We start from the raw sequence: 53,634 nt of genomic DNA, 5'->3' as shown, positions 1-53,634 counted from the left end.
CCAAATAATTATATAATATCATCAATAATTGATAAGTTCCAGTTCGACGTGTGTTCAAACAGAAAGATTTGAAAGCAGAGAAAACTGTGTATCTTATAATCGGCATGACTTTATCAGATCAAAATACTAATACTAAAATAAGGCTTGCGCATAGTTAAATACTTTAATTCAGTCACGGACCCGCGATATCACGGGTGTGTTCTAGTATATCTTATAAATGATTCCTTCGATAAAGTTTTTGCGCGCATGCAAAAGTGTAACAAGTGTCAATTGTAGGTTTGACCCCCCAATTATGAGTCATGAACAAAAAGAAAGGTCTTTAGCAAAGTTCTAACTTCAAATATCATAAATGTAAGCTTCAATTGTACAACTATCTGCTGATTATATGATAAAAATGCATAGACTTTTACCTCAATGTAGTTCACTCTTGCACACGGTCACCTACCCTGTGTATGTAAATTTATATTCATTCTCAAGACAACTATGTAACTCATGTTTCAATATAGATATAGTGTGCCTTGTCTTCTTGAGGACTGCAGCCTTGTGAAATTGCACATTGTAAATGTGGTTAAGCGTGTCGTTCTTGTGCTTGAAACAAAAAGTATCGTATTTTATTTTTTTGTCTAAATCGTGTCTAATGCACCTTAAAGAAGAGAAATGATAAAATTTTGTTTTAATTCAATCGTTTTAATTCTTATTCTTAAAAGAAAGTTTCTCGTGAAATTGTAATTGATAATTTTCTAAAATGGGACAAACATTGAAAAGATTAAGTTTTCAAAGCTTACAAAGGAGGCAATATTTTGTCATTTGAGTACCGACTGGTGCTTGTATGTGTAGTTGTCTTGGTGTTTTGTTACGTACCGACGTTAAAAGTCATACTTAACAATATATGGCTGAGTAATATCTTGATCAAAGATGATAACTTAAAGTCTTTCGGGGCATTTTATGTGTGTTATTGCAGTTGCTTTTTTAAAACTCAAAGGGTATAATATTCAAACTCATAAATCGATGAAAAACTGACAACGCTATGGCGGATAATGAAAAGACACAGAACAGTGTTTAATTACATCCGCTTCGCCGGTTTGCGCTTTTGTTGATAGTTGTCTCATCAGCAATCATAAAATATCTCCTTTTTTATATCGATAGGTAAGAGTGAGTTGTAGTTCGTTTATTTTTGTTAATTATTCAATGGCTCTACTGAATAGAATGGAAACACGTTTATTATTTGTAGTACATATAAGAAACAGCTGAAGTTACCCGCCTTGAATGTGTTCATTTCAATTATTTTGAAATATTTTAAATATAAAAACTGTTTTACTCTATTAAACAAATAAATTCAATAGAGTGATAAAATATTTATATTCAAATGATAGTAACAAATCAACTAGTTCCTTCTCAAAAGTTAAATTGCAAGAATAAGAAATAAGAGATACCACAACTTGCACTATTTTCAGTTAGATAAAATGATTCATTTCAATGTGTTCAGTGCGCACATACCTAATGAAGGTAACTGAAGGTGTGTGCGCCAACCTAACCAAAGTTCTGGTAGGCAGTGGTGTTCTCGCCAATGGACTGTCAATATGTACAGCGTCGACGGAGGAGAACACATTACTGCTTAAGCCGTGCACCTGTACACGGTGTATTTTCTTCTAGGCTTGAAATGGCCTTAAAGAATTTACTTTGGAATGGATTTCTCCCTATCTATCTGCTTATTCATCCTTTTCCCATATTCTTTTCTCTTTGTCTTCTCTCAATTTTTTTTTCTCAATATGTCTTTTTCTCTCAATCTGCCTTTTTCTCAATCTGCCTTTTTCTCAATCTGATTTTTTCTCTCAATCTCTCTTTTTCTCGTAAGCTTTCTTTATTTCTCTCTTTCTATTACTATACTGTCACAGAGAGGACAATAGAGTGAAAGCGAGAGAATGTGGGTGTGTGTCAGATAGTATGAGTGTATACGTGTGTGCGTGTGTGAGATAGGTAGAGAGAGTGTGTGTGAGATAGGTAGAGACAGTGTGTGTGAGATAGGTAGAGAGAGTGTGTGTGAGATAGGTAGAGAGGGTGTGCGTGTGTGAGATAGGTAGAGACAGTGTGTGTGAGATAGGTAGAGTGTGAGATAGGTAGAGAGAGTGTGTGTGAGGTAGAGAGAGTGTGTGTGAGAGGTAGAGCGACTGTGTGTGAGAGGTAGAGAGAGTGTGTGTGAGAGAATGAGTATGAGATAGTGAGAGAGTGAGATTGAGTGAGTCAGTGTACTGCAGTGTCAATGTGAGAGTGTGAGTGAATGTACGAGAGAGAGAATGTGAGTGTGTGTGCGAGAGAGTGTGTGTGAGAGAGAGGGTGTGTGCGAGTGAGAATCTGAGAAGAGTTTTGTGTGTGTGAGAGAGAGAAAGAGAGAGAGAGATTGAATGTGACAGTGCGAGAGAGAGTGTGGTTGAGAAAGAGAATTTGAGTGAGAGAGAGTGTGTAAGAGGGTAAGAGAAAATATTAGTTGAATGACAAATGGAGTAAGTGAACTGACTGGGTGGCATTTTTTTTTAAACTTTGTTCGTTTATTGGCATTTATTTAGACTCACAAAGAGACATGTTAAACAATGTCAATTTTCATACTTGCATTAACTCGTCAATCGGCTTCTTATATTTTACCCTGAAATTTTATTCAACATTTTGTTTTAAATATATAAATAAATAATGAGAAACAGGAGAAAAAAGTTTAAAAAAAATGAAAAATACTACTGAACCTATTAGCTTAACCTTATAGTAGTTGCTCTTGAATATTTCTACGGGTTTTTAATTAAAAAAATTGTCGAAAACTATCTGTATTATAATAGTAAATAGAAAATAATTGTATTCACTATGAATCTGTGATAAGTTTTATCATTTAACACATAAGGTTCTGAAATAAAGTTTACTAGGGACACCTTAAAACTTTAGGCAGACAGTTACTTAAAACTTTGGCTCTTTTTCTGTCTTTTTCTTCTATTGTAAATGGTTCACTTAAAAGTTGTTGACTAATTCTAGAAGAGATGATTATATAATACCATATTAAAAGACGAGACGGATTTGTTTTTGTCTGGGTTGGACAGAGTATTATTATGTCACGTTGGAGGTGAACATTTGGTAGTTGTTAGTATTTGTAAAATAAACCATAGTTTCCAACATTTAAAAGATAGTAAAATAATTTTTAACTCAGATCTTTGGAACTTTACAAAGAGTTTTTACCTCTTTTGAGCATCATGGACTTGATTCAAGATTTTTCTTTATTGAAGAAGCAATGTCCCCAACGCAGATATTTAAGTCTTTGATACAGTATACAATATTATTGATAAAACAAAACGAATGTGTTCAAGAATACAATATTATTGATAAAACAAAACGAATGTGTTCAAGAATACAATATTATTGATAAAACAAAACGAATGTGTTCAAGAATACAATATTAGTAATCAATAGGTTTTGTTTTTGCTTATTTTCTACAGAACAGATGCCCTATGTCAAAATATCGAATAGTACACTTATTTTTTCTCTCTCAAAAATATCTTTTAGATGACTGCCTTTGAAATATATATATATATAAAACTCAGTATTGTAAAATTACAAAATGAGAATTATCACAGCATTGAGCGATGAGACTACCATACAAGTGAGAGGTTAAGTGCTTTAAAACCAGGTTCAATCCACCATTGTCAAACATTTGAAAATGCCTGTACCAAGTCAGGAATATGACAGTTGTTGCAATTCGTTTGATGTGTTTTATCATTTGATTTTGCCATTTGATTAGGGACTTTCCGTTTTGAATTTCCTTCGGAGTTCATTATTTTTGAAATTTTACTTTTTCCCGAAACCTATAATGCCAGTAGATGCTATTTGCTGTGAAAAACATTGATTTTTTGTTAATTTTATGAATTTTTAGCTGTATCAGGTACGAGGGAGTTTGTAACGGGCTCTTCAGCTCACAATCCTAAAGTATCGTCCCTTGGTAACTGTTGTCGCTAATCAATCAAATAAATACATAATATTTTTACTTTATTTATCCATTCCTAATTTTTATTAACTTTGTATTTGCATTGTATCATAGATTTAATTTATTCGTTCAGTGTATGTTCATTTGTGTTACTACGTATTTTGATTGAGTGAAGCCGTTTTAATTGATATTTTTTAGTGTGTCTTTCTATGTTGTGATGTTACACTACTGTTTCAGATAAGGGTGAAGGTTTGATACCATTAAAACGTTCAAACTCGCTGCAATTGTTTGCACCTGTCCTAAGTCAGGAATCTGGTGTTCAGTAGTCGTCGTTTGTCGATGTGGTTCATAGGTTTTTCTCGTTTCTCGTTTTTTATATAGATTAGACCGTTGGTTTTCTCGTTTGAATGGTTTTACACTAGTATTTTTTCGAGCCCTTTATATCTTGCTGTTCGGTGTGAGCTAAGGCTCCGTGTTGAAGACCTTACTTTGACCTATAATGGTTTACTTTTATAAATTGTGACTTGGATGGAGAGTTGTTTTATTTGCACTCATACCACATCTTCTTATATCTATTTACAGCAAATATAAGAAATATATATAAACAAAAATAACTGCAGATAACATCAAGTGAGACGACATTTGACATACCTCTAGAGTAGCAACCATTGTTTACATTTTATATATACTTGTGTAATGATAGCATGTATTCCTCTTTATCAATATTTATGTTCTGTTTTGGATGTATGTCATGAAAACATATTGTTTGTTGGCTTGTTAAGGGAAGTATTTGTATTAGGTTATACCACCTTTGTGGCGACTTAAGATAAAATATCCTTATATATCTTCATCTATCTTTAAAAATGACTCCTGCTTTTGTGGTAATCTTAAAAAGGTGTACTATATGGAGAACATTGTTTCTACATGTTTATGAAAAACCATTGACAAATAACTTTTACATAAAATGGTTTAAGTATATTTCTCTTCTCCAAAAGTGTTGTTTTTGTAAATGTGTTCGTTTGTATAAGTAAACAATTACTTCAAAAATACTATTTGTAGTCAGACCAGGGCTACTTCCCGTATTAAATATTATTTCAGGCTGACTGTTTGTTCGTGTTAAAAATATACATATTCAGCAAAACCTATAAAACACCAGCATTCTGAGTTTGTATTTCCCGAAGAAACGATATTCCAGGTCTTATACCATTGTTTATTTCGATTTCCTTTCTAAAGAGTTGTTGCTTACCAGGCGCGGATCCAGCCATTTTAAAAAGGGGGGTTCCCAACCCAGAGTAAAAGGGGGGGGGGGGGGGGGGTTCCAACTATATGCTCCCATTCAAATGCATTGATCGGCCAAAAAAAAGGGGGGGTTCCAACCCCCGGACCCCCCCCCCCCCCCTTCTGGATCCGCCACTGCTTACAATGAAGATATTTAACCATAGGATTTAAATGATAAAGTTGAAATCATCTCTTGGGCAATTTCTACAGGCACCATTATTGTAAATAAATGCGTTTTAATCTTTCCGTATTTGTCTCCTTTGTGTCTCCGTGTCTCCTTTAATTGTGCTTTAATGTTTCAATTTGCAAAGTATGTACCATCTATTTTATACACAATAATTATTGCTGTTGAACAATTTGATAAATGTTACCAGATTTTTGAAATTTTGCATGTAAAATAATGAGATTTAGAATTAAGTAAGAGATTTGAAAGTATTGCCAGTGAAACAAGTATTCAACAGATTCCAATCGTCTGATTTGTAACAAAACATTAATTGGCAACACTCGGAACAAAGAAAGAAAGAAAAAAAAATAATGCTTCTGCTGATTATTATCTTTTTTTCCTACATTTTTCTCTTTATTTTTATTGTGATTTTTGTTTAACTCGGTTTTAAGTAATCAACAGTCGTTTTTTTTCGTACATTGCAATGCGATTGTTGTACCTTCAATTGTGAATAACCTGAAATGACTGATTCAATAACAAATTTATGGAAAAAGAAGTTTAGAGTAAAGTACTAATAACAGGTCCGTCAGACGATATCCTTGCAGTGGATTTATAATCAACGTTTACATTATGATACAATTTTATATAATACAGGGTAACACGACTTTGATCAGTAAAACACGGAAATGTGTTTTTTTCACGCTATCAAATTATTACCCGACAAACTTGTTTGTTTGTTTGTCATTTATGCAACGACCATAATATGAAATGAACATGTATAGCCAGGGGAAATATTGTGAACACGGACCTTATCTGTGAACTAATTTTGTTTATAATTATGAATGCTATATTTATAAGTATGTTTTCCAATTAACAAAATATGAAATACAACAATTATATAAAACTTATCTTAGTTTATACAGGAACATATATTCCAAACTACATTGTTTTGTGTATAAACGTTTACAGCTGACGAAATTGTAACAGATAAATAAAAGAAATAAAAAAATAGAACATACATGACTTATAATGCAATTTAGTTGTAGGGATATTTATATTTATATATATATATTCTTGGTTATAATAAATTTACAGCACGAATTCAAATCCATAGAACAGTTGGCAAAAAAAAAAAAAAACAATAGCAAAATAAGACAAAATAAATAAAATGTCCCGCTAAATATTAAAATAAATAACTGTTTGGAATAAGAAAGATATATATGACTTGTTTTCAACTTTTCTAGGATTCAAATTTTCTTATTTTATTTTTGATAATGCATGCAATGACGTTTGAACTGTTGTATGTTTTGGAAGTATTCTCAATGAATCATGACGATAGATCACCATCTGCCTTTCGCGTGAATGTCATTTTCTACCCGTATTAGTAGTACGGGAAGTTACGTTTCGTCAGGATATTGTTCACCCTTGTTTACTTCCTAAACATGACACTTTTTGATTGATAGCACTAAATCTGAGCCATTTCATTGGTAGGTAGACTGGAAATCGCGTCATTTGGTTGGACGAAAATCGAGTCATTCACGTCAATTAAGAATTCACTTTCAGAACTTATTGACGTTTCAAGTATATTTAAGTAGAAGCTCGGACATATAGTAGTGTAAAAAATAATTTAATGAACTAACAAACAACAAAAATGAAAATGAAAATTATATTTGTGTTCGCGTTAAGTATTGGATTAACTATAGCGCAAGGACAGAACTTTGGACAAGGCCAACAGTTTCCACAGGCAGGCGCCGGACAGTTTCAACAAGGAGCTGGTGCCAATCAATTTCCACAAGCAGGCGGTGGAGCACAGTTTCAACAGGGAGCTGCACAACAATTTCCACAAGCAGGTGGTGGAGCGCAATTTCAACAGGGAGCTGCACAACAATTTCCACAAGCAGGCGCAGGCCAATTCCAACAAGGGGCTGCAGCCCAATTCCCACAAGCAGGCGGAGGTCAATTTCCGCAAGCAGGCGCAGGTCAATTTCAACAGGGTGCGGGTGCACAATTTCCGCAAGCTGGAGCAGGACAGTTTCAAGGACAAGCAGGTGCTGGACAGTTTGCAGGACAAGCTGGAGCTGGACAATTTGCAGGACAGGGAGCTGGTGGACAGTTTCAAGGCCAACCTGGTGCTGGACAATTTCCAGGTCAAGCAGGCGCTGCACAGTTTCCAGGACAAGCAGGCGGAGGACAATTTCCTGGACAGCAGCCGGCAGCCGGGCAGTTTCAAAATGTTGGGGGTTTTGGAAACCCATTTGGCGGAGTTGGTAACTTTTTAGGAGGCAATGATGGAACATTTGGCGCAAATGGACAACCTGGAGTACCTGGACAACCCACTGCACCGGGGCAACGTAAGTTCTATTGCTACTATCATTCATCCGAACCTTGTTTATAAACGCATCTTGCTTATTTTGTCTGTTTAAAATCCATTTTAATTTTTCATAACAAGTATATTTTGTGGTCAAAATAGCAGAATTTCACGAAAGCTTCTTAAACAATGGAGCACGGTCTACAATACTTTACATTTTAAACATATATGTAAAATGAAATTTAACATTAAATGTAACAATTGGTCAACCTAGTAAAATTAGTATCGCCTTTTGAATATTTTACTATAGCATTGCGGGAAAATTCCAAAATATGGGAAAGAGGGGGCTTCCTCAAAGAACTCCCTAAATTACAATTGTAGCAGTTGCATTATATCAATAAATCTGCACTATTTCTGTTGTGTTTCGCGGATCTGGGTGAATACTGTAGATGTTGATAATACAAACAGTAATAAAATAGGTATCCAGTTTTGACCAATCGCTGGTCTGACATCTCCATATAACAAGCCGTTTAAGTGAGCCAGACAAAATAGGATATAACCCGTCCAAATCCCATTATGCAATTCTACGGAGACATGTATTTTTCAAATAAAATTCGTATATTTGAATTCCATTCTACAAAATATAAATGTATTTTTTTCATTTCAATTCACAGAACCAGGTGCGGGAAGACAATTTTTCATGAATTTATCACAGAATCCAAACAATTACAGATACGCCACCTGTTATTTCAACAGTTCCATCAGCAACATCAAAGGAAGAGCAGATTTCAGACAATTTGTAAGTATTAAGCAACAATAATTCATCATATTTCGTTATATTTTTTTGCCGTTTACCTCTATGATGATAATACTTAAACATTTAAATTTTGCATATGAATAACTCTCCTTAAGAGTAAATTTCGGAAATAGAAAGTGGTTTTGATAAATATCAGAGTTTTGAAGCATTAACCAAACTGCCGATTACCTCCGTCATATCCAGTTTAAACGAGAAATAAAAGCTTGAAAATGCGATATCAAAGAAACCTGTCAGTAAAATACGATGTAGTTTGGAATTGATTTTGATTATCATGGTCTCGACAATTATGAAACATGAACTCCGACGAGACGGAATAGCTCATCCTTTGGCTTTCCAATAGATCAATTGTATATATCTCCGATATTTTTTTATGTCAATTATTTAAATTTTTAGGATACGATTACAATGATTTTAATACTTTATTTACAAAATTAATTCAACATAAGTCCCAAAGATTAAAATAAAATTCATTATAACAAGTTCGTTTTGAACCCTTTTTGCACAAAATTAACAGTGTAATAAAATTGAGATGCATATTTTCAGTTATATGGAAATCCAGCAGTAGATATCAGAATACAAGTTGTTGGTCTACCCCGGTCTCCAGTCGACACACAGAGAGGAGTACACATTCACGAGTATGGAGACAATGGTGATAGCTGTTCCAGGGTAGGACCACATTATAACCCAACACAAACAAGACATGGTGGCAGAAACAGTTTTGCATTGTAAGTTTTACAAATAATATGAAAATTAAAAACAAATTAAAGATACCATTAGATACGAGGCAATATATATTTGAAAATAAGCCGATCAATAGTTTTAAAAGAATAATTTTTAGGTACTTAGATCCTGGAATACTATAATTTAATGTGGAACAAATCACAAAACAATTCCTCACAAAAAATAAATAACATTAATCAAATCCATACCCACTTACAATTTGTATGTGAAATCTCGAGTTACTTTAAAATGTTTAAACTATTAATCTTTTTATTTGATAGTTTGAGACATGTTGGTGATTTAGGAAATATGCTCCAGTCCAAAGAAGGTGTATCCTCCACACAGTTCAGAGACAGTGTCATCTCATTGGCTGGTAGGAACAGTGTCATTGGAAGATCACTAGTTGTAAGTGCTTCATTTTGAAACTAAATAATTTATTACTTCTCAATTAAAACACAATCGGTTAAAGCAATCATTACAATTTAATATCTAAGGAAGTAGTTTGTAGTTAATACAATTTTGTATAATTGATAGAGCTCAGTTACGTTAGTTGCTCTGTAAGTGTCATCTAGAACTGGAAACATCAACAATAGTTTTGGAGACAATTTAATGTTTCAGTCTCCTAACCCTTTACTATTAATCAAACACAAGTGGTTCAGTTGAGCTCTATGCTTTAACACATTTTTAGTCTTTGACCCTTTACTATTAATCAAACACAAGTGGTTCAGTTGAGCTCTATGCTTTAACACGTTTTTAGTCTTTGACCCTTTACTATTAATCAAACACAAGTGGTTCAGTTGAGCTCTATGCTTTAACACGTTTTTAGTCTCTTGACCCTTTACTATTAATCAAACACAAGTGGTTCAGTTGAGCTCTATGCTTTAACACGTTTTTAGTCTCTTGACCCTTTACTATTAATCAAACACAAGTGGTTCAGTTGAGCTCTATGCTTTAACACGTTTTTAGTCTCTTGACCCTTTACTATTAATCAAACACAAGTGGTTCAGTTGAGCTCTATGCTTTAACACGTTTTTAGTCTCTTGACCCTTTACTATTAATCAAACACAAGTGGTTCAGTTGAGCTCTATGCTTTAACACGTATATCCATAAGTTTCGTTTTGTGCATACGTTTTTAGAGAGAAAATAAATGTTGATATGTATTTACATATGTTTAATATGTCTGTAATAAAAGAAAGAACAACCAAATGATTAATTTGAATGATACATTATGATTATTTGAATTTCGCAGTAAGAGATGTTTACAGTCACTCACACAAAAAAGTATGGATCAAATATTACGTTTTGTCATATTCAAAACTTTTCCTGTGTGTTATGTAATTTTGCTTTTACTTGTTCTCCGCAGGGACTTTCTATACTAACGTTAGTATGTTAGTATTCTCCGGTTACATAAAACTAAAAGTTTTCAAACTGACATCTAAACTATAAGCATTTCCATTATTTAACAGATCAAACTTGAACGTGACGATGAAGGAACAGGAACCAACAGCGCTAGTCAGATGAATGGTAATGCTAGAACACCATTGGCTTGTTGTACTGTTGGGAGAGCTAGTAATTCTAACTGGGCCAAACCTTACTCTGAACAAGATCTAGCAGCTTTGTCTGGTGGTGTGTTTGTACCTAGTAATACCAACACAGCTCCAACACAAGTTCAACCAGCTCAAGGTAGGTTCAATAGCTGTAGACTTATTTGGACAAAAGCTTTTGTTAACTGAAAACACATTTTTTTTTAAATATCTTTATAATATCTTTATAATTCTAGCAAAGTTGTAAAGACACCACTTTTTTGCACTTTGAAATTTTTACTTAGTCGAATTTTAACAATCAAATTATTTGTTAAGTTTTCATACAATATTGTTTCCCTCATAAGATAAATATATTATTTAAAGTAGAGTGACTATTGTTTGGTTGATTTGAAAATATAATAGAATTGTAATTTGTTGTATATTCATCAAATTAAGAAAAACAATAGTTCAAAATTCTACCTTGAAACCATTTTGAATATTTGCGAAAAGCTTTTTAAATTAAACTTTGATTTTGTTTTAGGAAATAATGGACTAACATTTGGATCTAACACCAATACTGTTAACCAACCAACAAATAATGGTTTCAATCAACCAGCCAATACAGGATTCAACCAACCAACAAATACTGGTTTTAATCAACCAGCCAACAATGGTTTTAACCAACCAGCTAACACAGGATTTAACCAACCAGCTAACACAGGATTCAATCAACCAGCCAATAATGGATTCAACCAACCAGCCAATACAGGTTTCAATCAACCAGCAAATACAGGTTTCAACCAACCAGCTAATACAGGATTCAATCAACCAGCCAATAATAATGCAGCTCAGCCATTACCACAACCACAACCACAGCCACAACCACCAACTAATACAGGAGGTGGTGGAAATCCATTCTTAAGCTTTGGAACTGGCGCCGGTGCTGCAGGTGCTGGTGGTGGCGGAGCAGCCAATCCAGGAACATTTAATTTTGGTAAAAGGAAATAAATTGTGATTGCTGACACCAAGTGTAAAACAATGCATCTCTCAGTGCTTTATATGTATGGGTATGACCCTATAGTTAATATCAGATGATAAAACTAAAAGCCACCACAGGTCTGACACAAAGAGGCTTTTATCACATTAACTAAAGACTTATTTATGTTTGTACTATTATTGTGTGTATATTTTGTTAAATACTATTTGTAATAAAATGTTATAAAAACCTTACTTATTCTTTCTCTTCCCTTTACAAAGATTGTCCCTATACAAACAATGCCATAGAACATAAATAATTGTAATTTTATAATACTGCTATTCATGCATTGGTATTAAGAATATTAAACCCAAAATTATGTAATGTATTTAGAACTAAAGACTCTCAAGAGCCTGTGTCGCTCACCTGAATCTACTTGGGTTTTTGAAATCATATAAAAAAAATTCATAACAGATACTTAAATAATTATTGAGGCCAAATTTGGTTTAATATTGCATTCCATTCTGTGTTTCTCTAAAAGAAGACATTTGTATACATGTATTTCTCATAGGGTCCTATGTTAAACTAAGTCCCCCACTGGCTGCCATCTTGGATGATGGATCAGCTACAAAGTAACAACATTTGGTAACCACATCATAATGAACATTCATGCTATGTTTGGTTTAATTCCATGCAGTGGTTTTCTGAAAGAAAACATTTGTATGTATTTCCCTTAGGGTCTTGTGTTAAACTAAGTCCCCCACTGGTGGCCACCTTGGATGATGGATCAGCTACAAAATAACAACACTCATAAGAAACATTCATGCTATATTTGGTTTCATTCCATTCAGTGGTTCTTTAAAAGAAGACATTTGTATGTATTTCCAATAAGGTCCTATGTTAAACTAAGTCCCCAGCTGGCACCATCTTGGAAGAAGGATCAGCTACAAAGTAACAACACTTGGTCAGCATCTCATATGAAACATTCGTGCTATGTTTGGTTTCATTCAATTTAGTGGTTCTCTCAAAGAAGACATTTGTATGTATTTCCCATAGGGTCCTTTGTTAAACTAAGTCCCACACTGGCGGCCATCTTGGATGATGGATTGGCTACAAAGTTGCAACACTTGGTCAGTATCTCATAAGAAACATTCATGCTATATTTGGTTTCATTCCATTCAGTGGTTCTCTAAAAGAAGAAATTTGCCTTTTAAACATTTGAGGGATTGTCAAGTCAAACCTTTTTAGTCTTCTTGGTCAGAAAAGCCACAATAGTCAGGAGTGCAAGATATTTTAAAAATGACTGTGCACCATCATAAAACAGGTCATGGGTAATATGTACACCTTGGTCAGTAAACTGGACCCCTGTTGTGTTCACTTATCGCTACACATACTAGTAGATGGCATGGCAGACCAGTTTAATTGGTCAGTTCCTGACAAACTCCTTGTGGATCAATGACCTTACATACCACTAGGCAACCAAGAACCGTAATTTAGAGAGTTAAAAAAAAAGTAACCAATATAGATTTTTATTTTCATATGATATCTAAGAGCTTCATTTCCTATCACAAGATTCTTGATAAAGAGTTGCTGCTTTCGGGAAAGTTTCTAATCCAAGGGCTTCAAGTGGTTAAGTTGTAGTCAGGTCTTCAATATATTCCCTTTTCCAATAATTGACTTCACTGATTGAGACTTATCACCGAATTTGTACTAGCATGGGTACCAAGACAGACTGCTTAGACGGCGTGCACAAAGTTGATGGCAACTGTAAAATGCGCTTTTTTAATAGTTTTATACAACCGTGTTGAAAATATTTTTGGATAAGAATAAGAATAAGATTTTTTTTATGATAAAATGATGAATGCATGCCATTAAAATCCACATTACTAGTAAGGTTACTTAAAATTTAATCTATAAAGCATGAAACGGACATATAGAAAACGGCAAAAATACGTTGTAACTTGTAACATTGAAAAAGCATAAATTAGAGTGTTTGACCTAAAACTTTTACAAATTCAACATATTTTCCTGCATTTTCGTATAATATAATTGTTAGGATTCGGACTCGGACATATCACGAAATTTATCGCAAAAAAATCAAAAACGATCATAGTAGATAAGTTTGGAATGATCTTCGTTATGTGTAAGAAGTAGTAATTTGTAAGGACAAATAATCGAAGTGGAAGAATCGGCAAGAAAAAATATGTAATTGCAATCTTTTTATTTTCCAAATAACTTGGTATTCCAAATGTGCATAACAAGTGGTTTAAAATAATCTGCAAAATATGAAAGATTCAATAGTCCAGACTGAACACCAGAATTTTCTTGATGTCCAGCTATTATGTTACAATCTAAAGAAATAACGTTTTAATGCTATTTTCTGAAAAAGGTCCACGACATAGTCGCTAATTATTTCCATTTCACTGCTCTTAGCATGTATTTATTTATATTTCCAGAATGTGCATTTGCTGCACTTTTTTGTTCGAAAGAAAAAAGAAATATGTTGAATGTAAATATTTAAAGTTATGTGATAAACTAGGTGTCCAGTGTTTTTGTGACGCGCTTGTTTTCTGGGGGGAAATGCCGACGTCGTAAATGGTTTTAGTAATTTGAAGACGTTACGTTTGTGGACTCAGCTTTGTGCACGCCGTCTTACCCCTCCAGAGCACATGACATCACCCCCAGTTTTTTGGTTGGGTTTGTGTCTCTTAGCCTTTAGTTTTATGTGCTATGTTTTGTAGACTATTGTTTGTATATTAATTGTTTTTAGCCGTAGCAATGTCAGTTTGTCTTCAATTTATGAGTTTGAATATCCATTCAGTATTCAGATTGTACTTCGACACAAAGACACTATCAACAAAGAACTAATCATCATTCATCTTTGCTTTCTTTAAACAAGGGATTCCAAAGGGGAATATATATACATATTTTTTTTTAAAGAAAGACACCTTTAAAATTTAAGAGAAAGTAGACATGAATAATGTTATGTTGTGCTGTGACACCACTGTTCCAGATTAGGTGAAGGTTAAGTGCTAAAAAAAAAAATGTCTAACCCTGCAATATTCTTTAGGTGACTGGTCAAGAGCCTGTGATTCAGTGTTTGACATTGGTTCATGTCTCTCAAATATATTTCTAATTAATAGTATTGTTATCATGTCTCTCAAATATATTTCTAATAAATAGTATTGTTATGAGTAAGGCAATAAATTTTCTCATTTAAATTGTTTAACTTTTTTTTTAAAGCTGACTGTATGTAATGTGTTTTCTCATAGTTGACGGTGACCTATCATTGCTTCTTTCCAATTCATTGGAACTCTGGTAGATACTAGTTTTCTCATTGTCATACTACATCTCCTTATTTTTATATTATATAACTGCACAGTAAGAAACCACAGAAAAAAGTTTATTCCAAAATACTTTATTAATAAATAAAGAATAAAAAAGATCATTAACAAGTCACAGATAAACAAAATGCATATAATTCAATAAAATACATTTCAATAGAAGTACAAAAATGGACGGAATGTATCACAGACTTAACAAAATAATATCTTGTAAATTGGATTTTAATTGATTAAATGTTGGCGTCTTAGTTCTGCTTGAAAATAAACACAGATATCTCTGAAATATCAATCATAGAATGGCTACCTTACATGCACATCTCATTTCTATAGAAGTTCTACATACTATGAGCTGCCGAACCTTTAAAGCCTTTAATATAAAGATAATTCTATTAATAACATTATACTGCATATGATTGTATCTCAAGGTCATTTCTAAAGTTTGGTTTCACTGTAATAATATAAGCTCCTTTAATGTCTCACATTTCACCAACATCATCTAACTCTTCTTCTGTTTTCATAAAATCTGGCACTTCTTGTCCTAATCCACTGTTCATATTTGTTTCTACCACAGTTCTTAACATTTCAAGCTAAAATTATAAACCATTCAATCATAAAAATGTAAATATAAAGAAAGTAAATAAATTAATAACTATGCACTGTTAACACTGTGCTATTGAAAAAGGACTGTGAGACACTTTTCGAAAAAAAACAGATTCCTTAGTTTTCTCTTTTTCAAATAGAAAATATATTGAGAACTCAAATGGCTGTGCTGTACAGAATGTTTCTTAACCGATAGAGGATGTCCTACACTGAAAATTAAAATATTTGAAAAATAAGAATTTTTTTTCAAATACTTTCATAATAGCAAGTGCACAACTTCAACAAATGTGCATTCTTATTGTGAATTTTCAGGGACCCGGGTTGAAAACTGTAGGATTTAATAACACAAAAATGGCATGCATCTTTCAACTTATAAACAAGAACGGTTGCCTAATCATCAGATCACCATTACGTACTATAAGCAAGTTTTAACGCAGCCAAAATTTGCTTGGTATTAAATGTAATTGATTGTTTTTTTTAAAAAGAATGATAGATACTTACATCAGCATGTGCTGGCATAGATCTCATCTGGTAAACTGTTACCTGTCCTTCACTGTCTCCTACCAGTATACACTGAATAACAGTAGAAATTGTAGTTATTAAGATCATGTATGGTATACATTTTCACTATTCTTAATAATTCTAAGATATATCATGGATTCAGACAGGAACATATATATTGACGGGACTTGACACTACCGGATTGTAGTCGATTTTATTGTTGTGCCATCGTAAATAAAGATACAATACGGAAACAGACATGTGTTTAAAATGGACTCACTATTATCCTAAAAATTTCTGATATCAATAAAATGTTATTCAAACTAGTTTTATAGTGATGCTAAAGTATCAAACTTGTATTCTGTCACTTCAAATTTGTTAAAATCGCAAGCAGTTCATCACAGAACTGTGCAGAATGAAAACAAGGTAATAAAAAAATGGCGGCCATTGCCGCGATGATTTACAAGTTCCCACACTATTATAAAACACTTCACTTCAAATAAATCCAACTTATTTTAGTAATTTTATATGACAAAATATATCTTCTAAATGATAAAACTTGTATTTATTTACAATTATAGAGTTATGTGGTTTATTTATTGAGCAGTTCCAATAGTTTTTCAGTCAGACGCTACCAAAATCCATAAATCTCAGGAAGTCTCGTGGAGTCCGAGATTTTTTCAATTTTACACTGAAAAGCGTATCAGTTCCATTTCCTATTAGGTATACTGTTCCCAGATTCAGAGTACTAATTTTCATAGAAAAAAAGGTTTTTTCCTGGATACTTTATTTCATGGGTTTAACAAGTTTGGTAAAGATGCTTTGGGCAATTTGTATTTTGTTATATATCTAAATTAGTGGTTCACTTACTCTAGTGAAATCCAAAGGTAATTATGAAATCCAATGTATATTGTACTAATATAATTTCAGTCGATTGATTTTATGAATTAGAATGAAATTATTTTCTTCTGAATTGTCTGCCCATAGATGGCGTTTGAGGTTAAGTGTTTTGTGTGATTTGGCGGTTAAATCATTCGGCAAGACAGGGTCTACTAGATAGGTCACGTTAATTTTTACATCCATGATGATGCTTTTTGATATTTTGTATCATGCATTAAGAGATTGATTGATTTACAAATGATTGTGTTTATTGAAATATATATAATATATGATGACATTTCGATTTGATTCGTAATTTGTATATGATAAATATTATTAAATGGTTGTTATTAAACCAGCCCTCGGCTCTGTCGTGTGGTATTGCACTTTACTCTTTTTTGTTATTTATTAGTATGATTATTATCAGTGGTTGTAATATATGGGTGTTAACGGAAGAAGAATTTATATTTATATAAGTTACTTAGTATATGTAAGAGAATGATAATCCCTTTATTTATTATCATTCTCTTACAAACTTAGAATATTGTAAAGTGCTCAAGGCGCAAATGATCTCTTGACTGGTTGTATTTAAGAATTTGTTTCATTGTTGGTGTAAATAAAATGTTTATAATTGATGCATGACTTCATTTTGCAGTATTTTATTTTTATTTTTTAGTTTTAGTGATGTTAAGATTTTTTTTTAAATTGGGAAATATTAAAAATAATGTGTTATTTCAAGATTTAAGTTGACAAAACAGTACAAAGTATATGTTTCTTGCCTGTGAGTATGAATGTAAATCATATAATGTTTTGGCGAGGAATTATCCCTTTTTAATTACAGTTTCAATCAATAAATGAATTTCAGTTACAGCAAATTTTGTTCCTCAGCCAATACTTTAGTAAAACTTTTTTTTATTATATCTTTGGAAATTTCTAATGAAATGCCTTCAAAATTTTTAATCTTAAGGGGGTTCGCGGGTCTAAATCATTTATATAGGATTTCTCTATGTTTTTCTATAAATGAACTTTATCTTATAGTTAATAGAAAAATAAAATAAAAAAGTGGGGTCACCGTTCATTTGCGCTCACAATCTGCCTTCGAAAGAAGCATACATTTTTGTAAAGGTGGGTTTTTTCTGTTGAAGTAATAGGAGAAATAAAGGTAATATCGAAATAAAAAAAGGGAAATTTATTACAGAATTCGCTAAAATTCTACAATAATTTAGTTTAAGTACAGCTTATATGAAAATTATATTAAAAAAGATAGGTCACCGATGTGTTGAAAAAGATATTTCAATTTTAGAGCCAAAAAATGGCATTTTTCCACCAAAGGGAGATAATTTGGAACTTTTTCAATGATGTATACATTTTGAAAGTCATCTGGGGCCAACACGAAATGATTGTTTTGAATGATTTTTGTACCATATGATAAAGTAGCAACTACAAAAGGAAATAAATAAAATTTGTAATGAAAAACAAATGTTTGATTTTTTTCTGAAATTTTTATACCCTCGAGCCTCCTTAAATCAAATTTTTGTTTTTATGGGTTTTTTTTTATCGGAAATTATTTTTCTCTATTGTTTATTTTTAGGTAAATTTATTGAAGCTATTTATTTTCATAACATTATCATCGGGGCACAAATTTTACTGCAGTAGTAAACTTCTAACTTATTTTGCTTTTTTATTTGTTTCACAATGCAACTTTTAGTCAAATCCAATCACTGTTATAAATCATTTCAATCTGGTAAATCTGCTTCAGAGCAGTTGTAACTCATTAATAGAAACTTTTCGTTTGGAATTATAATTAGGTTTGCACAAAAGGATAGTCCCTTACTAAGAACATGATTTACATTCATTCTTCACAATTAAGAGACACTAAATTCTACAATATCATTGGTCGAGAGCACTTTGTCATATTCTAAATGAAGTTTAAATTCTTAACAGTTAATTACAGAAATAATTGCATGCAAAGTCAGAAGAGACATAAAAAATTAATTTTATGGACATTTTCTTTAGAAGATCAATCATTAAGAATAAATGTCAAAAATCTTACAGTGAAAATTAAAAAGATGCTTTAATCTCCTCCTACATAGATTTATAAATCATATACATTATCACTTGCAGATATATGTAAAATAAATTAATAGATATATTATCCTTCAATCCCCTATGTCCTGAAAATTAAAAAAAATGATTCTGATAACATACAAAATCAGGGAGAAAATTTAAGGGACTGAATTTTCAGCTCCCCCTTGAAACAACTTGCGAGTATGGTCCTAGAAACGATGATAGTCTTTGGGAAGGGGATGATAAATGGCACACCTTTGTTAAGAGAGAGCAATATCTCATGCATATAAAAGACATCCCTGTAGATTTTTAACACAAGTAGGCTAATGCCACTACAAGGCAGTACTAACACCAGCAAAGTGGAAAGGGATTAATATACGTTGTAATAACTTGTTTCCAATTCCACTATAAATAAACAAGGTTAGATAACATAAAAAACTTACATCTGAATTCCTTGAGAATGAAACTGTAGTCTGTTTAGCACCTGATGTTGGGTTACTCTTAATTAAAGGATCTAACCTGCATTAAAAAACAAAAATAATAGCTTAATTCTAAAACAGACATTCAAGTGGAGATAACTCTACTATTCAGTCTAACATTACAAAGTGGAGACAACTCATATAGTTTTCTATTCAATTCACATAACCACTCAAGTCTTAACTTCTAGAAGCAATCTACGTTTTAATCCTGTTATATATTTTTTCAAAGAAATCCTGAAAACCAATAAAAAGTGAGAACATCTCAATTTTATATATCAAGTGTACTGTTTTACTGAACTTCTGTTTATTCACCATTAATTTTTTTTTTTAATTTCTCACATGAATCTACTTTCATTGATAATACAAATTCCCTATTAGACATAGTTGTTTGTAATTCAAATTTTAAATTGAAATTGAACTAGAGAGAAAGCTATCAATTTATCTAAAAAAATATATTTATTTTTAATCTGAACAAAATACTTACGTGCTCATGTTCAGATCCCAGACTTCAACAGAATTCTCAGTAACACATGCAAACACAGTCGCTGACTTAGGTGACCATGCAACATCATACACTGGTTTCTGTGTGAAATGTAAAGTGATACTATAAATAGCAGAATGTCAATTTTGACAGTATTTTAAAGAATGTAAAGACAAAACAAAACCCCAAAAGATTGGCAGGCCCCAATAAATGGAAATAACTGTTTAAAAGACATAAATGCATATTTAAAAAAAATATTCATTCATGACAAAAAGTCTGAATAAACCCCTATGGAAAATTTGTACTTCATTGATCAGAAACCTTTTTCTCATTAAAACCATTCAAGATGGCATTCCACTAATAATTATGAATCCGCAGTAAGCTATTTGTATTATTTAGGAAACTTACTGTTGATGACAAGAAAGTTAATACTGGTGAAAATCTCTCCTGGTGCCATAATCTAACACTCCAATCAGCACTACAACTAAGGAACACATCTGGATCATCAGGGGACCATTTCACTCTATAGACTGGACCCTGTAAATTAAAATATAATTATTACAGAGCCTAACACTCTATTCAGCACTACAACTGAGGAACATGTCTGGATCATCAGGGGACCATTTCACTCTATAGACTGGACCCTGCAAAATAAAATACATATAACTTTTTTGAAACTTTTCAATTTTTCTTAATAATTCTTTCTAGAACAAAATGTTGTGTGAGCTTTGGCTCACCAATGACACCACCACGATAAGTATTCCCTATACAGGAAGCTGATGAAAGACTCATGAAAAATGGATGTGAACATGCATCACACTGTAAAGCGTGCTCACATGAAGCTTGATATCAAATATAAGAAAGCTATGATTCATAGTCACTGATAGTAATGTGACAAAACTGCCATTATGTGTAAGAACATATTAGTTTTTGGTAAGTAAGAAGGTTGAGTGATGAATTTAAAAAGGCATAACACAATATACCATGCTGACACAGAGCTAGATAACAAACTTGTGAATCTCTGATTTGTATTTATAAAAAAAATACAATGAAAATTCCCAAGAGATATAATACCAGTATATTTTCCCAATCTTTTGGAGTGGGGGTATAACGTTTTATCTTTTAAAAATATTGCACCTTTTTTTTTTATAACATAAACTTACAGTGTGACCAACAAAACTGTCTAAGTACTGCTCATTATATGAACAAGAACATTTATGTATGTGGCCTTCTTCTGTACCAGCAAGATATCTGAAATAATAGAAAACTATTCTATACAAACAATCAATAGAAAAAAAATGTTATAAACAATCAATAGAAAAACTTGTAAAGATATTCTGTCTCATCTTTTTAGCTATTTTATGTGAGTAGTTGTTTCACTGGTAATCTTTCCACCTCCTCTTTCTTTTAGATATTCTTTTGTATGGTATTTGTGACATGTATTGTTCTGTTCCCATCTAATTGATATTTACCATATATATATATATATTAAAGTAAGAAAAATTTCAAAAATGAATATAATACTGTAAATATAGAAATTAATGCATGTGAATCAATGGTAACTGGTAATAATGTGAAACTAATTAATATGATTACTGAAATTATGAATGAAAATGTTTATTATTGAAAATCTGATACTTTCACATTTTCCGAATTTATAAAAACATTGCAATATATCCTAAAGTTACTGTACACATGTTAAAATTAAATGACGTACATATTTGTATCTCTCTGTTGGAAATCAAAACTCATTCCTCCAGCATGTCTAGATATGAAAGCTTCTACTTTCTTCTCTTTTTTACTTCCATATTTAGTTGGCATCCTCTTTAATCTCATCATGTCTGTCAAAATATTATTAATCATGTTTTTATTTCTTTTATTATTTGTAAAAATTTAAACATTGCATCTTTGTTTTATGTTATTTCTATTACTTGATCATGTGTTATTCAGTTTTCTTAATAAAAAAAACATATTCAAAATAAATTGATATGTAGAAAATAAAAAACCAACAATTGAATACATCTAGTTTCAATACACATGGGATGAACCCACAGCAATCCCCTTTTGTAAAGAGAAACAAAACTGGAAAAAGATAATACTTTCCTTAATTCCTAAAAACTTTAAAAGGACATTCATTTGTTAAAATTTAACAAAATTTGAATCTGGAATCAATGGTTAAATTCTTGAAAAATATTAACTTACCGTAACTTTCAAATCCTTTCCTAATTGACCACTGTGTTACTCTACCATCAGTGGATATAGAGATCAATTTCTCTGACACCTCTTCACCAGATCCCCTTTCTTTTTCTATCCACTGGATTTGCCATACCGGTGCAGTATGTTTTCCTGGAGATTGTCTGTTTAGAAACAACAAAAACATTTTTACACAAATATAGTCTTTATTATAAATTCACAAAGGAAAACTATCAATGCAAACATTGGATTATCTAGGACTTTCTGATTTTTGTTGGCAGATTGCTAAACCAATCTTTTTTGAAATGCCAGAAATGTAATAAATCCTTAAAACAAAGTTCAGCTATTATTTAACAAACAGCAAAAAATAGTCCATTATAAAGTGTATAAGAGGAATATGTAGACTTTGGCAAAACCATGAAATTACAAATCCATGAAAAGGAAAATTTTCCTCAATCAACAAAATTAGTACCCAAGAGAATAAAGGAATCCAAAGTATCAAATATGTAGGGCAAAAAACAACCAACATACAAATGAGGATTCTTGCAGTTATTATTTTCAGCTATAAATTGCATCATTTTAAGCTACTACAAAGCTGTGTTGATACTTACAAGCTGTCAATCATTGCTTCATCTTCTGTACTTTTGACATTATATATAGCTACACCGCCATCATACATTCCAACCTATGATCATAAAAAAGTTTCAGGTAATTTCTTTATCAAACTAACAATACATCTGAGCAATAGCAACAATAATGTATTGTGATTGTTGTGTGTGAAGTTTAACTGATATACAATCATAGACAGCTAGACAGAGACAAATTTATATGCCCCAACACAGGACCTCCAGGAACATACATTTAATATTATTAGGAATAATCCATTAATCCTAAAATTTTGTGACAGACATAAACGCATCATGTAAGATAAAATAAGGTATCAAATTATCCATGGTCTATGTTAAAATATTGGTGTATTTAGCTTTTACTTACAGCTAAAAGTGATGGATGCATCTTTGAGAAATCTACAGTTGTCACACCTTCCTTACAGGTATATATTCTTTCTGGATACTGGAAAGAAACAATTTATTGTATTTTATAACTATTTACCCAGTATAGATCTTGAACTTTGCAATAGCAGGGATAAATTCATCTGATTATTTGCATCGTTAAGTATAACAGTTTTGACAAATTTATGAACTTTCTAAACATGTCCGTGCAGAAGTTTTAAAATATGGTAACAGGTATAAAGAGTTATTTTCTATTTATAAAAGATAACTTTTCAGGTTAAAACTTCTGGTCATCTTTCTTGTTTGAAAATATGACATGTTTGTACTAAATCTAATACAAAAAGGGGAGACAACTCTTCATTATATTTTCAAACTGATGATAAGTAGATTTTTAAGTTGGTCTCATTGCAAAAAGTAACAACCAATTGACATTAAATACACTTATACTAAAGACAAATACAATACCTCAGGATTTTTAAGAGACCAGCAACATACAAGTCCAGATTTCTGATCAGAAAATTCAAACTGTCCATATCCTATGGCTATTAAATCCTACAAAACAAAGAATTAAAATAATATAGCATTTCCTTATATTTCTTTTTAAATCACTGAAAAAAAGGTTATACACTACAACATTAATTTTTATTTCAAATAATAGAAAAATGTCTATTGTCTATGTATAAAATCATTTACCAAATCTAGTTTATATTAAAACATTAAATATTAATGATAACACATACTGTAATAATAATAAATAATAGTAAAAATTTCTATAGCGCCCTATATAACAATAAAATCACTCTAAGGCGCTTTACATATATATATACATGATAAAAATATATTAAGTTAACCACAAAACAAAATGAAATAAAAAATGTTATGTTTAAAAGAACTAAAAACGTATATATGAAAGATATATGAACATAAATAATTATATTGATAGAAAAATAATAGAATTAAAATCAATAATAAGTACAAAAAAAAAAAAAAAAAAAAAAAAAATTAAAACATAGAAAGCGAAAATATATTTAAAATTTAGCAGAAAGATTATAATAAATAATTGAAATGGTCATGAAAACTTTTGCTAGAATAAAAATTGTACGAAGAAAACAAAAAAACAAAAACCACAGCACATTTTCAAATAAAAGGAATAAGAATTAAGATAACAGCTTATTAAACGCAAGTCTGTAAAAATATGTCTTCAATTGTTTTTTAAAACACTGAACAGATTTAGAGTGACGAATTTGTACAGGTAGATTGTTCCATAGGGTAGCGGCAGCACGATTAAATTGTCTTTCACCGTACGTTTTTGTTCGGACATGTGGCAGTTCGAGTCTAAGGCTGCCCTCTGATCGTAGTGCCCTAGTTGTTGTTTGGAGATGTAATAGTTCCTGTATATAGTCCGGGGCAGTTCCTTGCAGTGCCGTGTACATATAGACAAGGATTTTGAACTTTGGCTGTAAAAGCAGAAATTTTCGTAGAGGATTTAATTTCATTCATTTCATGGAATGAATGTATCCACGAAATAAAAACCCCCAGGGAAATTTAACGAACATATAATATCACTTTCATTTAATGGAAACCACGAAATTAAATCCCCATGAAATCTAAGATAGAGACAAAACTCGAAATTTTATCCCCACGGAAATTAATGTTTCTACAGTAAATAAAAGAAATAAAATATAAAACTTACAGGGTTAAGTTTATTCCATGACATAGAGCTGACATTTCTACCCTTAGTTAATGGACACTGATATGACCATAATCTGTCAAAGTTTGGTCCCATGTCAGAAACACTTAATTGTTGATTGGCAGACATTTCTTTTTCTAATTCTACAAATATAAACAAATACTTTTGAATAACATTTAATCCAGATAAAAATTATTCCATGATGTAACAACATTATAAAAGAGTCATTTAAAAAACTGTATCAAAAAACATAAAACTTACTTCTTTATGTGTTGGGTAAAGTTTTCAAGTGTTTCTAAATAGTACTTTCTAAAAGATAGGTGTATTTTCTAGTATAAAAGAAACACTACAGACTTTTAAAATCTTTTGAACATACATTTTATAATGTAAAAATAGATCTACAACATACCTGTTAACACTGGATAACCTCTGTACAAAGCTTGCCTAGATTGGTACGTATTCAGATTTACAACTCTTTCCATTATAAACAAATCTCTTAACAGATTCTCTGACTGAAAAAGAAAATTTATCAAAATATGGCTCATATAACAGAAACAGTAAAGTTTATAGAAAGATATTTCATATGTTTAACAGCCAAGAGGAAGATGTTGTCTGAAAGATTTGAAAAGTGGTCTGACATTACAAGTCGATGAATGTCAAGCTTCACTAAATATGAAGTAATTCTGTTGAGTATTACATGGGGAAAATGTGATGGAAGTATTTTTTGGACAGACTGAAATTATGAATGCAATATAACACACACTCCTTGTTGGACAGACTGAAATTATGAATGCAATATAACACACACTCCTTGTTGGACAGACTGAAATTATGAATGCAATATAACACACACTTCTTGTTGGACAGACTGAAATTATGAATGCAATATAACACACACTTCTTGTTGGACAGACTGAAATTATGAATGCAATATAACACACACTTCTTGTTGGACAGACTGAAATTATGAATGCAATATTACACACACTCCTTGCTGGACAGACTGAAATTATGAATGCAATATAACACACACTCCTTGTTGGACAGACTGAAATTATGAATGCAATATAACATATAAGTCAGGGTACACATGGGGTATATTAATTTCATTGGTTGCAATGAATTACAAAGATTTCAATGTGAGAAAAAAATCACTCCAATAATTTTACATGTGAAATAAACGTGGTTAACAAACGTTGTCAAGACGTCCATTACATTGTATCAAAACAAATTGTGAATGCGTAGAAAAAGATATAATTCCTTACATTTTCATAAAAAAGCCATTTGCCAATGTAATAAAAAGAATAACTAATCAAAGAGTTCAAATATCGATGTTATTCAACTCGTAACCAAACAACACTGATAATTAACTCATGCACAACACACATTCATGAATTAATGTGTTGTTCGGTCACTCATTGAATATTTTTCTCTGTTTAGTTATTCTATAAATCTTACTTATTGTTTAAATGCTTTTTTCCCCCATGTTCTACAAATTGATGGTTTCCATGGGTATAGCTGAACCCGATTTCAACTTTTCAACCAAGTACACATTACCTAGGGCTTTAATGCTTTCATTGGCACATCCACTAAATCAAGTGCCCACAAAAATACCAATTTTCTGCAATCAACAAGAATCAATACACATAAAAATATATGAATCCACAATACCAAAAATATGATTATTGTGGATACGTAATTTCATGATTTAGCCAAAGTTTACACACAAATCTTCCAGTAGTTAATAGTTTGTTAAACAATTTAATGCATGCTACTTCTGTAACCTCAAAATTAACAATAATTAATAATCAAAGTTCTATGTTTTAAACAAACCTTCATAATCCTATCCTCTTCTACAGCAGATAATTCACTAGGTATGGAGGATACTCCTGTTTCTTTACTGGCAAATACACTCTCTGATCCTGCCATTGATGAAGCTATTGTAGCTCTACTTTCTAAAAATAAATAATTCCACAATAAAGAAATGTTCAAATTTCAATAAAATCAAAAAATATTAAGGGGAAAACTTCCTTGATATTTTATTTATGAATAAGTCATAAAGTAGTCCAGCATCTTATATAATTCAAGTCTGCCATTAAAAAAATATATTTTTAATTCTAAATAGTGAAATCTATTTTCAATATTCTAATGATTCAGAAGTTGAATGTATTAAACAGTTCTTTCTATATATCTAAAGCTTGGTCATTATCTAAAAAATATCTCCTTTACTTGAATAAAGATAACATTCATTTGAAACAATTGTAATAGATTTAAAATTTACATGAAGACATATTATAGTATTATACTGTCATCTAAATAACTCCTCTGTTGCAGAGTTCATGAAAAGTGGCGGCCCTCAGCATTTCACCACCAAAATTTTGCATAGGACTGACACAATTTTAGAATTTTTCAATAGAATTAATAGTTAGAACCAGCAGATTTTCTTCAAGGATCACCAGGGAAAAAAAGATTTTGCGAACTCTGCTGTTGTTAAACTTTTGGTTTGTAATGGTTACAATTTACTTGTATGTATGTAAATGTTTTTATACTCAGCACTTTGTTGCATACAAAGTGAAGTTCCTATATTTTTTTATGCAGACAGAGTAGTACACAAAACATATCAAATCATTTAAGCTTCAGTTTTCAAAGACTAATACAAGCTTTGTTCAATCAAATAACTAAATGCTTGTCTTGTACTATATTTATTCAGATTGTTTTTATGCTAAAAAGTATTAAACTAAGCACATGCAGTTTTAAATGAAAATTACCATTGATACTAAATCACCAGACCTTATATATATATGTGTGTAAAAATATCATGATCTAAATTATTATCTACCATATTGTTTTGCAAGATAACAGGGATTCAAATCCTGATTCTTTTTAAACACAACAAAAAAATGCACAAAGAAATTCACCCAGCATGCAGTTTTGTAAGAAATGAAAAGTAATTTAAACATAAAGAAGGTGTAGATATTACTACATTTTATATTGTTTACACTCACTGTACCAAAAACTGTTCAATTCACCCAAATAACTAACTTTAAGAAGAACAAGAATGTGTCCAAAGTACACGGATGCCCCACTCCCACTATCATTTTCCATGTTCAATGGACCGTGAAATTGGATAAAAAATATAATTAGGCATTAAAATTAGAAAGATAATATCATAGGGAACATTTGTACTAAGTTTCAAGTTGATTGGACTTCAACTTCATCAAAAACTACCTTGACCAAAAACTTTAACCTGAAACATGCACTTTCATTTTCTATGTTCAGTGGACCGTGAAATTGGGGTCAAAAGTTTAATTTGGCTTTAAAATTAGAAAGATCATATCATAAGGAACATGTGTACTAAGTTTCAAGTTGATTGGACTTCAACTTCATCAAAAACTACCTTGACCAAAAACTTTAACCTGAAGCGGGACAGACGGACGAACGAACGGACGAACGAACGAACAGACGGACGGACGAACGAACGGACGCACAGACCAGAAAACATAATGCCCCTCTACTATCGTAGGTGATCGTAGGTGGGGCATAAAAAGATAATGATTGTGGCATTGCATCTTAGTAGAAAACTTCAACTCTCGCTACAGAAGACCAACTGGGTGACTTGGGTTTGTATTTTCAATATATTCTATAATTGATCTTTTAAAGTTTAAGTAAATTTCAATATTTCGATATTTTATTTATTGATAGAAACAAATTCCATTAATATTGATTAAGTGGGTCGAGTCATTAAAAGTTACAATCTTCATTTGTCCTGATGATAATTGATGATCAAAAAGTGGTAGTCACAAAATTGAATGCAAGTCTATACTAAGCAAAACTAGATTTATTTGAGAGCATATTTTGTTTGCAATCAATTAAGATTGATGACTTCACATTTTATTTGAGAGCCTATTTTGTTTGCAATCAATTAAGATCTATGACTTCACATTTATCACATTAACAGTTCTTCGTCTAAAGTAAGCTATTGAAGAAGTACTTGATAAACAAGGCAAAGCACAATGATCTATCATAAATTCAAATCTACAAAAAAGTATCATCCAAAATTTAGTAACAAAAAAATCTATCAGGATGACTGCTTTTCAAACCAAAATCTACATTGTCTTACCTGCACCTAGTCTTAGCCTAGAGGATCCTTTTGAAAACATCATAAAGAATAAGTTTTTCATTTTTTTTACAAATTGATATGCTTTAATAAAAAAAAATCTTATTGTCATTACCATCCTTAAAAATATATTTGTTTTCTACCTCTGACCCTTTTTTTCCTCAAATTGGAGGGTAAGGAAGATATTTTTTTTTTTTTTAATAATCATGACTGACAGACCAACCATGACTGACAGACCAACCGATTGAAAATATTTCAAAAGACAGACTGTTTAAATATCAGCATCATGTACCCCCTGTTATACTTCTAAAAGCTTTCCTAGTCTGTCAGGTGTGGTGATACAAACACAATTTCACAACTTAAGAAGCCTTTCAATAAACAATTGATGTTCATTATAATTCATATTTGAAAGACTAGATAATGAGCTTCATAAACTCTAACATCGACACCTCGAAATTGTAAAACATTTGGCTGTAAAATTAAAAATTTTATAAACCTGATTATCATATTTTTTTACTCTGACTTCTGAAAACAACATTCTTTCATATTATGGCGTGGCTATCAAAGCCAAGTCTACAAATAATAAATAAACTGAAATGATGTGACAAATCCCACCTTCTCTAGCCACTGGTGCTGGAACAGCTTCACCCTCAACTGCAGGAGTTGTCTCCTCTTTGGCAACAGGACTTGTTGGACGACTTATTGTACCCTCACCCTCTTCCTTTTCTTCTTTCTCTACAAAGTTTAAAAAAAAATCTTTAATGTTTTTTTATAGGGTAGAGTAGCTTTTGTTATAATATTACTCAAGACAGTTGAAAAGGGCATTTTTTACATGAGAAATAATTTCTAAAGACATTCTTACATTGACAGGAATTTACGAAAGTTTTTTCTATTCTTTAAAAAATGTTTGATAAAATATACTCTTATATATCAACATCATGAGAAAGCACACAATACAAAACCTAACAGTATAAGTGTCATTTTTTATATATTTGGACAAGTCTGTTTTATTCACTAGTCCAATATATTCTCCATACAAAAAAACCCAGCTAGCATACCTTTTTTTTCTTTTTCTAGTGCTTCAAATGTATCATACATATCCCAAGTTGTTGCATTTACTCCTACCTCCTGTAAAAGAAATAAGTCAACTATGTTTTCTGATATTAATCAATTTTCAATGATTCAACTTCAGTTATTATATTTTAAATGTAAAACATTATATTGGCTTTGCTCATTGTTGAAGGCCATACAGTGTCCTATAGTTGTTAATTTCTGTGTCATTTGGTCTCATTTTAAGAGTTGTCTCATTGGCATTCATACCACATTTTCTTTTCTATATGATTTGTTTATTGTATTTATCCTTGATAAAAATAAACGGTCAAGGACATCAATTCATGTCCACTTCACCTTGCAGCAGGGTCATAAAAAAGTACGTCATTTGTAAAAGATATATCTGTTAATTTACTTACACTGTGTGTTATTTTAGTTGTTTGAACAACCTTGACTTTTGGTGGTTCATTAAATGTGTTCATTCCTCTCTCCATGTATTGGTCATTACCAACTTTGTTTTTTTGTAACTGAAAAAAAGATATCAAAGAAATTAGTATTGTTACGATCATCTCAAATGCTATTTACTCATTATCAAACAAAACTGATGCAAATGAAAATTATTTAAATAAAAAACCATTGTCGATTTTTTTTCATGCAGCTGATAAGTTCAATTTAAAATCAATGTAGAGATAATCTGTTTGGTCCAAATTGGGGGTATACATGTCAGTATTGCTATAAAATTTAACACTAAAATATAACTGACAACTTATGAAAAATGGACAACTTGTTCATGGTTTCAGTTAAAAATCATAATGTACTCTTGTTCTGATCCACAATGAATTAAGAACAAAACTTCAATTAAATTTAGTATTATTAACACTAATAAAAGGTGTTTCAATTAAAATAAAAAATATATTTGACAGATAATAGTTTGTCTACCAAGACCACAACAATGTTTTATCATTGTCTGAATAAAAAGCATTTTGAACTCACTTGTAAATATTTCTCATTTTTTTCTTGGATAGATTTAGCTTCGTCTGCTTCATTTGAAACACAAACAGTTGGCATGTCCAGTAACCAGATTGTTGCAGTCTCTGTCAAGGTCAAATCTACTATTTTTTCAAGGTCATCTTCAAGTAAAACTTCTTTAACATCTTCTCTCTTAACTTTGATGTCTACAAAAAAGTTTTTCAACCTTTTTAGAACAATTGTTTCCTGAGAAATGATTAATTGCTTTTCTTATACAATATAGTTCCATCAAATTTCATTTAAAATATGTAAATTTGTGTATCACTGTTTCAAAAAATAATTAAATAAAGATGTTAGAAATTTTGTCAACATATTTTCAATCATAAAAAATACCATTTGTAATTCTCATATAAGGTTAATTATTGAAAGTTTTTGTTTTCCTAACTTTTGCTCTTACGATCATTCAAAAGAAACAGACTGAGTTTCATAAAATCCAAGAAGTTTTGACCATCTTTATGAAGCCTAATGTAACAGTACCCAAATTGCAACAACTACCAACACTGCACCTTTTTAGCAAATATAGCAGCTGAAATCTTACAAGATCTCCTATAGACTAAACAATTTGTATTTTTATGATTTGATACTATGCATGTCTTTCAAAATAGGTAAATATATTTAGATATACACAAAACGTTCACATTATTTATCAACAGATGAAGTGTTTACTGAAAAAGCAAAATGTACCAAAACGTCGCCATACGACGTCATCTTTTTAAAATGAGCAAATACAATATGTTTCAAGTATCCATTTCTTAAAAAAAAAGAAGAGTAAGCATGGACAACTATCAAATTGTTCAAAATATTTGAAAAAAATAAACAAAAGCTCTGTTATTCAACTTTTGACGATGCGAATTTAAGCATGGATGCAATTTGGGTACTACCGGTACTCATTACAGAATCATTGATGGTTTGGAGGTTAGTTCAGACCAATTTTTCTATGATTCCATACGAATTGAAAATCAAATTGTGTACCTACATAATAAAGAAGGATACGGCTACGAAATTTTTGTCTTGATCATAAAAAAAAGTAGTTGAAAAACTGTCAAAATAGGTGCAATTTGGGTACCGTCACATCATAAAACTTTAATCACAGAATAAACTTATACATTGATGCTTCTGACTATCCTAGTGATGAAGCTGACATTTCAATTATCTTACCCCAACTTTGTGAAACATCTTGTGAGTGATCAGCCATATCTTCTCCCATGATAGACTCATTTGCAGTTCCCTGTGAAGCACTAAAAACAGATCTGCAACAATGGAAAAAAAAAACACTGATAAATACAATTCCAAATATGAGTGAAATCTGACCAAATGCTCTTTTTTGCATACTCCATTAGAAAATTGACATGACACAACTTTGCAAACTGCTTAACTGATATGACAACATCTTAGGATCATTACTTTTCAGTAGACTGATACCTGAGCTATTTTGTTTCAAATGTTAGCTTTTAAGGTATCAATATGTAGGAAGACATCAAACATTGAAGTTCTTTAAATTTAACAGTTAAATAAGTAGTTTGCTGTGAGCCATGTTATTTACATAATTAAAATACCTTGAAACACATGACTTTAAAGTATATCAAATCAAGTGAACTTTAAATTTTCAGATTAAGCTTGAAATGATTACATGTAACATGTAGATATTTATGATTTATAAACCAGTACCCTCTGTCCCATTATTAGACAAACCTTGAAAATGGTCCTCCACCAAAGGTACTGGCTGTTGCATTGGCTGTCTGGTATATTGAAGCTTGGGACATTAAATCTGTTGGCTGTAAACATGCAAATCACTTTATCAATCTATTTGTCAAGACAACTACTTTTTAGTCCATTTGGATTCTTTGGGTCAAACTATCAGAAATCATATCATGTGCTCAAAAGTTACAATCAATCAATATATTTTTTGTATTGAACCTTCATTTTACAGATTTTGACAATAAATAATATAAAAACCCAGCCAAAAAGAAAACCATAAAGGGTAAAATAAAATTGTTTGCAATTCATTTTCAATTTCTATATTTTAAATATAACTTCTAACTGCTATCTCAAAAATGTAGGACAGCCCAATTTGGTTGAAGGATTGTCAAAAGTTTGTATTCTGTCAGTCCTATGTCTAACAGAAAAAAAAATCCCAAAGTTTTGTCAACTATAAAATTGGGAATTATATTTAAAATATTAAATGACATAATCATTGAATGATTGTTTATTTTCTCTGACTTACTGTTCCAGCTGAGCTGTCCGCCAAGACATTACTCTGTTTTTTACCAAGAAAAGCTGGGTCAGTCTGTATAAGTGGTACAGGTGTAACATCATTACCAGCTTCATCAAGAACCTACAAGGAGAATTAAAAAATAAAATAACATTACAGTTTATTAATGTCAAACAGTTTTTTTTTAAACGACTGCTTTTCATATACTTATTTATCACCATTTACTTTTTTAAAATGTGAACACTCAACAGGTGCTATTAAGAACGACATTTTGAACTGAAAATTATCTTTGTTCAAATTCGTTCTAAATGGTGTAATTTTACAAATTTTGACTTGGATGGAGAGTTGTCTCATTGGCACTCATACCACATCTTCCTATATCTATATTAAAAAAAAAAAAATTCTTTTTTTTTAAATTAGCACTTACTGTAACAGGAGGTTTACTGCTTGTTGTTTTATCTCCTGCACCACCCAGACCCTTCCTACTTGCTGATCCTATTAAATTGGATCTGGATTTTGTACTAGCATAAACTGTGCTTCCACCATATTTACTTTTGATGACTGATGCTCCAACATTACCTTTCCTGGATCCAGCTTGACTGTTTCTTAAATGAAAAGAAAAAAAGTTAATAAAGAGAGATATTTTGCCTCTGTCCTCTGAGGCCAGGATTTTTTAATTTATTGGTTAACGGATCCGCCGACCACATTTTGCCGATTTCCAGAATAAAAATAAAATTGACTTTTCATGCTTTTTTATTCCCACCGACCCTAACAAATCAAATGCATTATCCCTGTAAAATAATTAAAATATTTTTTTTTTATGAAATGAAATGCATTGATATCTAAAAAAATTGATAACACTTTCTGTAGTGAAAAAATAAAACTTCCAGTTTACGTTTCTAAAAATAGACAAATCAATTTTAACTGACCTTGAAATGTCGTTTGCGAAAATAATTTTGCGAAACGAAACCCGTGTTTAAAACCAATTACACAATAAGTTCGTTTCCAGTATTTGTCATCAGTCCGTAAGATGCATCATTTGATAGAAATAGACTTGTCCAAATGTGGACAGGTGGAAGACATCAAGTTTAAGTACTGAATATTAAATAATCATTTAGAATTTTCTTGTTTCATAGAAAATAAAAAAATACATGTATATCGTCCATTTGGATAAAAAATCGGAATGAAGACAACAGATTAACCTGATATTCTCGTTTGACCAGTGGACGAGTCTATTACATTTTTGACACGTGTGTTGAAACTTATTTTCGTACGACGTTTTTACATTTTTTTTTCTTTATCAGTTTTTGTGCTTGAAGATCACTATTTACCAAATTTTCTGGAATTGATTAAGAGCTACGCGAATCTGTTTTTCCTGTTTGTGAAATGACGATTTAATTTCGTCTTTGTCCATGCACCCCCCTTTTTATTGGGAATTAATTAGACAATGTCATGCTATGTTTATGACAGCTGAGCAATAAAATTTCATTGAATTAAAATTTAAATGTTGACGAAATAGCGACTCAAATTTTTCTTTGAGAAAATCCGTAAACCAACAAATTAAAAAACCCTGGCCTGAGCAGAATATTAAAAACACTTCGATTGTTGTGTTGTTAAAATTAATCTTGTAATAATATCTAATAATTTATAAGTGTTGAAATCAGCAACTTTGAATGTGTTATGCTATAACATAAACATGTATATATAGCTATATGCATGTATTGGACATCTTTTATTGTCTCATTGCCAAACTTAAACTAAATCTCTTTTTTGCGAAATTATATAAATGTTTATACATGTACTGATAAAAAAATCAAATTTTATTTATTTGGGTTTTACTTCAATGTTTTTACAAATTATATTTTAGAAGCTCAGTATCTTACTTTACAAGTTGAATGAAAAAGCCAGTTTTTTACTGCATTTCCTGTCAACATGAATAAAATGAATAATGTTTACAATAATCATGTACTAAAGCCCTATTTAACTAATACACCTTATTGCTATTTGTCCGCCATTGCTGGAAATCACACAGGTTCCCGTAAAATTTTGACGTCACAAAACAAAATGTCTGACGCCACAATGGAAAAGTGATTGTTGTTGACGTCAAAAGTTCAAGCGGACGGGTCAGCCGGGAATAGCGATAAGGTGTATTATGTACACTTGTCATTTAAGATATGACCCTATTTCTATATCAAAGTTTCCACTGGAATTTTTTAAAGCACAATTAACATTTAACATATGTGGACAACTTTAATGAAAATATTGTGAAAAATTATGAAAAACAGTCTTAACTAGTTTCCTTGGAATAACATTCAAGGTAGCCGAATTAACCAGATTCTGATAAGACTAGGTGCTAAACTATCTTTAACAAAAGCTGATTATACTAGGTGCTAAATTATCTTTAACAAATGCTGATTAATTAACCAGTATTAATGCGGAAAAACAACATAAATACTAAATACCATGTCATGTAGGCACTGGTATGTTTGCTCCCAAAACACATTTGCCACTTGGGTCCAATCGCACCTTATTTCATGTATTTTCATTTAAATACTTTATTCAGTGTTTTTTTATTGTTTATTTAATATACATGTGAATACATAGGGCACGGGCAAATTGTACTAAAAAACCACAGGCACTTGTTTATATCCATGGGAAGACCCACTTATCAACGTCAATATACGTTGATAGTAGATCTTCACATGGACAGAAACAAGAACCTGTGTAAACAACTTCACATATAATTCATTTTCCTGGAATTATCACACAACTGTGTGCGTAAAATGGTTTTACTCTTGAACAAAACATTTACCCAGTTGATAAAAAGTTTGACTTTTTTGGTTTTGACGTTGACATGTTGCGTTGTAATGGATCACAGTGATGACAAAAATTTCTTCTATATTCAAATGGTTAAAGCCGCCATATTTAGAAAGAGTCACGTCGTCAACAGCGACCAGCTACGCTTTGAAAGGTCGACATTGATTGGTCGTTTGCATTTTCTATATTTAAAATAAAAAATATTGTTTTCAATGTGACCATGTTAAATTTTAACTAGAGCTTTGCGCAGATAGTATATAGATAATAAAATAAGTTATTTATTGAATAAAATACCTACAAAACATATTTAATGCGAAGAAAAATTATATTTACAAAGTTTAAGACTTTTTCTCTAAGCCAATCAAAACGAGTTTTTCTAAAATGCCGTCCTATCTTTTGCCTCTTTTTCGAATGACGTTTCATATCCCATAATTTCAAGCAAAATGGCGGAGGTAAGTTTGGGCATTTTGATATTATCTGAAGGAATTTCCATTGAAACACAAACATCAGACTTTTTCAATCTACAGGACCATGGTATTTCATGACATCATTCATTTATCTTGATGATCTTAGAGAATCATACCTTTATGACGGCAATTGCATCGGTGAAGGAAGAAAAACCTGAAAGCGCGCAAGCAGTTGTCATCACGGCGGCTCTTTTGGTGGGGGTGTTTCCCAATCTTTTTATAGATCACTTTTTCAAAAACTCTAAAAGTAATATTTTTTATTTTTCAGATCGGTGCTAGTGAGTCGAGCAGTCCAGGTAAATTTTAAATTACGATTTTACTTTTCAATTGCTATTTGTAAAAGTACAGATGAAGTAAATATTGCACAACTCAGTCTCTGGGACACAGGCACTCTCTCTGATTTTTCCCCCCTATATACCTTTATATAACACAAGGTACTTAACTCGCGATTTAGAAAAATGTCAGAAGGTGACGAAATTCTATGCCGATTTTCTCGGTTGTCAACCCCACTAAAACCACACAGTGGCAGAATAATCAGACAGTTGATTGCAGCCGCTTGACTGGAAGAAGAAGAACTTGTAATCTCGTAAATCTTAAGTGATTTATCTTCACAATGGTGAATTACACGCCTACTTTTGTTGTAAGAATCATCCATAACAGTCCTACTCAAGTATGTGTTCATCATTCATGCGAAGAAGTGTGGCTGTTAACTTTAAACTTTCTCAAATTATAATTTAAACATGACTTTTCAAGCTTTTTAATACACTCTCTACAACTTCATTACTGTCAGAGTGCTAATGTTACACATCTACCTTAAGGACTATTGGGTCAATATGCCTTAAAAGACAATCCAGCGTCACTGATAAATATTATCTGAGATCACAATTATTTGCACCAAAACCAGGACAATGTATACTATTTGATGTACACGTACCTTACCATTTCTTTGAAAAGAGTTTTATTTAAACTCTACATGTATGCTTTTATATGGAATGTTTCTCATTTGAAATTTTACCTTGGAAAATAAATTCTCTTCCAGAGACAGATAGAGACTTTGATCCGACTGCAGACATGCTAGTTCACGATTATGATGATGAACAAACTTTGGAAGAAGAGGAAAACTTGAGTGGTGATAGTTGTTGCAATGAATTGGAAGATTTGGAGAAGGTATTATCTTTTACAGTTCATTTCAAATCATATACTGTTATATGTCTTACCTGTATAGTAGTCTCGAATTTCAATTGTGAAAGCAAGTTAATTAAACTGTTTTCAAATTAGATTAACAGACAAGACTGTTGGAACTTAGCATCACATCTAGAGATTGCTATGACTATTTTGCCATGTATTTGTAATGTAATGTGTTGTATTTTGGGTAAAAATGAGAGATTTTCTATTCAGATCCTTAGCTGAAGTCTATTTGACAATATTCCATAAAAAAATGTTCAGAATGTTTGATTAGAATTTTACTACTCAATATTAATAAGCCCGTTATACATTCACAGGGTTTGCATTACCAATTTCGATTGTGTTGTTTTCCTTATTGTTCAAATATAACTTTGTAAAACAACAGTTGAAGAAAATACAATTTTAATATTTCCATTTGTAAAACAATGTTTAGATATCAATAATCTTTTGTTAATTTTTATCAAATCTAGTAAAATTGGTTTTGCACTGAATTAACCACTTTGATCTGAACCAGTCTTATAAGTGGGTGGTAAAGGGGGATACTGAACACAGAAACATGTGAAATAAAAATCGCAAAAACGTTGCATGAAAATTAAAAATCTGGTAAAACGAAGCACGAGAAACAAAATCGTAAATATTAAGGAAAAAATTACCAGAATTTATTACTCATTCGTTCTTGGAGATCATGCAGCCATTATTAATGGACATGAAGACCTTGCAGTCACCTTTTAGCGTCAACTACTTACATCTTATTTGAAAACAAATATTATTCATAGTAATTTGATGGACTTCAATTATACCATACATATTGAAAAGTAGAATGGTAACAATATACATCAATTTCTATTAGATTAAGCAAGTTTCAGAAGGTATAAGAACACATTGACGTTTTAATCAAATGCGGGACATGCATGAAAAATTAAGAACACCGACACAAAACATGAAAAATAATTATGGGGAAACACGAAGCTTGCAAATCGAACCAAACACGAGAAATCATGAAATAAAATGTCAAAACATGAAAATACGTGAAATAAAAAGGCTGAAATTGTTGCACGAAAATAACCCTTTACAACCCTCTTACAATTTCAAATAGTTTAGTAGCTGTCATTTATGGTCATACATTTTTTTGACCAAAAAAACTTAACCTACCTGATCATAACCCTCTATTGAAAACTAAATATGACACATACTTGTATATATGTAAATGTTTCCTAAATGAGGAAAAGAACTTGTTTTTTTTTCAGGAAGGAGATATGCCACTGTCAGATTTAATGAGTATGTATGGATATCATTCAACACATGACAACAATGAACAACAAGATACCAGGTCCAGTAGTGAAGAAGAAATTCTCAGCAATCAAGATCTGACTTTAGATAAAGATGAGATTGCTAGAGACCTCCTGAAGACTAGTGATGATGACGATGACAAAGAAACTGATGTTCATGATTTAATCAACAGTGTATCACAGACAGCTAGATTGCTTAGATGTAATTACTTCTAGGGTTTTTCTATCCTTTTTTGTCATCACTTGGGTTTATATCTAAAAGTTTGCATGAAAGATGACGAATTGTCAGATAATTGCAACAATTCATCTGTTCAGCAGACTAAAATGAGCCACTCTAAACATTGTCAAATAGATAAAAAATAGTCTATTCCATATATTTTCAGGATACAAATTTAAATGAAAAAATATCAGTAAAAATACACAATTTTGATTGTTTTAATTATTTTTTTTAAACTGCTGACTGAGTATTGACCCTTTTAAATAATTGAAAAAATCCTTATCTTCTAAAACATATTATGTAACCCTTAAATGATACTCATCTCTAACATGGCTTAATCAATGTTTGTTTATGTTTCACAGCAGCCAGCCAACCTGGAAGTGATGATGAGGATGATGAATCCGATGAAGAAGACTATGAACCTACTGAAATTCCTGAGGATGATTGGAAAAAGGTGGGTCAAAAAGTCAAGTTTCTGTGTCAATCTCTCATATTGATCCACTCCATATACATTTATCATACGTGGACTATTTTCCCTAGTCTTAAAAAAAAGTTATTGTTAGCCATTTTTCTTTTTGTTGCACCAAAAAGTAAGTTTCCCTTTAGATGTGATTTGTTAGGCTTGAAGCTCTAGTTCATTTATCTATGAGCTGTCTATATAGCTATATGAAACCAAGAACCTAAATTTTAAGACCTGTATAAAAGATGGTATAATATTCTTGCATGCAATGAAAAATACAGACAAACAATGTTCTGAAGACCTGTATAAAAGTAATTTCTGCATTTAAGTAACAATATTTTTTTATTTTATAGACTATACAAGTTGGACATGACTTTCAAGCTTCTGTTCCAGAAGGCCTTTGTAAATATGGTGATGCTCCAGGTACGAAATAAATAAGTTGTGTTAAAGAAACACTTGTTATAAGAAATGAACTTCATTAATTATACCCCAGCTTTAAAAAAGTGAGGGAATACTGTTTTACCTCTGTTAGTCTGTTGGTCTGTCCCATGAATATTTTTCAACTAGTCTTTCTCCGGAACTACATTACAATGATTTCTGAAATTTGGATTCAGGGTTTGTATGAGTCAGTTATACAGTGATGTAGTTTCAGATTCATCGCCTAACAAAGAACTATTCACCAATCACTTACATCATTTTACTCATGCCATCCATGCTGAAAATTTTCATTGATTTCTAAAATTTGGTTTCAGGGTTATTTAAGTCAGCTTTACTGTGTGATGCATTTTAAGATCCATCACTCAACAACTTACTGTTTACTAATCTCTTGCATCATTTAACAAATGACGTCCTTTACTGATCTCTTACATCATTTAACAAATGACGTCCAAGTTGAACATTTTCATCACACTTTTCTCAGGAACTACATTACAAGGATTTCTGAAATTTGGTTTCAGGGTTTTTACAAGTCAGCTATACCGTGTGATGCATTTTCAGCTTTTCACTCTACAACTTCCTGTTTAATGAACGCTTGCATCAAGTTGAAATTTGTTTGTCACATTTTTCTCAGGAACTACATTACAATGATATCTGAAATTTGGTTCCTGTTTACAGTCAAGTATTTGGGTGGGGGTATCATCAGTGAGCAGTCACTCACAGTTTCACATGTTATTTCTTAATGTGAATATCTCACCTTTAGTGTATCTCGCGCAACATATTGCAGTAAATATCTTAATTTTGTATTTGATCTTTTAAAGAAATGTGTGTTGTTTTCTCATCATTGTCCTGAAAAGTACTATAATGGATCATTTAAATTTTTTTATACAAATTTTGCCTCTAGACTGTCTTTTATTTACATTGTATTGGCTTATTTAAGTAATAAATTGGATAAGAATTAAGTGTAAGATGTACCTAATTTCAATGTTTTTTTCCTCAGCGTATGAAAATGAAGACAGGCTGCTATGGGATCCAGATAAATTAGAAGATTCTGTAGGTGAGTGAAAAATAGCATACTAATTATTTGCAGTAATGCCTAGCCAAAAATATTTGATGGATAGCTGTGGTTACATTTTTTGTGTTGAAATATTAAGAAGTCCTTTCTCAGTAAATTGCTAACTTGAGAGAACTAACATGTACATGCATCAGCCATGAACAAGGTGTTTATAATTTCTAGTAACCCCTGTGACAATGATATCTCAATTCATTTCATATAATGTTTAAATTTTTCTGATCAATCATCAGAGAAATGTTATGTGGGAAAAAGGAATTTAACTGTCTTGTTTCCAGTTGGAATCCAGTTAAAGAGATAGAATCATGAACAAGAAAGAAAAAAAAAGGGAATGAATGAATATTTTTTTTTACACTTACATAAAATTCTGATTTCTCTAACGCTACATATTATTTTTTTCAGTTGAAAATTATTTGAATGAAATCCACAGCCAAGCCTTACAAGCTGCTACAGGTGTCAATGCAATCCCTACAGGTGCTCATATCCGTGATGATGAACAGGTAAGTTAAATAGTTTTTGACTATGAAATAAGAGGCATAACAATCACTTTAGTTGTGTATAAGATCAACAAAGAGATTATCTAAAAATTTATTGTTCAATAGGTTTTAAACAGTAATGTAAAATAAATTACTGCAGCTTACAATCGCTGACATGGATAAGTACAATTTTGCCAAAAACTAAAGTATCAAACTCATTTCATTCAAGAAAATATTTCTATATGTCTAACAAAAATATTTCTAGCTCAAATCAATTTTTATTACTAGTTAGAGGTTAAAACTATTAGTTTTATGGCACAGATTGTAGGGGTTGAATACCATGCAGTGCAACACAAAACAGTTTGAGCTCTATTCACTTTTTAATCTTATACTTTTTGGAGCTTGAGATTGTTGGACCTGTCCTTGTCCTGTGATTTTGTGTTGTGACATAACTGACATTGATGGAGAATATTAGTCTAAACATAATACACATTATATTTCAGGCCTTATATATGCTGCTGCAGTGTGGTCATAATGTTGAGGAAGCTTTAAGGAGAAGGAAGATGCAGGCTATACCTCCTACAGGTTTGTTGATGATGTTAAACATGTCAACTGAGCAATCTTGATGTCTTTTTAAAACACCTGACAATTTTCTGAAAGCTCTATATCTTCGTAATATAGAAATGAACTCACCACTTGCAAGAAATTTGTTAATACCTAAATGGTTTCTTCTGTTAATTTTGTTAAGGTATTTACATACAAAATGATTGAAAACTTGTATTAATAAATTTTTGAAGAATTTTTAATAATTGTAAGGTGCACAATGTATGGATAGTTCCAAATACAAATGTATCTGAAACTGATGGTGGCTGGATGCCTTTTTCATGTTTTCTCCTTTCTCTTTAACGCAAAATCAAGAAAGAGAACTTGAGTAATCTGGAAATCAAAAACAGGAAAAACATTTCACCTTCTTGATTTCCCAATTTCTTGATTTTGCTTTCACAATTTTCTCCATTTTGCATGAAAGGAGGAAAGGAAAAGCCAAAATAGCCACCTTTGGCCACCATAGAAACTCACTAATATTATTATTTATTTTTTAACATAATTTAAAAATTTATTTTTTAACATAAATTTAAAAAATGAGTTTTTATTTTTTCCAGATACCATGAGTTTGTGGTCTGAAGAAGAATGTAGGAATTTTGAAAATGGTATCAGAGTATATGGCAAAGATTTCTATTTAATACAACAGAATAGGGTAGGTAGATTCAATCCAGTGCAGTGAAATGCACTTTTACATGAATTTCATAAAGATCGCATCATTCTTTTTATGAAGTTTGTCAAGTTTGTCAGTTATTAGACAGAAACAGTTGAATGGATGGTTGTAGCTTTTGTTCTGTTTATTTAGCCATTGTGGTTCCTTGCTTTCAAAATTAGAAATATCTTTGGTGTAAATTATTTACATTTGTATAAATACTTCTGTTATTGATCCAGGACATTGTTAATTTGATGGACACTTGGGTATTTGGTTAAGTTGTTCGAAAACTGTATAGCTGTATATGTTTTTGATAATGTTTTTAAAAGATGACATAATTTGTATAATTAAAGAAAATAATTATTGATTATCATGAATGGCACCTTGTGTTGAGACTTAATTTTTAGGTACAAATACTAACATTGACAATAATGAATCTGTTTTACTGTATTTTAGGTGAAAACAAGGTCTGTTGGAGAACTTGTCCAGTTTTATTATCTGTGGAAGAAAACTGAGAGACATGATGTTTTCGCAAACAAAAATAGACTGGAAAAGAGAAAATATGTCCTCCATCCAGGAATAACGTATGTTTACAATATAGTTAAAATGGTTGCTAAAATATATAATGATTTCATATTGCTATGATTTTGTTGACTTGTTTATCTACTAAGAGTATATCCACAATTAATTCCTGGCATCAATTGATACCTAGCCCCCAGCTATGGGTAAATAGCTTCACTTCCTTGTGGATGACCTAGTAAAAGTCAAAGGCTATGGAAGTAAATCCAGACAGAAAATCTGGGTAGATGGAGCTCGTAAGCTCAGTAACAGCAATCGTCTAAGGGAAGGAACATCCTGACTGAAAAACCCAACCATCATGTAAGAGGTTTAGCTTAGGGCTAACAACCCTAACTTGTAAAAAAAAGTTATGTTACAGAAACAGTAACACGTTACTGCCCTACACGCCAATGGCGTACAAGGGCAGTAAGTAAGTAAGTAATCAATTGATAATCCTCAACATGAATTGCTTTGTTTTCATCAATATTATGAATTCCTTTCTGTACATCACACAAAAATGTACTTCTACCAGTGCGTTTAAATATCTGAACTACCCAAGAGGGTCCCACATAGTGAACGTACAAGTTTACTGGGCAAGAATTAATGTACATGGAGCAAAGAGATAATATCTTAACGTGAATGATTATAAGTAAAGTGTTGAAAAAAATGTAAGAAAGAAACAAAATTAATATTATAAATCTATAAGAAGGGTTGAATATCATACTAAGAAGGGTTGAATATCATACAGAACAGAACAGAAAGATGCATGATAAATGTCAAAAAGGCACGATGACCTTGTTAGTTCAATTGTGCAGGAATCTAGTTTACAAATAAATAAATTTAATATTTGAATGAGGTCAGACTGAGTGTATAATTAAAATGTTTTACTCATTGTGGTAATGGTGTAAATCAAAGGTTTGTTTTTAAGAAAATACATAATTTTTATTTTGACAATTTCAATTATGTTTTCAGAGATTATATGGACAGATTTGATGACCAGGAGAGTCCTGCTCCACCTCAGAATAGAGAAAGATCTGCTAGTCCTGTTACTTGTTTACTCTATGGTGACCCGAAACGCAATTCATTGAAACCATCGCATGAGACTGACAATGCAAATAGTGAATCTAAAGCATTTGATCTCAGTTCAGCTTCACCTACAGTGACAAGTCTAAGTCCTGATCTAAAACGAAGAAGTTCCTCACCCAAAAGTGTAAACAATAGCAGTATTAATGGTTTACATGAAGATGTGTCACTTGAACCTCCTGTAAACAAAAAATTAAAAACTGAAACTGATGTAACACATTATGGACTTGAAGAAAGTTACTCGGATACGAGTCAACCGGAAGATAAAAACACTTTTAATTTAGGACATCATTTAGCAGAGAGTATAAAAACTTCAACACCATTAACTTGTACAGTGTCTGAATCATTAGTATCATAATATCATGTGAAAATTATCATACAAATTTAAAATGCCTTGTTTCAGGTCAATCATATCCTATATTCTGTATGCAAGTAGCATTTGGAATACTCAAATCTGATAGATATGTCTTCATCAGTTTTAGAATTAAAATGCTAGGAAAAAATATTCACATGAAAAGTCAGATGGGTTAAATGCTGAAGTTATCAAAGTTCTAAATCACTTCGTACATTTTCTTTTTACATTTAATTTACTGTCAGATAAAACATAGTTTTACACTCATTGATTGTCATGGTAGATATTAAATCCCCAGACATATTTTCAATTAAATGAACCTATTGAAATTATATACTAAGAGTTCCATAGATGGAATAATTTGATGTTCATAGAAATGTATAATAGGTAAAATAATGTTTATACTGCCATGATTTTAATATTTTTTATTTGAAAACTAATCTTGTGTCAGAATGTCAAAACATCAAAAGGTTATCAGTATTTTGAAATTTAAAATGTATGCAAAAAAAACTTAGCACTGTAAATTATAGATAGATATTTCGGCCAGTATTTTAGTTGTCTTTTCATATAGATCTTGAGTATAAGGATATTGTGAAGAATTTGTATATTTGGAAAGTGCAATACCCTCTCCTAAAACAGCCATAAATGACCATTCCTTTTAGTTAATTTAATTGATTATTTAATTTGATCCTGCATTGAGATATACTCCTATTCCCATGCTGACAAAAAAAGATAAGACTCAGTTTCTGCCTGTCTGTACAGTTGAAAGTTGAGTGCAATTATTTATAATTTGCCATAAAATATCAATAATGTTACTGTTACAGTAATATTCATAATTTGAGTTATCTTACTTGCTCCATAATATATACAAGATATATCCCAAATTCTCATTATTGTCTTTTCATGATTAATGAAATGATTTCTACAATTTTTAATTCCCACTGCAAAATGAATGCCATCTTTACTTGTCAGTGGTCACAAGCACTTGGAGTAATAATGTGAATTTAAATTGATTCAGGTTCAATAGTACATGTTATCACAGAATTATTTTTTTCCCCAGTGAAATCTAATTCTCAATAAGAAATAATTCTAAAGTATTGTGAAGATATCTAATTCAGATGCTCAAAAAAAATCTTTTCAAGATCTTTGAAATTTAAAATTAAGGTAGATTAGGTCTGTTGTAAAGCTAATAAATTCACATCATTGTGTACATAGTTGTTGATAGGTTGGGAGATCAATTAATTTTCTTGGTTTTTTTATGTGCAAATTTAACACAAGTGGAAATTTCCTACATAGTGCTTCCTCATTGTAAATGTCATTTTGATTATGCCATTGTATATATCTTTTATAGATTAGAAATATTTTATACTCTTAGAAAATTAAAATTTAAGTATGTTATTCATTTAAAGTCCAATTTAGAAGTTTTGTTGTTGTTAATACCATGTTCATAAAAACAGATGTACAACATGACACAGAATTGTGCCACAGTGAGGAAAGGAAATTCCACAATAAGAAAAGGAATTGCATCTTTGTACTGATTGTGAACAAATATTAACTTTATAATATAAATATTGACCCCTTCCTCATCTTTACCCTCAGCAGACAATCAAATAATTCCTATGAGAAGTCACCCATCTCCATAAGATATTAAGGGGTAATGATAATTTGTGATTTAAATTTTTGTTGAGAACAATAGATTAATGATTGATTTTCTCTGCACATTGTATGTCAGAAAAACTGCTTGTGGTCTTTACAAGGAACTAGCTGTATCAATCTAGATAGAGATACTGGTCTAATTTTCAGTTACCATGGTATGGAACACACTCTCTTTCTCTCTCTCTCTTTATCTGTCTCTCTTCGCTTCATTTTATGAATATGCATTAACATAAAGACTCATGTAATTGTATATTTTCATTATTTTTGTATAACATTCCAATATTTCCATCATAAAAAGTTTCAGATATGTCTGAATTTTTGTATTTGAATTAAGACCATTTATAAATACAAATGCCATTAACAGTAAGCTTTAATTTTAAAAGAGGCTGTGATAGTACATGTGTAAAATCAACATTTCTAAAATTGTTACAGTTATACTGGAGGTAATGAAAATTTTAAATCTATAATGAAAGATCGACATATTCAAATGGCATCAGAAAAACTATTGTAAAAGCTTATTGAATTTTTATAAAATACAACTTGAGACATGTTTAAAACAACAATTAAATGTAACTGAGCATTACTGTTATTGCAAAAAATAGCAATTGCATTTAATAGCTTAATTTTTGAAAAATGAACAAAAATGTGAACTTGAATTATTGCGATTTATGAAACTAAATAAATGTACCCGACATCAAGATACAACTTAAACAACAAAAAAATGCATTTCTCAGGATATAATGTATAAAGAAGGTGCTATTTTTATACCCTCCCTTGATTGGTAATTGGTCAAATATTTTTGCATTTGCATGTCCCTCTGGTTTTAATAAGTTTTGCATTTAAATTAAACTAAACGAAAGTATATCAATTATATTTCACTTATGAAGTTTGAGATATAATGCGACAAAATTAATGTAAAGTTAAATGTTACTGAGTAATGTAGCCTTTTTTTATTGGAGTTCCTCCGTAGTATAACTGTTGCCACCATGATGCAAAACACAGAATTATAGCTTTTAATCACTGTCTTCAGTTTGAATAAGCAGTAAGCTGCATATGATCTTTACATGATGACACATTGAAATTGCTGTAAAACATTACCATAATCATTTCTTAATTTATAAAAATTATCCTCAAGATACTCAATTACAAGACAAATAATGTAAAAGTTGTGGCCATCATAGGTTCAAGTCTCACTCTTTTAAGATTAAAACATACTTATCAAACAATGTCATGGTCAGAAAGGTATAAAAGAAAAGAATACCACGAAATAATATTTACACAAATAGTAACTAAAATAATGACTACTTACAACCATTATAATGGGGAAAAAATTCCATGAAGAAAATTTTACTACAGTAACTTTGCCCTTAATTCTTTTTTAGGTGCTCATGTTCCTACGATGAAAGTATTCTTGCACTTGACACACAATAAATCATTGAAATTTTTATTTGTTTGTGAGACAAAGTATTGTTGTATTCATTCATTATTCATATTTTTATTTCATTGGACATCATTTCAATATTTGAAATCAAAGCTGTTAAAAATGTGCAATTGTTTCACAATATGATGTACAAAGTAACTTTATGGTTTTAACCAAAGTCTTCAGTTTGTTGAGAGATGATTTTATGAGTTGTATATAAACACTATATATGATATAGATACACTGTACATTCTTTCACATCATTTTATTGTTGTCTCAGTACAAACACATGCATTTATGTCCGTCCATATATTCACAATGCATGGTCATATCAGGAAAGAATAAAATGTGCAATTTTTCTGATTGTTTAAATTTTCTGGAAATTCAGGTGGAATATCAGAATAATGAACTTGAAAATTCAAATCATTACCAGTATGGGTCCTTGATTATATCATTTCTTTCTGTGCTACAATCAAATTAGCTTGAATAGGATTAATATGTTCAGAAGTTCAATTAATTTAAAACACATTTTAAGTATTTAAAATGACAAATAAATTGTTTCTTGAACAGTGAGGTATTTTCCCTCAATCCCAATGTAAATATTATTTTCAATGTGCATTATTTGAAAGAATGTATAGTATATCTACTGTAAGTTGTGGATGAATGTATTATTGTATATTTGATTATCACGCCATTGTTGATATGATTAATAATTATTTATTATGTATATAGTCGTAGATGGATTCTATGCGACAAATAAATTTTTACAGACATAAATGAATCTTTTGTTATTAGTTACCTTCTTGATAATTGGAGAAACTGTAGCTTCAGAAATTCCATGTAATGCCATCTTGATTACCCTTTGTTGTGAAAGTCTTTATATTTAAGTAAAGGAAACAGTAGTATACCACTATTCAAAACTCAGATAGAGAAAAAACAAATCCAGGTTACAAACTAAAACTGAGGGAAACATATCAAATATAAAAGAACTACGACACAACACCGAAATATAACACACACAGAAACGAACTATAATGTAACAATTGCCATTTTCCTGACTTGGTACAGGGCATTTTATGAAAAAAATGGTGGGTTGAAGCTGGTTTTGTGGCATGCCAAACCTCCTGCTTTAATGACAGTGTTAATTATAACATTAAAATGACAACATTACACGACAGGGATAAGAACAGTAATGGACAACAGCTATAGTTGATGTCAAATTTAACAGAGCCCTTAGACCTAATTATTTTACTTGCATTGTGGTATATTGCTTTCTTATTGTTAGTCAGTATTTTCAAATATTTCACATTTATACATGAAGTTATAGTATACTGATCCTTAAGAAGTTTTAAGATAAGGTTTTCTTTGAACTAAATAAGTGCTGTGGTTTCTGTAAAAGGACATGAGGGATTGTTCTTATGTATACAGTTTTTTTACTCTTACAAATGCCACACAGTAATGCATTGTGATGCTAATGGCTTCACGTTTTCGTAGTAAGGTTGTTTGTGCAGAAGATAACAGTTGTGTGATGCATATTTTATATGCATTACCTTACAGTTCGATGTTTCCGATGACAAGTATCCGAATTACATGATTCAGTGACTGCAAAAGTTGTATAGGCTTTGACATATCATTTTAAAACTTCATTGTAAATGATCCCTTTCCATTTCTTGAAAGATATTTATGAATATGTCAAGATAATGATCTACAGAGTAGCAACAGAATCAAAGTATGATGTGACAAATGGGTATGTTTCTTAATGATTCCAATTGACAGTTGCGCACCGTCGACTGCGTCCACAAATATTCCCTCTGTGGTTAAAGTTTTAGAAATTTTAATTACTTTTCCTAAACTATGCTGAATTTCTATCATACTTGGAGATAAGCTTGTATCTAATCAAAAGCTAGTATCTAGAAGTAAACTTGGTATTTTTTCCAGTTAACATTGCATACAGTCTGCAGTTAAAGTTTTAAAAAATGAGATTCATAAACCATCCTGAATTTTTACCAAACTTGGATAGAAGCTTCTTACAATCAAAAGATAGTATCTAGAGGAAATGTTTTAATATTTTTTTTCTCATTTTTGTTGAGCCTGCAACTAAGAGCAAACGTAGGGGAGACGCTTGGTTCAGCGGAACCCTTACAATTTTTTTTCTAATATTGTGAAAGTAATCTCAAAATAAGCAATTTCTTCAATGCTCTTCAATTTTGTACATGTTTAGTTTTATAACTTTTGATCTGAGCGTCACTGATGAGTCTTATGTAGACGAAACGCGAACTGGCGTATTAAATTATAATCCTGGTACCTTTGATAACTATTCACATGTCGCACAATAACTTGAGTATGCCCACATTGATACACTTGGCCACATCATATGCAATGGTAAATCTGATATTCATTGACATTATATTTCAGGTTAAAAAATACTTTTTGACAGTTTTAACTTAGGTTATACGTCAAACTTCATCATTTTTTTTTGTCTAAAATTTGTTCCTGGCACATGTCTACTTAGTTTGTTATTGATCAATGGTCAATTTTATGGTTCTATGACCTACTTACTAAAACAAGCGTTCATTTTTATGACTCAACTGTTGCAAGACGTCTTAATTTTAATCGGGACAGCAGCGAGTTTAGGTTTTTATATTGATCTTCGTCTATCAAAAGATAAAGAGCTTGGTTATCCATATTTTGTATACCGATACCTTATGATTTCAAGTGTCCCTGTGGTATATGCCCATTGTCGTAAAGTTTGGAATGGTTGTTTATCCCTTTTTGATCTCATTTTGATTCACCTATCGTAGAATGTAAGACGTTTGGATTTTAAGGAGGCTCGAGGGTATAAAAATTTCAGAAAAAAATCAAACATTTGTTTTTCATTACAAATTTTATTTATTTCCTTTTGTAGTTGCTACTTTATCATATGGTACAAAAACCATTCAAAACAATCATTTCGTGTTGGCCCCAGATGACTTTCAAAATGTATACATCATTGAAAAAGTTCCAAATTATCTCCCTTTGGTGGAAAAATGCCATTTTTTGGCTCTAAAATTGAAATATCTTTTTCAACACATCGGTGACCTATCTTTTTTAATATAATTTCCATATAAGCTGTACTTAAACTAAATTATTGTAAAATTTTAGCGATTTCTGTAATAAATTTCCCTTTTTTTATTTCGATATTACCTTTATTTCTCCTATTACTTCAACAGAAAAAACCCACCTTTACAAAAATGTATGCTTCTTTCGAAGGCAGATTGTGAGCGCAAATGAACGGTGACCCCACTTTTTTATTTTATTTTTCTATTAACTATAAGATAAAGTTCATTTATAGAAAAACATAGAGAAATCCTATATAAATGATTTAGACCCGCGAACCCCCTTAAATGGGCAGCGAAAACATTTGCTCTTTATTTGAAGCTTTTTATTTCAAAAGCCTGAAAGGATATAATTCATATATTGTATACAGATGCCTCATTGTTTGAAGTCCACTCTACCAGCATATGTACATCATCTTTCACACGTCCTTTATTTATGCCACACTAACCGTGAAAAAACAAGTTTTTTAAATCATTTGATGGTTTTACTTACATGTTAATCTTTTTACATGTGGTATATATGATCGGTGCTATGTAATGTAATTGAAATTATTTATAATTGACAGGATACAAAAAAAACTTTTTATTTGTATTAAATTAGTTTATAACCCAATACTAAGGTTGACGGATATTTAAATGATCAATGACCACCAATATAGTTGTGCGTACAAACGTTTTAATTCGGGACACAACTCAGTCGTTTTATAACAATATCAAGAACATACTGGGCTTATGATCGACAGCATATATATTTTGTTGAGTATCCTGTATTTATATGTGAACAGACTGTTGGTTTTCCAATGTTACGAATTGTGCACCTCTACTAGCCCAATGTTATTGTATGTATATGAAGTAGATTATACATAGAACTTTCCTGAAGCGTCTTTCAAATTTCTTCAAGTTCACTTGTTAGATATATCGATGATGTCCTGTCACTCAAAAACCCACAGTGAGTTCTTGCATCTTATATTCAATAGTGAACTAGAAATAAAGGATACTAGTTGATGTGTTTCCCTCGGTTTTAGTATGTGACCCGCCTTATCGATTTATGAATATTAAACAGCGATACACAACTGCTGCCTATATATAATACTAAAACTGGGAGGTCTGCTTTATAACTTGATATGATAATACATAAATAAAAAAGAGATCAGTGTGCCCCTCATTGACATTTAAGGTAGCACAATACAATTTTTTTTTTACTTCCAATCTCCAACCTTTAAAATGCTGTTACTTTCTTATGACTGCATATAAATTATAATAAAAGAGGTATATATAGATATGTAAAATTTTAATCTTTTAAATGAATGCAATATTTTTGTTATGCAATCATTATGTAATTAATTATTATGCAACTAATGACAAAATCTTGGCCAGTTTACTTGAATGAATTTAGCTATGACATCTCTATAACTACACAAGAAATTTTTACGTTATTTATCAACACAGCAGTAGCTACAAAAGGGTGTCTTAATTTATCGCTATCGTATTTCTTTCCCTCATAAATCTGTAAGTAGTGTAAACGTCCTTACCACATAAAAGTAGAGATCGTTCGATTAGGTGTAAAATTTGATCTATAAATTCTAAATCTGAGAAACCCTTTTGTAGGTAATGGCTCTAGGAACAACATATTATAGAATGAATCCTCTCGAGGTATCAATGAAGTAACCAATTTCAATTGAAAACGATAATTTCTTTTAAAATTTTGTAAACACAGTTAAAATTATAATTGATTACATAATTGTTGTATAATACTAATATTGCATTAATTTGAAAGAGTAATCTGTTACCTATCCATCAATACCACTTTTATAAATTTTCAAGCATTATAAAGAAAGTTACAGCATTTTAGGGAATTGGAGGTACAAATTCTTTGTATTTTGCTACCTTAATGGAGTTGAATAACATCTTTTTCATATTTATAGATTTACAACCAACATATATTTATGTAACAAGTTAACGTTATTTAGTCAAAATACGTCCTGGCAGCACTTCTGTATTGACAAAAATTATCATTGATATGGTTATAACTATAAATTAACGGTTTGCAAAGCTTTGAATTTGTGAAATACTAATGCATTCTATCTCGGGAATAGATTACCTTAGCTGCATTGACAAAACTTTAAGGAATTTTGGTCCTCAATGCTCTTCAACTTCATACTTTATTTGGCCGTCACTGAGTATCATGCGGCTGGCGCATATACAAAACTTAAATCCTGGTATCTATGATAATTTTATTGACTACCTTCACAATTTATGACAGTTTTCTAGAAGAATAAGTGGCGCCACCCCGGCAACTCGCCTACACATATTGTTGCTGAAATGTTCTCTATTTAACATGTTCTTAACTTTTGAACCAGTTGAATTCAATGAACGAGGGTTGCCTCACAGAGAACAGCAGTTTA

The 53,634-nt window shown here is 31.2% G+C and overlaps 3 protein-coding genes across 5 annotated transcripts; 2 read left to right on the top strand and 1 right to left on the bottom strand.

The window, feature by feature from the left end:
- Positions 1 to 6,966: 6,966 nt before the first annotated feature.
- Positions 6,967 to 11,997, top strand: LOC139481776 (uncharacterized). Its single transcript, XM_071265278.1, has 6 exons — positions 6,967 to 7,750; positions 8,382 to 8,506; positions 9,068 to 9,249; positions 9,526 to 9,649; positions 10,711 to 10,927; positions 11,309 to 11,997. Exons 1-6 carry the CDS (start codon positions 7,051 to 7,053, stop codon positions 11,773 to 11,775), a joined length of 1,815 nt encoding a protein of 604 aa, XP_071121379.1. The 5' UTR covers positions 6,967 to 7,050; the 3' UTR covers positions 11,776 to 11,997.
- Positions 11,998 to 15,145: 3,148 nt separating this feature from the next.
- LOC139481756 (dynein axonemal intermediate chain 4-like) lies at positions 15,146 to 36,366 on the bottom strand. Of its 3 annotated transcripts, XM_071265249.1 has the most exons (24): positions 36,208 to 36,366; positions 33,823 to 34,000; positions 33,408 to 33,518; positions 32,876 to 32,958; positions 32,342 to 32,433; positions 31,148 to 31,329; positions 30,574 to 30,681; positions 30,163 to 30,232; positions 29,720 to 29,839; positions 29,108 to 29,134; positions 26,821 to 26,942; positions 25,397 to 25,499; positions 24,991 to 25,130; positions 23,763 to 23,849; positions 23,281 to 23,358; positions 22,899 to 22,972; positions 22,297 to 22,451; positions 21,812 to 21,935; positions 21,258 to 21,345; positions 20,503 to 20,631; positions 20,098 to 20,195; positions 19,578 to 19,653; positions 16,189 to 16,260; positions 15,146 to 15,674 (listed from the first exon to the last, which is right to left on the bottom strand). In XM_071265249.1, the coding sequence occupies exons 1-24, from the start codon at positions 36,249 to 36,251 to the stop codon at positions 15,564 to 15,566; spliced, it is 2,472 nt and encodes an 823-aa protein (XP_071121350.1). In that variant the 5' UTR covers positions 36,252 to 36,366; the 3' UTR covers positions 15,146 to 15,563. The 3 variants fall into 3 exon arrangements, with proteins under 3 accessions (XP_071121350.1, XP_071121358.1, XP_071121367.1); XM_071265257.1 differs by lacking the exon at positions 29,108 to 29,134; XM_071265266.1 differs by lacking the exons at positions 15,146 to 15,674; positions 16,189 to 16,260; positions 19,578 to 19,653; positions 20,098 to 20,195; positions 20,503 to 20,631 and adding an exon at positions 20,662 to 20,738.
- A 229-nt stretch (positions 36,367 to 36,595) lies between these two features.
- Positions 36,596 to 48,911, top strand: LOC139481745 (mesoderm induction early response protein 1-like). The gene is made up of 12 exons (XM_071265239.1): positions 36,596 to 36,664; positions 36,948 to 36,975; positions 37,719 to 37,846; positions 39,112 to 39,355; positions 39,733 to 39,824; positions 40,184 to 40,253; positions 41,266 to 41,322; positions 41,740 to 41,837; positions 42,317 to 42,398; positions 42,974 to 43,068; positions 43,522 to 43,649; positions 44,596 to 48,911. Exons 1-12 carry the CDS (start codon positions 36,656 to 36,658, stop codon positions 45,062 to 45,064), a joined length of 1,500 nt encoding a protein of 499 aa, XP_071121340.1. The 5' UTR covers positions 36,596 to 36,655; the 3' UTR covers positions 45,065 to 48,911.
- Positions 48,912 to 53,634: the final 4,723 nt, after the last annotated feature.

This window comes from Mytilus edulis, chromosome 1 (genome assembly GCF_963676685.1).
Source record: "Mytilus edulis chromosome 1, xbMytEdul2.2, whole genome shotgun sequence".
Classification (NCBI taxonomy): Eukaryota; Metazoa; Mollusca; class Bivalvia; order Mytilida; family Mytilidae; genus Mytilus; species Mytilus edulis.
The sequence above is the reverse complement of the archived record's forward strand: the minus strand, read 5'-3'. Positions and strand labels throughout refer to the sequence as shown.

What these genes read in the sequence shown, in the direction of transcription:
- LOC139481745 (XM_071265239.1), top strand. An exon ending in GCAGGCTATACCTCCTACAG is followed by an intron (nt 42,399 to 42,973) that starts GTTTGTTGATGA and finishes TATTTTTTCCAG; the next exon opens with ATACCATGAGTTTGTGGTCT. An exon ending in GTCCTCCATCCAGGAATAAC is followed by an intron (nt 43,650 to 44,595) that starts GTATGTTTACAA and finishes TTATGTTTTCAG; the next exon opens with AGATTATATGGACAGATTTG.
- LOC139481756 (XM_071265249.1), bottom strand. Translation starts at nt 36,251, where the DNA reads ATGTCAACGTCAAAACCAAAAAAGTCAAACTTTTTATCAACTGG. An exon ending in GCAGTAAACCTCCTGTTACA is followed by an intron (nt 33,519 to 33,822) that starts GTAAGTGCTAAT and finishes TTCTCCTTGTAG; the next exon opens with GTTCTTGATGAAGCTGGTAA. An exon ending in CATTCTCAAGGAATTCAGAT is followed by an intron (nt 16,261 to 19,577) that starts GTAAGTTTTTTA and finishes ACTGTTATTCAG; the next exon opens with TGTATACTGGTAGGAGACAG.
- LOC139481776 (XM_071265278.1), top strand. Translation starts at nt 7,051, where the DNA reads ATGAAAATGAAAATTATATTTGTGTTCGCGTTAAGTATTGGATTAACT. An exon ending in GAGCAGATTTCAGACAATTT is followed by an intron (nt 8,507 to 9,067) that starts GTAAGTATTAAG and finishes GCATATTTTCAG; the next exon opens with TTATATGGAAATCCAGCAGT. An exon ending in ACAAGTTCAACCAGCTCAAG is followed by an intron (nt 10,928 to 11,308) that starts GTAGGTTCAATA and finishes ATTTTGTTTTAG; the next exon opens with GAAATAATGGACTAACATTT.